Genomic DNA, 72,089 nt, shown 5'->3' with positions numbered 1-72,089 from the left:
GATTCACCTGGATGCTCTTCTTCTCTCTATTTCACTTTGAATGGCCCTTTTTGTGCTTATGGGAGATTTCCCTTGTAATCTCTTTCCTAAATATTTTCTCCCACTTCCATAAGTTCTCCCCTAACTCTCTTCTTGTTTTTATAGCTTTAGATGGCGTGGAAACAAGAATATAGCCGTTAGAGACAAAAATAGAGCCGTTGGACATAGTCTGCACTTCCTGACAATATTACCGTTGGGATCGGAGTCGACTCGCGCGATCAGGAGTCGACTCGTCTGTTGCAGGAGTCGACTCGTGCTTTACTGGAGACGACTCGGCCACTGTTCCAAATTTGAATTATTGTGCATCCTCGACTGGGAGTCGACTCGACTTAACCCGGAGTCGACTCGCCAACATCTGGAGCTGACTTGGCATTTTCGGAGTCGGCTCATCCCATGAATTCAGAGGACATACTTTCTGATTTTCTTCCTCGAGTCGACTCGGATTCTCTTGGAGTCGACTCGGCTCTCAGTTTCCGGAACACAGCCTTCTGCCATTTTGGTGTAGCGCTGCCTTGGAGTCGACTCGAGTTGTCTGGAAGTCGACTCGGATCTCAGAGTCCGAAAACTGCTCTCTGACTTTTTCCTTGTGTTCCACTGAGAGTCGACTCTCGCTTTCTTTGGAGTCGACCTGCCAACCATTGGAGTCGACTCGCGTTCCACAGGAGTCGACTCGAATCTCAGGGTCGACAATCGCTCTCTGACTTTTGCCTTGTTTTCCTTAGGAGTTGACTTGCTAGCTATTGGAGTCGACTCGAGTTCTTTAGGAGTCGACTCGAGTTCTTTAGGAGTCGACTCGCCTCTCAAGGTCCAAAATATCTTTTCTGTCTTTCTGTCTGTTACTCCCTGGAGTCGACTCGTTCTACTCTGGAGTGGACTCGACAAGCATCGGAGTCGACTCGAATTCCTCAGGAGTCGACTCGAAGACTATTCTTTTGAATTTTCCTTTGAATTTGCTCCTCCAATTTGAATCCTTTGAACTTGAGACTTGGGCCAATAAATTGTAGCTATCTTCCAACTTTTCTTGAGAGCTTTGGAGGCCTTCTTGTGTTTTTCCAACTTGCTATGTTCCTTGCAAAATAAATATCTTTCTCCTTGCAATACAAACATTAGTATTTATACTTCAAGGTTTTGTGATCATCAAAATCAATCTTTAAATCAATCTTTGGGTCATCAGTCTCCCCCTTTTTGATGATGACAAAACTTGGAGTATATGCAATATAAAATATATTGTGTTCTAGAAGTAATACATAGCTAAGTTGCATGAAGTAGAAAACATATATATTTAAAAACATACTTCATAATAATGCTTTAGATTTAATCAGCTTAACACAATCAACATATTTCAATTTAAGCCGAGTTGGTGTTCAATGCAAAACACAAAGCATTATGAGCATATACTTAGATATTTCTCCCCCTTTTTGACAACATCAAAAAGATAGTGAAACATTAAGCACAAAGATAAGAATACTCAAATATTTCTTTTTCTTATTGTACTCTGATTTGCATGTCAAATTATTGCAAGGATATGAATTATATAACTCAAGGCAATAATATTAGAATCAGATTAAGGAGCATAGATCAGAGACAATTAAGATAATTTCAGAGCAGAACACATCGAATGTGATTTCAAGAAGTTTTCTAATTTGATACCACAGATAGTTTTCTAATCAAGTGTAGGTGGAATCTTTCTTAAGTTAATTCAAAAAGTACCACAAATGATATTCAAGGAAAAAACACGACTGGAAATCTAACCTCTCTTCAATAATAAGTATGAAGCTTGTTCATTTAAGAACTTTTGCCCAAAATATTAAGTATTTTATCAACATGAGAGCAATTTAATTAATTTTCAGAGTATAAGATCAAAACTCATATACTTGAAAAACATATCATCATGTTTGTTGACCCCCTAATGGATTTTGATGAATACAAAACACTAGAGCATAATTCCATTATATCTTAACAATTTAATTAAGGAATTCATGTGTTTTATCTAGAATATTGTTGAGAAATGTCTAGGCAAGTTTCCATAATTTTTATGAATTCATTGAAGAACATTTTGAGTTAATGAAAAAGTTCAGGGACAGCCGAGACGTCTCCTGATAGTTTCAGAGACGTCTCTGGCACAAACAGGAAGAACTGGCACACTTGGAGACGTCCCCGGCACCTGCCGAGTCGTCCCCGCGTTAGCGGAGTCGACTCTCTCAGTAGCGGAGTCGACTCTCTCAGTGGCGGCAGAAAGGCAGTTTTCAAGAGATATGCGCGAGACGTCCCCACTGTACGCCGAGTCGTCCCCGCAGGTAAAAAGGAGAGTTTCCGAGTCGTCCCCAAGATAGCCGAGACGGCTCTCTCAGGGTTTTCCAGAGAATGGTTTTTTCGGTGATAAGGCAGCGGAGTCGACCCTGAGACAGCGGAGCCGTCCCCATGCATAAAGTGCAGACGAGCCGAGACGTCCCCTGAAAGAGCGGAGTCGACTCTCTCAGGAAATTCCAGAGGACATGTCTTTCGGAGATAAAGAAGCGGAGTCGTCCCCAAGGCAGCGGAGTCGTCCCCACTCAAAAAGTGCAGACAAGCCGAGACGTCCCCGTAAAGTGCCGAGTCGACCCCAGACAACATAAAAAGTAAAATCCTGTAGGCGAGACGTCCCTCGTTGTAGCGGAGACGTCCCCGGAGCGCCTGGGACGCGACTGATAGCTTTTCAGGTTTGGTTTGAATTTCAAATCCTTCTCTTTTTGTTTCTAACGGCTATATTTGCTTTTTGGGCTATAAAAAGGGACCTCTTAAGTGGTTCTTAACAACTCTTCACCAACTAAAAAAAGCAAGATCATTCAAGAGAGAAGTTAGAAAGAAAAGCTCAAGGGAGTGAGTGCATTCAAGGAAGGAAATCAAGTATTCTCAAGTCTCCCAAGCGATTTCAAGCTCAACCACTCTTGTGCGCTCGGGATTCGAAGCTCACACTCAACCCTACGCGCTCCACCTCGGAAGAATCAACATTTCCCACGCTTCCAACGGCAAAAGGATTCTTCCGGGTTACATTATTCATAATTGTTATATTTGCTTCTTAGAGCTTTTATTTCCTTTTGTAAACTCTTTTATTGTGGTGCTTGTTCCAGTCAAGGGACTTGGAACAAGGGAAAGGCATCCCAAGCCTAAGAGAAATTGGGGGTTTTAGGGTTTGTTGTGAGCCCGGTGTAAAACAACGAGTTAGGTAGTGAACTCGCAAAACTACCGTACTGTAATCTTGGATTATAGTGGAAATTTCCAAAGGCGTTTTGGGGAGTGGATGTAGGAGCGGTGAAGGCTCCGAACCACTATAAAACCGTGTGTTTGTGGTTGTCTCTTCTTATCTCTTTATCTTTATTTTAGTTCATATACTTGTGTGTTTTATTTTTAATTAGGCAAAAAGTTTTTAAAACACCCAATTCACCCCCCTCTTGGGTGACCATCTCTGGGCAACAAGTGGTATCAGAGCGGGTGCTCTGTATATTTCTTGAAAGACCTAACCGTCTTAGCCAAAGATCTAGATGGCAACACCCTTTAACAATGTTCCTGCCGAGGGGCAAGCAATCAATAGACCTCCACTCTTCAATGGGACAAATTATACCTATTGGAAGACGAGAATGAGAATTTTCATTCAAGCACAAGACTATGCCTTGTGGAGGGTTATAGTCAAGGGACCACAAGAACCATCACACGTGGTGAATGGCATTCGAGTTTCCAAACCTGAGGAGGATTAGGATGAGAATGATGATAGGATGGCTCAACTCAATTCTAGAGCCATGAACTCATTATTTTGTTCTCTAGATGTAAATGAGTTCAATAGAGTCTCTACATGCAGTTCCGCTAAGGAAATATGGGATAGGCTTGAAGTTACCCACGAGGGTACAAATCAAGTCAAAGAGTCCAAAGTGAACATTCTAGTTCACAAGTATGAATTGTTTAAGATGGAACCTAATGAAACCATCACATGCATGTTTACACGTTTTACCGAAATTATTAATGGTCTAAAAAGCTTGGGCAAATCTTACACTAACCTCGAACTTGTGAGTAAAATTCTCAGGTCACTGCCAAAAGCATGGGAAGCAAAGGTCACGGCGATTGTAGAAGCCAAAGACCTCAACACCTTGGGGCTAGAACAACTCTTGGGCTCATTGATGACGCATGAGCTCACGATGAAGCAGCATGAAGAAGAGTTGCCAAAGAAAAAGACAATCGCACTCAAGGCTACCTCAAGTGTATGTGAAGAAGAGAGCAGTGAGAGTGAAGAAGAAAGTCAAGATGAGGACTTGGGTTTGATAGTAAGGAAATTTAAAAAGTTCATGAGAAGAAAGAAACCATTCCCAAGAAAGAAATTTGGAGGGAGAAATGATTGGGAAAAAGAAAAAGAAAAAGAAAGAGACCCAATCGTATGCTATGACTGCAAGAGACTGGGACATATTCGTTCCGAATGCCCACAACAAAAGAAGCATTTTGGAAAGAAGAAGAAAAAGGCATTGAAGGCAACATGGGATGACAGTGACACATCATCCTCCGAGGAAGAGAAGGAAGAGACCGCCAATCTATGCTTCATGGCGCTCGAAGATGACGAGGTATGTCAAAACCCAACTATAAATTTTACTTTAGAAGAATTATATGATGCTTTTCAAGAACTTATGGGTGATTGTAGTATGTTAGGAGCAAAGAATAAAGAATTAAAAGCCTCAAATCAAAAACTAAAGGAAAATATTGAAAACCTATTAATTGAAAAGGAGAGCGTTAAAAATATGAACACTACTAACCTAAAAATCAAAAATTCAAGACTTAGCACTGAAAATGAAAAGGCAAAAATACTAATCAAGGAATTAAATCTAAAAGTAAATTCCCTACTCAATAGTAATACCTCACCTGCGCAAACTGTTGAATCTCTTAAAAAAGATATGAAAGAACTAGTTAAAGAAAATTTGAATCTTAAGAATGAGGTACATAAGTACAAGCCAATTGTTGAAAAATTCACACAAAGCTCTGAAAAATTAAATCTTATTCTTTCAAATCAAAGAGCTGTTTTCAATAAAGCTGGATTAGGATATAAAACTAATAAGCAACAAAAGTATCTAAAGAATTTCTTTGTAAAAGCAAAAGACGTAAAAACTGAAAAACCAACATGCTTTCTTTGTGGAAAGAACGGACATAAAGCCTACTCTTGTATTCAAAGAAAAATCCAAACTAACAAGGGTACATTTGTAAAAGCTAAAAACATAACTAAAGTATGGGTGCCTAAGGGAGTCAACTACACTAACCACGAAGGACCCAAGAAAACTTGGGTACCTAAGAGCTTCACATGATCATTTTGCAGATATGCCTTGCAGCCGAAAATAAAAAGAGAATGTGGTATCTTGATAGTAGTTGCTCAAGGCATATGACCGGTGACAAGAGTCTCTTCGTCACCTTGGAATCAAAAGAAGGAGGAGTAGTCACATTTGGAGACAATGCTAAAGGTCGAATTATTGGTGTTGGTAAAATCTCCATATCACCCTCCTCATTTATAGATAATGTATTGTTAGTTAATGGACTAAAACATAATTTATTAAGTATAAGTCAATTTTGTGACAAGGGCTTTAAAGTGTCATTTGAATCATCACTATGCATAATTAATAGTCCAATTGATAATGAGATCATACTCACAGGACATAGGCATGGAAACGTTTACATGGTAGATCTTGATGATCTCACCATGAGGGATGGCCAATGTCTTGTAGCCATGAATCCCAAAGTCAATGAGACTAGTTGGTTATGGCATCGTAGGTTAGGGCATGCTAGTATGGATTTAATCTCTAAATTGATCACAAAGGATCTAGTCAAAGGACTACCAAAAATAGACTTTGAAAAGAATAAAATTTGTGCGGCATGTCAATTAGGGAAACAAACAAGAAGTTCTTTCAAGTCTAAGAACATAGTCTCAACATCAAAACCCTTAGAACTAATTCACATGGATTTGTTTGGACCCACTAGAACTGCTAGTCTAGGGGGTAAGAAATTTGGTCTTGTCATTGTTGATGATTTTTTACGTTTTACATGGGTTTCATTTCTTGCACACAAAGATGAGTCCTTTCTCGCTTTTGTCAAGTTTCATAATAAGGTTTCGAATGAACTCAATCTTAAACTAAAAGCAATTAGGAGTGATCATGGTACCGAGTTTGAAAATCAACACTTTGAAAAGTTTTGTGACGAAAATGGTATCAATCACAATTTCTCGGCACCTAGGACACCCCAACAAAATGGGGTGGTAGAAAGGAAGAATCGCACACTAGCAGATATGGCTCGTACCATGTTGTGCGAATCGGATCTACCAAAGTATTTCTGGGCTGAAGCAATAAATACCTCATGTTATATCTTAAATCGTGCTTTAGTTAGATCCATCTTAAAGAAAACACCGTATGAATTGATAAAAGGTAAGAAACCAAATATAAGTTATTTTCATGTTTTTGGTTGTCGATGCTTTATTTTGAATAATGGAAAGGACAATCTCAGTAAATTTAGTGCTAAATCAGATGAGGGGATCTTCTTAGGTTATTCCTCATCTAGTAGAGCATACAGGGTCTTCAACAAGAGAACTCTCGTTGTTGAAGAATTCATTCATGTTGTTTTTGATGAAACTAATGGAGATTCTTCTAGAAAAGAAGAAGATGGTGATGCAGGTATACTTGAAGACCGAATAAAGGAATTCTCCATACAAGACAAACAACATGAGGATGAGGTCAAGGAAGATACAAATCAGCAAGATGAAGAAGGTCAACCTCCATCAAAAATTCAAGATTTTCCTAAAGAATGGAGGTATGCACATGGTCATCCAAAGGATCTAATCCTTGGTGATCCTTCACAAGGTATAAGAACTAGATCCTCTTTAAGAAACACTAGTAATTACCTTGCTTTCGTATCACAAATAGAGCCTAAATTACTAGAAGAAGCTGAAAAAGATGATAATTGGATGAATGCTATGCAAGAGGAATTAAATCAATTCGAAAGAAATGAAGTTTGGACTCTAATGAAAAGACCCCCTAATGTTTCAATTATAGGTACCAAGTGGGTGTATAGAAATAAACTAGATGAAGATGGAATAGTAATAAGAAACAAAGCTAGGCTAGTGGCCAAAGGATATAATCAGGAGGAAGGAATAGATTTTGACGAAACTTTTGCTCCTGTTGCTAGATTAGAGGCTATTAGACTACTTTTAGCATATGCATGCTTCATGGATTTTAAACTTTATCAAATGGATGTAAAAAGTGCATTTTTAAATGGCTATATAATGGAGGAAGTTTATGTAGGACAACCTCCAGATTTTGAAAATCACTTACATCCAGATTATGTTTATAAATTGCATAAAGCATTGTATGGACTTAAGCAAGCCCCTAGGGCATGGTATGAAAGGTTAAGTAATTTCCTAATTGAGAACAAATTCAAGAGAGGAAATGTAGACAAAACCCTCTTTATTAAAAGAAAAGGAAATGACTTATTGCTTGTGCAAATTTATGTGGATGATATAATTTTTGGTGCTACTAATGATAGTCTTTGTCAAGAGTTTGCCAAGCTTATGCAGGGAGAATTTGAAATGAGCATGATGGGTGAGCTCAACTTCTTCCTTGGGTTACAAATAAAACAATCAGAGGAAGGCATCTTCATCAGTCAGTCCAAATACATCAAGGAAATGCTGGAAAAATTCAAGATGAAGGATGCAAAGGAAATCAGCACACCCATGGGCTCAAGTTGCAAGCTAGACAAAGATGAAAAAGGTAAAAGTATAGACTGCAAATTATACAGAGGTATGATAGGCTCTCTACTTTATCTTACTGCTAGTAGACCAGATATATTATTCAGTGTTTGTATGTGTGCTAGATACCAAGCATGTCCTAAGGAATCACACTTGCAAGCTGTTAAGAGAATTTTTAGATATCTAGTAGGGACATCTAATGTAGGCTTATGGTATTCTAAACAATCTGACATAAACTTAATTGCTTATTCCGATGCTGATTTTGCCGGGTGCAAACTCGACAGAAAAAGCACAAGTGGCACATGTCAATTCTTGGGTGCCAATTTGGTTTCTTGGTTTAGCAAGAAACAAAATTCAGTTGCTTTGTCCACAGCTGAGGCTGAGTACATTGCAGCTGGAAGCTGTTGTGCCCAAGTTCTTTGGATTAAGCAACAACTTGAAGACTTCGGTATCAAAATGGATAATATACCAATTAAATGTGATAATACAAGTGCAATTAATTTAACAAAAAATCCTGTCCAACACTCTAAGTCAAAGCATATAGAGATTAGGCATCATTTTATTAGGGATCATGTGCTGAAAAATGATGTGATGATTGAATATGTATGTACAGAAAATCAATTAGCTGATATCTTTACAAAGCCCCTTTGTAAAGAAAGATTCAATTTCTTAAGGAATGCCTTGAGCTTGTATGATCCTAGCAAATGAGTTGAATTTGTATTGGATTACTTTGCTACTCAAACTAGTAATCAACCTCAAGGTAGACATAAGTGAAAACATGAATTCATCTAAGCTAAATGACGAACTGTTTGACTTTCCGGAGGATGGTTACCCTCCCTTGGACTCTTCATGGAGATATTTTCAGAACCTATTTCATAGGTATTCGAAATTTGGTCAAACATTCCTCATTTCAATATTAATAATTCAAAAAAAATATCAAATTATTATAGGTTGTATCATTAAGGGGGAGGATCACAAACAAATTCACTCTAAGTTTATCAAAAGAGATCATATTGATTAGGGTAATTAAACAAAATTGGGAGAAGATAGAATACAGTCTGAAATTTTTCAGTGCCGGAGACGTCTCTGGCAAATTGCAGAGACGTCCCCCCAAGGGGAGACGTCTCGCCTTAGTCGCGGAGACGTCTCGGGGACCGAATGAGGGCTTTTTAAATAGGTCGAAATCGCTCGAGCCGACTCGAGCTTTCTCCCTCATTCCCGACCAAAATGGAAAACCCTAGCCTCCATTTGCTCTCCACCTCAAATCCCAGCCTCCGTTTGCTCTAAATCACAAACCCTAGCATCCATGGCACCAAAGAAAGCTAGGACAACCCGTGGGAGGCGACCTAGAGTAGCGGCCGACGGTGAGGAACGGCGGGAAGAACCCTCCGCGCCTTCTCCTCCGGTTGCTCCGCCGACCACGACGATTTTCTGTGCAAATCGCACAGTCACGACTGGTAGGTACATCGATTTCTCCTTTTTAGATCATGAGGGGTTCTCTATTGGAGAGAGACTCCGAGCTCAAGGGTGGGAGCACCTTTGCACACTAAATACCTCGACCTATCCCGGCCTAGTTAGAGAGTTTTTTAGCAATATGGCATTAGGGGACCAAGGGTACACTGGATGTGTCCGGGGGACATTAGTGGAAGTAAATGAAGATGTCCTATCCACTGTCCTACAAATCCCTAAGGACGGTGAGGCTCCAACCTCACTTCCCCAAAGGGAATTAGCCCTAAATCTGCTGTTAGGACAAGAGGACTGCGGCCCTCTTGATGTTATCAACTCCCAAGACCTAAACGCCGAAATGAGACTACTTTTAAGTATTGTCAACCGGGTCTTGTTTCCCAAAACCGGTCGCTTCGATTTTGTTTCGGAGCGAGACTTAGCTATTATGCATCATATCCTACAAGGGATCCCTCTAAACCTTCCTAGACTCATGCTAAATTACATTGCCCTATGTCATAGGTATTCTAGGTTTAGTATACCCTATGGCATGATCTTTACCTTAATCTTTAAACACTTCAAGGTTCCCATTCCAACAAATGAACCTGCAAAGGCCTTGAGAAACACCGACTACTATAATGAGGGCACAATGAGAAGAATGGAGTTTCATAAGATAGATGGTCGTGGGTCAAGGTTCCAAAAAGAAAAGCACAAACCATAGAGCCTGAAATCCCACATCATGAGTCTGACCATCACTCTCCTCCACCTAGCCACATGAACATCCCTGATATTCCCTCCAGCTCAGCTGGACCTTCCACGTCCATGCCACCACCTCCTCCAGTCAGTGGGCCCTCCTTCCTATCAGAGGATCAGATGCACACCTTAGCATCTGCCATTTGCCAGCAGATAAGGGAGGAGATGAGATCCATGATCTCCACAGAGTTGGCCCCCATCAGAGCTTCACATGAAGGGCTTCTACAAGAGATGAAGGATATTAGAAGTCAAATTGAAGCTACAACACAAGAAATAATTGGTGTGGGTGCCACCCAAACCATCAGATCATTAGAGCTCAAGGACAGCTTGAAGAGCATTTCCAAGAGTCTTAAAGAGCTAACAAAGCCAGATGGCCATGTGAGCACCTTAGTTGCCCAACTCAGAGGAAGAATTGAAATGGCAACTATAGAGTTTGAGGCACTTGTGGCAGGTTTCCACAAGTCACAGGGAGATCAATTTAAGACCCTCATGGATTCTATCAATGCATTCATAGATGCAGCTTGTAAGGCTTATGCACAAAGTACATCTAGTAGGCCCCATGAGCAACGTCGCCGATGATGGATATCTTGTAGGATCTTCCTTTTGTAAATCCTAGGCTATTTTGAAACACCTTTTGTATTAGAAATCAATACTTGTAATGATTTCTTCTTTTGACTATGTACTGACTTCAAAGGTTTATGAGGACATATGAATGAATACAATCTCTTTTGAACACTTTGTGTACATTGCCAATTCTGCGTATGTGTTTCTGTGATTGTGTATGTGATTGTATGATAAAAATCTTACCACATACCTTGAGTGTTCAAATTTGATAGAAAGAAACAATGCACATAAAACAGGGGGAGCACATCTTGTGATAACTATGTTAAACTAAAAGATAAGTCTGAAATGAATTCCAAAACAAAGGGGGAGTGATATGAATACATTAATAGAAATGACTTGGACAGGGGGAGCACAACTTGAATATCCTTGAGTAAAATGAATGCTGAATTCCACTATAAATTGAGTCTTAAGCACCTAAGGATAATTTGTCCCCTTCATGTTGCTGACAAAAAGGGGGAGTAGATAGTATATGGAATGCAAAATTTATAATATTGAAAGGGGGAGTATGAAAGGGGGAGTAGACATGGATATTGAATATGGAATGCAAATTTTTTAATCATACTCCAAAGTTGAATTAGGAAAGATAAAATTGAAGAATATTGATTTTAAGCTAATTGCCCTTCTGGAAAAGAAAGGGGGAGTCAAAAAGAATCTAGCTTTCAATTATCTTCAGCATCAATATTTCATTTTAACTTGATTCAAACTCAGTTCATATGCCAAAATCATTTAAGAACTATAAAGATCAATCTTATGCACAAGGAAAGAACTGAATTGAGTGATGCACATTGTATCTAGGCCAAAATATTATACTTGTACATCCGATCAAATACTGTGTATATGTTTAAATTTCAAATTTTGCATATACTCAGTGTTTTGTCATCATCAAAAAGGGGGAGATTGTTGACCCCCTAATGGATTTTGATGAATACAAAACACTAGAGCATAATTCCATTATATCTTAACAATTTAATTAAGGAATTCATGTGTTTTATCTAGAATATTGTTGAGAAATGTCTAGGCAAGTTCTCATAATTTTTATGAATTCATTGAAGAACATTTTGAGTTAATGAAAAAGTTCAGGGACAGCCGAGACGTCTCCTGATAGTTTCAGAGACGTCTCTGGCACAAACAGGAAGAACTGGCACACTTGGAGACGTCCCCGGCACCTGCCGAGTCGTCCCCGCGTTAGCGGAGTCGACTCTCTCAGTAGCGGAGTCGACTCTCTCAGTGGCGGCAGAAAGGCAGTTTTCAAGAGATATGCGCGAGACGTCCCCACTGTACGCTGAGTCGTCCCCGCAGGTAAAAAGGAGAGTTCCCGAGTCGTCCCCAAGATAGCCGAGACGGCTCTCTCAGGGTTTTCCAGAGAATGGTTTTTTCGGTGATAAGGCAGCGGAGTCGACCCTGAGACAGCGGAGCCGTCCCCATGCATAAAGTGCAGACGAGCCGAGACGTCCCCTGAAAGAGCGGAGTCGACTCTCTCAGGAAATTCCAGAGGACATGTCTTTCGGAGATAAAGAAGCGGAGTCGTCCCCAAGGCAGCGGAGTCGTCCCCACTCAAAAAGTGCAGACAAGCCGAGACGTCCCCGTAAAGTGCCGAGTCGACCCCAGACAACATAAAAAGTAAAATCCTGTAGGCGAGACGTCCCTCGTTGTAGCGGAGACATCCCCGGAGCGCCTGGGACGCGACTGACAGCTTTTCAGGTTTGGTTTGAATTTCAAATCCTTCTCTTTTTGTTTCTAACGGCTATATTTGCTTTTTGGGCTATAAAAAGGGACCTCTTAAGTGGTTCTTAACAACTCTTCACCAACCAAAAAAAGCAAGATCATTCAAGAGAGAAGTTAGAAAGAAAAGCTCAAGGGAGTGAGTGCATTCAAGGAAGGAAATCAAGTATTCTCAAGTCTCCCAAGCGATTTCAAGCTCAACCACTCTTGTGCGCTCGGGATTCGAAGCTCACACTCAACCCTACGCGCTCCACCTCGGAAGAATCAACATTTCCCATGCTTCCAACGGCAAAAGGATTCTTCCGGGTTACATTATTCATAATTGTTATATTTGCTTCTTAGAGCTTTTATTTCCTTTTGTAAACTCTTTTATTGTGGTGCTTGTTCCAGTCAAGGGACTTGGAACAAGGGAAAGGCGTCCCAAGCCTAAGAGAAATTGGGGATTTTAGGGTTTGTTGTGAGCCCGGTGTAAAACAACGAGTTAGGTAGTGAACTCGCAAAACTACCGTACTGTAATCTTGGATTATAGTGGAAATTCCCAAAGGCGTTTTGGGGAGTGGATGTAGGAGCGGTGAAGGCTCCGAACCACTATAAAACCGTGTGTTTGTGGTTGTCTCTTCTTATCTCTTTATCTTTATTTTAGTTCATATACTTGTGTGTTTTATTTTTAATTAGGCAAAAAGTTTTTAAAACACCCAATTCACCCCCCTCTTGGGTGACCATCTCTGGGCAACAATGTTGGATCATTAATTCTTAATGACTTCAAAGTTCTTTAATGATAATAAGAGCATTGGGGCACAAATACCAAAATATGGATTCATGCAATTTTTGATATATCTTAGAGCTCTCTTAAAGACTTTCTTTTATTCCTTTAGAAAATAAGCACAATTTGATACATAAAAATAGGAATTGGCACAAAATTTAAGTTCTAAGGAGCAAGCCAATTAGGACTCATTAGTGAATTCCAAAATAGATTTTCTATGAGATACTCAAGAAAATTCAACACATTATTCTCCCCCTTTTTCAATAAGTTAGAGGCTCTTAAGATCAACTATTTGAATTGTAATTTGGTTCATAATTGATGCATAGGATATACTAACCAAATAACAAGCCTCAAGGTGTATCGTAAAAATTTTCAGATTTAAATTTCAGATGATAAATATTGGAGAGCATTAAGATCACTTTTCATTTAGTATTCTTCCTCTCTCCTTTAGTTATAGATTTATGCGATTAAGTTCCATAGGACCTCTCCTTCTGAAATTTTCTTTCTCCCCCTCAATTGATCATTCCATTTAAGAGTTTAGAATTTGAAGATAATGTTCAATAAAATTGTCAATCTCAAAAATATATTTTCTATAAGTTTCAGCTTATTTTCATAAGACTCAAGGTTTGAGATAAGACAACCTTTATAGAACTCATCTCAAGGTAATTAAAGCATGTCTTGCAATATAAGGAGGTTCATCAAAATCAATCCATAAAATTCAAGGTATGCATCATCTGATACCAAATTAAAGTATCTTTAGAATATCTAAAGCTCCTCCTCAAAAGATGCATTCCTCTTTAATCATTCTTTTCTTTTGTTGAATTTCAGATTTTAATGACAAGCGTGAATAAAACTGAAATTCTATGATATCGAGAATGTAGAGTGATCAAGAATTATTCAAAATTTATAGCAATCACCCTTTTTAATCTTTCAAGAACAAGTTATGCTTTCTCTTAATCTTAGAGAAAATGTATAGAAATATTAATCAGAAAATGATTCATTTGAAGCTCAGTTTCTTTCAAAAGCATTTACATTTTCTTTCTTTTAGAGTCATTTGAGTGAGCTAAAATATTTCTAGCTTTAAGATCATTCACTCTATTTTGTCTTTAATAATGTAGGAGAGAAAAACATATAGATGATCATTGAAATATATATATTTATAGAACTCAATTTCTTAATCATAGTTTTTCAGCAATGTATACATGAAGCACAATAAATATTTTTAATATCAAAATAAAATCACATATTTAAAAATATTTGCTTGCAATCAAGATCATTGATCATTTAGACCAATATTAGTAGATTTTAATGATAAGAAAAGTTATGTTTCGGATGCGTATCGGAGTAATCAACCAAAGGCATCAAAATTAATTCTGTTTTTCTTACATTAAGATGTTATTTAGAAATCATATGGAGTTTAAGCTTTTATACAAAATCAGATTCTGAATTTTCATAAGAATTTCCAAGAAGGCTCTCAAAATTTGAGATATGTATCTTCTACTTTGTAGCTCATCTTAAATTACTAAGATTGAAAACACATATTTCAATAACATTAAAGCACTTTCAGAATCTTTGTATTTAGTATTGAGTTTCGATACAAAATGGAGGATATTTTAACAAGTATTAGGATATTATGTATCAAAGTTAGGCAAGTAGAAAGATAGATCAAGATTAATTCATTTTGCCTAAATAGAGATATCTTTCTCTTCTCATTTCAACTTTCACATTTTAACGATGATTGTGAATGACAAATCTGAATTTTCTTACCAAACAAAATTTTATGTAGTATTTCAAACAATCAATCAAATTGTCCAAGCATGAAACATTACAAAATATTGAGAATCCATAATTTAAAGCATCATGCCATATGCAAAATATATTATGTGTTAAGTCATGCATTAGAATATTAAGAGTAAGAATGTTAAGGATCAAAATCAATTCTTTTCAAATAAACTCCCCCTGTTTAAGTATTATCTTGCAATGATTTCATCCTTAAAGTGTGTTTTCAAGTGATTAATAAATTTGACTTGATTCTTCTTATATAATTTCATTAACTTTGTCTTTCATTTTTACTTTCTTATGCTCTATACTCCATTTGCTCCCTATCCGGTGGAGTTGGGAAGGGGCACGAGGTACTACCACTAGCCTCCCTCTTGTGCCGTCCCTAATATGCCCTACACCGAATAGTTGGGTCAAATAGTGCCGGGTACTACCACTAGCCTCCCCATTGGCACCATCCCTATGATGAGCAATATAGAAAGGTTAAAATATTTACTTCAAACTCTCCCTGTTTAAGTGTAATTAATTATGGATTTTATCCCTTTCACAAGTCAAATATATTATGCTTGTTTTGCTTTTCCTTAAGATGAAGTATTTGCCTTTACTTAGATTTTACTTCTCTTGAATAATATCCATTTTCTTTTCTTTATCTCTCTCTCTTTTTGTTATTCTCAAGTAATTTACATGAAAGAGCAGAATAAAGAATTAATCTTATGTATCATATATATGTATATCATGCAAACAACATTTTCATTATGCTCATGGATTCATAACTTCTCACAAGTTATTTTACATCCAAAATTTTAAGCATATACTTGTGTATTTCATGGTTATGATATAGGCTAAGAAATCATTTAGTTTGGGCAAACCATGAAACAGTTTCTAAAAGTATAAGTCAGTCAATACACATATAGACATGATATCAAAAATTAATAATTAAAGAATTTAATCATGCCATCATAAGATTTAAGTTATTGACTTTGCTCAATTAATTTGTGAGAAAGGTATCTAAAATTATCTATTCATTATATATATTCTTCAAGCCAAACTAGATTTCTTATGTGTGAACTTTTGGCTGAAGAAGATCCTCTCTCTTGTTTGCATGTGAATGTTTATTGTATCTTATGTGGAGGTGTCCTTCAAGTTGAAATCACTCATTTTCTTGCTCAAGGATTCTGCATTATTAACAAACTCCTTTTCTTTCTTGAAAGAAAGTCTTTAGTTTCTTTAAGATACAAACCATTCATCCAACATATTTCTAACTAGATGACTCAATATAAGATAAGACAATAGTTGATTATTGAGTCACTATACTCAAGAGATTGCCTAAATATAAGTAAGTACATATCACTTGAACTAAAGAGATAGTTTCATTAACCAAGATAGTTCAAGGATAAGCATGTGAGTCAATAGAAAGATTTATCAAGGTCAAATTAATTTTTTATTTCCAAAATCAATTTAGTTTAGATTCTATTTGCTTAAGATAATTATTAATAAGACATGTTAGCTAAGTTTTAATCAACTTTATCTTAAACAGTTGTTTCTATCAAAATTCTGATTATGATTTATTTGTTATCAATAAAATATGATTCATTAAAGTTAGATTGAAGTCTTGCACAAGATCACATAATGAGCATACAATCTGGTCTACTAGCTGTATGCTAAAATAATTATTCTATCATGCTTCAATACAGCTTTAAAACAATAGATCTACTTTGCTCATCCTTTTCAAATTCTACAAGATGGGGTCATAGATATACCTTCTTCATGCCAATCTTCTATAAGAGTTTTCTTGTGGACTAACGTTGGTCAATGAAGATCCCCTTTCTTGTTTGTCTTAATTTGGAGTTTAAGAGAAGATGTTAATTCATTCATCATACATATTTCAAACTCACCTTACATGAGCTTAGTAAAATCTTCATATAACTCTTCATTAGTAGAACCAAAAATGATGTCATCAATGCATACTTTGAGCAAATAAGATATCACAAGTTCTTCTTTTTGATGCATAGATTTATCACTATTACTCTCTATCAAAAAGGTTACTTAAGCTTTTGTATCATGCTTTTGATGCTTGTTCCAAATCACACATTGCCTTATCATATATGTAATGTGTAATTTTTTTTTAAAATATGGTGGTTATTTTACATAGATCTCCTTTTTAATGAAATAACCACATAGGAGTGAATTCTACACATTCATTTGACAGAATATAAAGCTCATGAAGCAAACGAATGATAATGGTGATCTTTACTTCTAGTCATGCAAGAATCTTATCAAGATCTATTTCATCTTTTCTTGATTTAGTCTTTTAGTAGTCATCAGTTTTTCTTCATTAAGTGCATTTCTGAAAAACTTAATTTGGTTATAATTATTAACAAGTTTTCAGATTGTTATATGTAAAATATTAACCATATACATACATAATTTAATTTTAGTATCTTGATAATAAATCATTAGTCTCATAAAGAATAAAATGACTTGATATTTTTGCAACTAAAAACTTTTCATTGAATATTCTATATGCATTGCTTGATGAATGATATCCAAGGATAGACATATCTCTATCAGATTTGGCATTATTTTCATAAGAGCATATCAAGCATAACATGTACGACTGAAAAATATGAAAGATATGCAATGGTTCATTTTCCATTTTTCAGAAGATCAAAATTTTCATCAAAAATAGATCTAATAGAAATCATATGTATGACAAGCAGTGATGATAGTCTTTTAAAAATTATTTAAGTAGATGACTATCATACATAATTGTCTTTTTCATTTCTTCAAGAATTCTATTAACCCTATTTTACTTATGATGTCCTTGGAGCTGAAATAATTGAATTTAATATTATTTTCTGTATAACCTTAATCAGAATTTTGGTTTTCAACACTGTGCCATGATCTTCACAGTTTGGAAACCTTTTTCATTTGAAACGCTTTTACAAGATTTAGTAAATACAGAAAAATACTTCAGTTTTATTTTCTAAGAACAAATCCAATGTAAGCTTTTGAAAACTTAGAGATGGAAACAACATCTTTAGATTTAGAAATGATTTTTGTTTGTTTCCTTAGTTAGCATGCATAGCAAAACTTTGACCTTTAAGTAGATAATCTAAGTAAGCCTATGGCAAGGTCTTTTGAGATTAAGTACATACTAGCATGAGTTGATTCTATGTGCCAAGGATGGTTTCTTTAATCTTGGTATTCATAGTGCATATATTCAAAAGCATACCAAGTACACATTATCATATCTATGATCAATAAACAATAATGCCATGGATAAAAACTCTCAATCAAGCATATAGAGAATTCATAGAATTAATCTTAATAATGATTAATCATTTAGCAACTTTATCCAATGGTGAGTAAAGTATCCTATAAAATGAAGTGATTTGATTATATTTCCAAAAGTATTTTCTATATCACAAAATTGATCAACACATGCAATTCATACTTTAATCAAATACTAAAACAAAAATAATGATGAGATGCAAGGATTACTGATTTCATTATTATTATTATTTAAAATTACTTTTCATAAGTATATTTTAAGTTTCAATGTGTCTAGAACACCCATTTGTATGAATCTATTTGTTTCATGGGTATCTTGGCACATCTATGTCTACATCCTCATATTTTCATTTTGGGTACCCAAGCTTGCTTGGGTCCTTGAGAGTTAGGACATATGGTTCCTTTTGGAATCCAAATCTGTTTGATAGTAATAACTTTACCATTTGATTTAATTGTGTTAGAACAATAGGTAAAGTTGTTATGCCCATTCTTTTCATTTTTGAAATAGGTTATCTTATTTAATGGTTTGCTTGGTGAATTGATAACCTTTTTTCCTAGAGATTTATGACTAAGTGAAGGAGTCAAGCTAAATTTTGATTTATCAAAATCAGCATGTTGGCTTTCAAACATCATTTTTAATCTTTCTGAACTTACAGTGAATTTGTTAATAAAAGATCTTAATTGATTGATTTCTTTACTTAAGTTTTGATTTTTTTTAATTAAATTCTGATTTTTTTGAATCAATTGTTCTGAATTTGACCTTAAGATTTCATTTTCAGAATTTAGTTTATCTTGTATTTCATCATTAGAATTTCTTTCTTTTGAAATTTTCAAATTTAGTTTCTTAAGATTTTTATTCTTCACAGCTAATTTTCTACATTCACCATACAAATCATGAAAAGCATTTAATAATTCATCATTAGAGAATTCTTCTTGAAAAATATTTGATGTAAGAGAAGATTCAGTTTTTACCTTGTCTTCTTGTGCCATAAAGCACAAGTTAGTTACTTCTTGTAGTTCCTTGGAGCTAATATCATTATTGTTGCTCCTAGCTTTTATTTCCTTGCTTGACTCTTCCTTGGTCAAGACTTTCTTCCTTTTTATCTCTTTCTTTCTTTCTTGCTTCCTCTTCTTCTTTGTCTTTAGGAAGCTGATTTGCCTCGGAGTCGACTCGGTCCTTATTGGAGTCGACTCGGTTAACTTGAGGGTCGACTCTGGAATACTTGGAGTCGACTCGACTGAGGTGGGAGATTCAACACCTTTTTCTGCAATCTCATTGTTAGTAGGCAATTGAAGCACATGTGAGCTAATCTGAGATTTATCATAAATATTTTCTAAAGTATCCCAGATCTCCTTAGCAGATAAGCATGCAGAAATTTCATTAAACTTCGTTTCTTGAATAGCACAATATAATATGTTCATAGCATTAGCATTCAATTGTGCTAAGTCCTTTTCATTAATAGTTTGAGAGAGTGTGTGAAGGTCATTTATTATAATTTTCTATAAATAATAGTTTTGTGATTGAATAAAAATGCGCATGCGTATTTTCCAATGAGTATAGTTTATGCCATTAAATAGTGGAGGTGTATCAATTGATTGTCCTTCTCCTAGAAAACTATCTATTTGAGTTGTCATGATCTTTGGCTCTTGATTGTGAGATCAATAATTAAACTTAGAGCACCTGCTCTGATACCACTTGTTGCCCAGTAGATACAACCCAAGAGGGGGGGGGGGTGAATTGGGTCTTTTAAAACTTTTAACCTACTTCTGAAAGTTTTTGATTAATTATGCTAAGTTGTATGGATGCACAGTGAAAGTCAAACTTAGCAACAGTTTGATGTATAGAATGTGACTTGATTGAATATGCTTGCAACTAAAGGATGCGCGGATAACAGTTAAGCAAGCAATCTATCTAAGTAAGTAAGTGTGTTAGTTAGACAATGACAAGAGGCATTACAAACACAACAAACATATAGTGGTTCGGTGCACCCCAGCACCTACATCCACTCCCCAAGACCTCTTGGGAATTTCACTATAATCCTACAGATTACAGCCGGTTGTTTTACAAGCTCACAACCCAACTTGTTGTTTTACGAGCGCACAACGAACTCGGTCAGTTTTTCCAGGCTCACCGACTAGAACCACTCTGATTGTTTTCCCGGGATCACAATCGAACTCTTACACGTTGGTTTTACCCTCGGCTCACCAACAAACCTAACACCATTGGTTTTTCCTTTGGCTTACCAACAAACCTTAACCCCTTGATTCAATCCCTTGATTGAATCAAGTTACAGGATATTAAAACAAAGTGTAAAACAAATCAAAGCTTCTTAAATAAGCAGATATAACAATATAAACAAAGAGAGTAAAGAGAAGCCCTCAAACGAGTTTTGAAGATGAAGGAGCTCGGCTTCTTCTTTACTTGACCCTCTTCTGATTTGGCACGAAGTAGAGGATTTCCGAGGTAGCACACGGATGAAGAGGAAGCTTTGGGATTCACCTGGATGCTCTTCTTCTCTCTATTTCACTTTGAATGGCCCTTTTTGTGCTTATGGGAGATTTTCCTTGTAATCTCTTTCCTAAATGTTTTCTCCCACTTCCATAAGTTCTCCCCTAGCTCTCTTCTTGTTTTTATAGCTTTAGATGGCGTGGAAACAAGAATATAGCCGTTAGAGACAAAAATAGAGCCATTGGACATAGTCTGCACTTCCTGACAATATTACTGTTGGGATCGGAGTCGACTCGCGCGATCAGGAGTCGACTCGTCTGTTGCAGGAGTCGACTCGTGCTTTACTGGAGACGACTCGGCCACTGTTCCAAATTTGAATTATTGTGCATCCTCGACTGGGAGTCGACTCGACTTAATCCGGAGTCGACTCGCCAACATCTGGAGCTGACTTGGCATTTTCGGAGTCGGCTCATCCCATGAATTCAGAGGACATACTTTCTGATTTTCTTCCTCGAGTCGACTCGGATTCTCTTGGAGTCGACTCGGCTCTCAGTTTTCGGAACACAGCCTTCTGCCATTTTGGTGTAGCGCTGCCTTGGAGTCGACTCGAGTTGTCTGGGAGTCGACTCGGATCTCAGAGTCCGAAAACTGCTCTCTGACTTTTTCCTTGTGTTCCACTGAGAGTCGACTCTCGCTTTCTTTGGAGTCGACCTGCCAACCATTGGAGTCGACTCGCGTTCCACAGGAGTCGACTCGAATCTCAGGGTCGACAATCGCTCTCTGACTTTTGCCTTGTTTTCCTTAGGAGTTGACTTGCCAGCTATTGGAGTCGACTCGAGTTCTTTAGGAGTCGACTCGCCTCTCAGGGTCCAAAATATCTTTTCTGTCTTTCTGTCTGTTACTCCCTGGAGTCGACTCGTTCTACTCTGGAGTGGACTCGACAAGCATCGGAGTCGACTCGAATTCCTCAGGAGTCGACTCGAAGACTATTCTTTTGAATTTTCCTTTGAATTTGCTCCTCCAATTTGAATCCTTTGAACTTGAGACTTGGGCCAATAAATTGTAGCTATCTTCCAACTTTTCTTGAGAGCTTTGGAGGCCTTCTTGTGTTTTTCCAACTTGCTATGTTCCTTGCAAAATAAATATCTTTCTCCTTGCAACACAAACATTAGTATTTATACTTCAAGGTTTTGTGATCATCAAAATCAATCTTTAAATCAATCTTTGGGTCATCAGGCTGTTCCATATAGATATCTTCATCAAGATATCTATTCAGAAAAGCAGTTTTCACATCCATCTACCAGATTTCATAATCATGAAATGCTGCAATGGCAAGCAATGTTTGGATGGATTTCAGCATGGCTACAGGTGAAAAGGTCTCTTGATAGTCAATGCCTTCGCGCTGACTATACCCTTTCGCCACTAGCCTTGCTTTATAGGTCTCTACCTTTCCATCCGAACCTATCTTTCTTTTGTAGATCCATTTGCATCCAATGGGTACAATACCTTCTGGTGGATCCACTAAGGTCCAGACTTGGTTGGAATGCATGGAGTCTAACTCTGACTTCATAGCTTCCAACCATTTCTCGGAATCGATATCAGATATCGCCTCGTCGTAGGTTTTGGGATCCTGTATGTGATCCTTATCTTCGATGAGGAACATTTTCTTAGTATCATCTTCTAGCATACCTAAGTATCTATCGGGAGGATGGGAGACCCTACTAGATCTGCGAGGTGGTTGAGGGATATCGTGTACTGGCTCTGTATTAATGGGTTCGATAGGATCCATGACTCGTTACTTTTCAGAGACTTTCTCTTCAAACTCAATTTTCCTCCCACTGCCTCTATCAAGGATAAACTGATTTTTCAAGAAGATGGCATGACGGCTCACAAACACATTGTGATCCTCTGAGACGTAAAAATTGTATCCTAATGACTCTTTAGGATATCCTATAAAACGAGCACTTATAGTCCTAGCCTCTAGTTTGTCCGCCTGTAGTCTTTTGACGTGGGCCGGACATCCCCAAATCTTGAGATGACCAAAACTTGATTTCTTACCATGCCATATCTTATACGGTGTGGTAGGAACGGATTTAGAGGAAACTCTATTCAGTAGATATACTGCGGTAAGTAAGGCATCTCCCCAAAGAAACAATGGTAGATCAGTGAAGCTCATCATGGACCGGACCATATCCAATAGAGTCTGATTTCTTCTCTCTGACACCCCATTGAGTTGAGATGTACCCGAAGAAGTCCATTGTGAGACTATGCCATTCTCTTTGAGATAGTCCCGAATTTCTCACTAAGGTATTCTCCTCCTTGATCTGATCGAAGAGCCTTAAGGGATTTTCCAGTTTGTTTTTCTACTTCATTTCTGAACTCTTTGAACTTTTCAAAAGACTCAGATTTGTGTCTCATAAGATACACATACCCATACCATGAATAATCATCGGTAAAGATAATGAAGTACGAATAACGTCTCCTGGCTTGCACATCGAATGGGCCACACACATCTATGTATACCAGGGTAAGTATTTCAATGGTCCTCTCCCCATGTCCTACAAAGGGCAATCTAGCCATTTTTTCTTGAAGACAGGACTCGCAAACTGGATATGACTCGAAAGTCAATGAGTCGAGAAGCCCATCTTTATCCATTTTGTTCATTCTGTCTTCTCCAATATGGCCAAGTCTGAGGTGCCACAAATATTTTTGGTTTATCTCATCCCTGGATCTCTTGGATCCTTTGACACTCACTTCTTACTCAGACACGTTTACAGATACATCCATGATAAGTGCTAAATAATACATAAATTATCCTCTTTTTCATAGCACTTATTATTATTTTAATACATATTGTTGCTGGAGGTTCAAACCGAGAACGATTGGCACAGCGGTGTGAACAGGGTTCCCTTGGAATTGCTTTGGTTGCGCTCCACCTTCCGCCGGGGAACCTGCAAGCAAGCCTCGCACCACCATCGGGGTAGTGGGGGCCCTCCGACAATCAAGTTAGGGAAGATCGAAGGAGAAGGAGAGGTAGCAGGTAAGATGATACTCTGGAAAATCTTGCTTATCCTCCCCCTTCCCCCCCAGCCGCATATATACCAGGGCGGGGGGTTCTTTTGGGGATTGGTCATCGTGTGGCGCGATGGGGTTGCCACTGACATAGCCGTTACAGGGCGTCGTGGGGCAGTGCTGGGTACGGCTGTTGCAGGGAGTAGTGGAGCAGGGGGCCGCGGCGTGCCTCAGGGGAACAGTCTGTTGTTGTCAGAGATTGCCGACTCGGGGTCGGATTGCTGGATCAAGGGGCAGCCGACTCGGGGTCGGGCTGCGGAGCCAAAGATATCCGACCCGAGGTCGGATTGCTGGATCAAGGGGCAGCCGACTCGGGGTCGGGCTGCGGAGCCGAAGATATCCGACCCGAGGTCGGATTGCTGGATCAAGGGGCGGCCGACTCGGGGTCGGGCTGCGGAGCCGAAGATATCCGACCCGAGGTCGGATTGCTGGATAAAGGGGCAGCCGACTCGGGGTCGGGCTGCGGAGCCGAAGATATCCGACCCGAGGTCGGATTGCTAGATCAAGGGGCAGCCGTAGTCTTCCCGGGCGCGCGTGCCGGTCACGTGGGGCATGGTGGCTAAGTTCTCCCGTAACAGTAGCCCCCCACTTTCGAGCCTGGAACCAGGAGGGGAACGGGTGAAGGGAGTGATGCTTCGAGATTGCCGCCATCCCTCGGAAAGGCGCGCGCGCTTCGAGCTCCCCGCCTTCTTTACGGCGTATGGCGGTTGTCGCTGATCTGGCGGTCTGCGGATTTCGGCGGACATCCTTCCTTAATGGCGTCGATTCGCCTTTGGGGCGCGAACGAACCTTCGGCAGCCAGGCGTCCTCTGGCGCCACCGAGGCGTCGCCCGCCTTTCCGCCTATTTAACCGGGGGCCCTCCCCCGTCCGCCTTTCTCTTCACGGGCATCCTCGAGTTTCTCCCTTGTGCTGCTGCCGTTGCCGTCGGACTGTTCGTTCGCTCCTCCTTTGGCGCTCTCGGAGCCGTTCTTCCTTCCCTTCCGGTGAGTTGCCCCACTCTGTAATTTAGGGCCCTCCGTACTTTCTCCTTTCGTATTAGTGTACCCCAGTCGTTCCGGTCCCTTCTCCCCTCTTGACCCCGTCCTGACCGTAGATTCACTGGCCGTTAGGGATGGACGAAGTAAGAGCAGACCGCATTCAGTCGGAGCTGGTCCCCGAAGACCTAGATAGGTTCGTGGCCCGGTACCACCTTCCCGAAACCTGCAACGTTACGCTCCCGGGGCCTGAGGAGAGGATGTCCCATCCTCCTCCAGGGAAGGTCGCCATCAATGAGGACATCCTTCGGGCTGGGTTCCGCCTTCCCCTCTCGGACTTAGTCGTGCAGGTGCTTCGAGGTTTAAGAGTGGCGCCGACGCAACTGGTGCCGAACTCATGGCGTACCCTGACGGCCTTCCAGGTTGTCTGCCGCATGCACGAGGTTCCCGCCACCCTGAACGTCTTTTGGGAATGCTATGGCCTGAACGGCCACCCCCGGGACAGAGGGTGGTGGTGCTTTGCGGCGCGGCGAGGGTGCGGCCTCGTCAAGGAGGCTCCTTCCTCCATTCATGGCTGGAAGGAGCGTTTCTTTTTCATCGACGTAGATCCCTCTTGGGGAATCGGGACAACCTGGGAGACGCCGATGAAGTCCCCGATCGGCCTATCGAGGTTGTCGAGGAAGGAGTCCGATGGCGTCGCCGTCTTGAGGGGGCTAGTTGCCGAGGGCCGGCTCCCCCCGGTGGCTAGCCTTATGTCCGAGGATGCCTTGGTGAACGTCGGTCTGAGCTCGGACCCCGCCGACCGTGAGCCCGCCACCACTTCTTCTTTTTTAGCTCTTTTCTCCTCTTTCCTTTCTTCTTTCCATCGGTTTCTTAGTTTCTAACCATCTCGTCCTTTTTGCAGAAATCGACGACGCCATGCAGTCGGACAAGGCAATGGCTGTTAGTAGGGCGTCCCTACTGGAAGCGGTCCGGAGGAAGAAATGGACTCCTCCGAGCAGGGTCCCACCGGCGAAGAAGCCCCGCCAGCAGGCGACTCCGACGCCGACAGATGGGTCCGGGCCCATCGATCAGGGGGACGCCGCGGGCTCGGACCGACAGTTGACGCCGTATCAGCCCTCCGGTGATGAGACTATCGTTTTTCCGGAGGTGTCACCCGAGCGCGCCCGGGGCGGCCGGGTCGGACGCAGTCGGTCCCCAGCCCGATCTTCGACTCGGTCGGCTTCGGATGATACGAGAAAGGGGGGCGCGCCGAGGCCCCGGCCAAGCGGGACCCTGTCGATCTCTGGCGCGGCCCCTGCCCCGTGCACGGTTGGCATGACTCTCTCCCAAGCGATGGGTAAGGGTAAGGCTGCAGAACCACCGTCCGGCCCCGGGGCGAAGTCGGGGTCGGCCTTCACTTTCGCCGGCGCCCGAAACCTCGTCGAGACGGTGCTGCTGGAGAGGGACCGTAGGCAGGTCCGGCAGATGAGCATCCCTAAAGTCGGAGCTGCCAGCTGCGTCTGTCTCATGTCGGTGAGTATTCTTTTGGTCGCTTCCGTCGTTTATAGGCTCTGTTGATCCCCGTCTGACACTCTCATTTTTTCTATCTCTTAGCTCGCCCAGTACATGATCCGCCTGGAGGAGAGCCACGAGGAACAGGCGAGGCTTCTGGCGAGGACCGAGAGCCGACTGAAAGCTGTAGAGGAGGGAGGCCAGGCTGCGGCGGGGAGGACGACTAGGGACCTCGAAACGAGGCTCCAGGTGGCCGAAGAGCGGGCACTCGGCTTCGCCGTCCTCGAGAGGCAACTGATGGATGCTCAGGAGCAACTCAAGGTTGCCTCGGGTCTCGAAAGCGAGATCAGGAAGGCGGAGGAGCGGGCCGAAAAGCAGTCCCGGAAGGCTGCCGACTTCCGGGAGAGGTGGGAGAAGGCCCAGCAGTCGGCCGACAACGCCCGCAACCGAACCCGATCTCTTGAAGCCAAGCTGGCCGAATTGGAGTCGGCCTTGGAGGGGACTCGTGCGAGCAACCAGGAGCTTCATTCGCGCCTGGAGGAGGCTAAGGCTGCTCGCGTCGCTGCCGAGGCGAGGCACATGGAGGCTCGGGCCGATCTGCTGAGGGTCTCCTCCGAGGCGGACGACCGAATTGTGGCGAAGGTCACGGAAGCGAAAGCTCAGATTACGGAGCGAGCGGAGGCTGCGCTGGCCGAGAAGAGCGCGGAGATCGGGCGTCAGGCGGTACAGGCCTATCGTCAGTCCGCCGAGTTCATCCGTGACATGTCGGACGCGGGGTCCGACTCCTTTGCCTTAGGCTTCGATGAAGGCCTGGCAAGGGTGTCCGCTAAATACCCCGGAATTGACCTGAGTGGGGTCTCCCTCCTCGACTCCCCTCCGATGCCACTGCCTGCCGATTCTCCAACCGTCTCCCCACCCTTCGTGGACGTGCTCGCCGTTCCTGACTCAGGGGTTCCTCCAAACTGACTCTCTGTACTTTTCTTTGTTCTTTTCTTTGTATGTTGGCGTTTTGCCATGTTGTATGGGTCTCGGCCCTGATGCAACGAAAGTTAATGCAAACAGAGTGTTTCCTCATTTCACTTTCGTCCTTCCTCTTCTTAACTCTTGGTAGCGTCTCGCCGACTCCTGACTCTTGAAGTTCTTCCGGCGCTAGGCCAGGCATCCGAGGGTTAGGCCTCAGAAAATTCTTCCGGCGCTAGGCCAGGCATCCGAGGGTTAGGCCTCAGGAAATTCTTCCGGCGCTAGGCCAGGCATCCGGGGGTTAGGCCTCAGAAAATTCTTCCGGCGCTAGGCCAGGCATCTGAGGGTTAGGCCTCAGGAAATTCTTCCGCTGGTCGGCCAAGGCTGGCGCAAGCCGAGGCGACCGGTCGGGGCTTCAGGCTAGTCTGCTCCCGGGATGATCATCGGGTTAGCCTGGCATCCGAGGGCCGAGCCTCGGGGAATTCCGCTCGTTGGTCGGCCAAGGCTGGCGCAAGCCGAGGCGACCGGTCGGGGCTTCAGGCTAGTCTGCTCCCGGGATGATTATCGGGTTAGCCTGGCATCCGAGGGCCGAGCCTCGGGGAATTCCGCTCGTTGGTCGGCCAAGGCTGGCGCAAGCCGAGGCGACCGGTCGGGGCTTCAGGCTAGTCTGCTCCCGGGATGATCATCGGGTTAGCCTGGCATCCGAGGGCCGAGCCTCGGGGAATTCCGCTCGTTGGTCGGCCAAGGCTAGCGCAAGCCGAGGCGACCGGTCGGGGCTTCAGGCTAGTCTGCTACCAGGATGATCATCGGGTTAGCCTGGCATCCGAGGGCCGAGCCTCGGGGAATTCTGCTCGTTGGTCGGCCAAGGCTGGCGCAAGCCGAGGCGACCGGTCGGGGCTTCAGGCTAGTCTGCTCCCGGGATGATCATCGGGTTAGCCTGGCATCCGAGGGCCGAGCCTCGGGGAATTCCGCTCGTTGGTCGGCCAAGGCTGGCGCAAGTCGAGGTGACCGGTCGGGGCTTCAGGCTAGTCTGCTCCCGGGATGATCATCGGGTTAGCCTGGCATCCGAGGGCCGAGCCTCAGGGAATTCCGCTCGTTGGTCGGCCAAGGCTGGCGCAAGCCGAGGCGACCAGTCGGGGCTTCAGGCTAGTCTGCTCCCGGGATGATCATCGGGTTAGCCTGGCATCCGAGGGCCGAGCCTCGGGGAATTCCGCTCGTTGGTCGGCCAAGATTGGCGCAAGCCGAGGCGACCGGTCGGGGCTTCAGGCTAGCCTGCTCCCGGGATGATCATCGGGTTAGCCTGGCATCCGAGGGCCGAGCCTCGGGGAATTCTGCTCGTTGGTCGGCCAAGGCTGGCGCAAGCCGAGGCGACCGGTCGGGGCTTCAGGCTAGTCTGCTCCCGGGATGATCATCGGGTTAGCCTGGCATCCGAGGGCCGAGCCTCGGGGAATTCCGCTCGTTGGTCGGCCAAGGCTGGCGCAAGCCGAGGCGACCGGTCGGGGCTTCAGGCTAGTCTGCTCCCGGGATGATCATCGGGTTAGCCTGGCATCCGAGGGCCGAGCCTCAGGAAATTCCGCTCGTTGGTCGGCCAAGGCTGGCGCAAGCCGAGGCGACCGGTCGGGGCTTCAGGCTAGTCTGCTCCCGGGATGATCATCGGGTTAGCCTGGCATCCGAGGGCCGAGCCTCGGGGAATTCCGCTCGTTGGCCACGCGCCTGTCACTTGCCGCTCGACGGGGTTTCTCCGTGGCCAGCTGCGATCGTGTTTCTCCCCCTCTCGAAGCGTCGCCTGGGGAACACTAGAAGGCCATTAAATGCTAATTGAGGCGTTACCTGGAAAATCGGACCGGCCAGTTGCTGCTTGCGAGGAGTGCCAGTTAAGCGGCCGCGATACGCGTGTTCTTCGAGGCGGATGCGGCCTGGGCGCGTGCGGAGATACGTGGGCCGCGGGATACACGCCGTCCGGAGTGTCCTGCACGAAGAATGCAATTAAGGAGAATGATGCCTAGGAGATCGTGGGGGGATAAACCTCGAGAGCCGGAACGGCTCCGGATTCGATGTGCCCGCATTTATTGGAGCCACCCGCATCGGAACGACCGGGGGGCCACAGTTTGGCTATAAATATAAGCGCAGGTGCGGTGGAGCCTGCCAAGCCGGAGCTGTTCAGGTTGCCATGGATCGTGGACCTCCTCTCCGGCGCGTGGCTGGGAAATTCCAGCCGGAGGAACGGGAGGCGCGCCCCTCGCGACTTCCACCAACTAGCCGTTTCATCTGGGATCAACGGGAGGATTCTCCCCGGTGAAACTCCGCTCTAGGCGTTTCATCCGGGATCACGCCTCCTCACGCTCTTCTCCCTTATATTCCTTTCCTCCCCTTTCCCTGGGGAGGACCGGAATATCCCTTGGAGGTGGCGTTCCTCTAGAAGCAGTGTGAACTTCTTCTTCGTCCGCGCCGGCTCTTCGTCTTTCGCGTGAGGCATCGATGGCGCCTCCGGGGGGAAGCACCCACGGCCAGTGGGATTGCAGTTGCTTCGGGCGGAGGGTTCGGGATCCCAGATCTTCAGCTCCACGAAGTCCCCACCTCTTCCTTAGTTTCTTTACTCCCCAATCCCCCTCTGGGAATTCTTTGTAATCACACGAACACGCCATTGTAACCAGGAATTATTGAAATGAAAAGAACTATATATTTTTTGAGCTGTCTTTCTGGCTTTGTCTTTCTACTGGTAATATACCCGCAGGTTAGCGGAATTCCAGCTCCTTGGAATTTCTCGACCATCTAGTGCCTCCAACTGGTAGGAGCCAGGTCGGTTTACCCAGCGAACCCTATACGGGCCTTCCCAATTTGGCGCCAGCTTTCCACCTTCCGCGGGCTGAGATGCTTTGGCCCGCCTTAGCACCAGATCTCCGATTCTGAAAAGTTTTGGTCGGACCTTGGAGTTATAATACCGGGCCACCCTCCGCTGATACATCGCCATCCGGACCTGCGCCATTTCCCTCGCTTCTTTCAAGAGGTCCAGGTTCCCTCGGAGCTGCTCCGAATTGGCCTCGGGTCGGTGCGTGGCCACCCGGGGCGAGGAGAGTCCGAGCTCCACGGGGACGACCGCTTCCGTGCCATAGGTTAGGCCGAAAGGCGTCTCCCAGGTAGGGGTCCGATGCGTGGTCCGATACGCCCAAAGGACGTTCTCGAGTTCTTCGACCCAAGCTTGCCTCGTCCGACCGATTCGCGCCTTAATTCCTTGGAGGATTGTCCGATTTGTCACTTCGGCCTCACCGTTGGTTTGGGGATGCGACACAGATGTGAACCGATGCTCGATCCCGAACTCCTCGCAGAAGTCACGGAAATGCTTGTTGTCGAACTGTCGACCATTATCCGAGATGAGGACCCGGGGTACCCCAAATCGGACAATGATGTTTTTCTTTACGAACTTCCGGACTTGCGCCTCCGTGATAGTGGCCAGCGGCTCCGCCTCCACCCACTTGGTGAAGTAGTCGATTGCAACAATCAAGAATTTCCGCTGGGCGGAAGCGACGGGGAACGGTCCGAGGATATCCATTCCCCACTGTGAGAAGGGCCAGGGTGCGGTGATTGGTGCCAAGGGGACAGAAGGGACTCTCTGGACGTTGGCGTGGCGCTGGCAGGCGTCGCATTTCCGTACGTGATCCTTTGAGTCCTCCAACAAGGTAGGCCAATAATAGCCTTGCCTCATGATCTTGTGCGCCAAGGACCTAGCCCCCGAGTGCGATCCGCAGACGCCCTCGTGGACTTCGCCGAGGACGTAGGCCGCCTCCAAGGGGCGGAGGCACCTTAAGAGGGGGGCGGTGAACGAGGTCCGATACAGCCTCCCTTCATAGAGTACGTAGTGGGCGGACTTCCTGACAAGTCGCCGAGCTTGATCTTCGTCTTCAGGGAGGATCCCTTCGGCGAGGTAGGCGACGAGCGGGTCCATCTAAGACGGCTCCGGGTCAATCGCCATCACCGCCCCAGCCTCGTCGATGCTCGGGGCATCCAGGGTCTCCAGGTAGATTGCCCTCGACAGGTTGTGCGCCTCTGCGCCCACCAAGCGGGACAACCTGTCGGCCCTGGCATTTTCGCTTCTGGGGACCTGCTGGAGGTCGACGCTGCCGAGGTCGGGAATGAGTGCTTGCACCTTTCGGATGTAGTTCTGCATGGTCGGGCTCCGGGCCTCGAACTCCCCACGGACCTGCCCGACCACCAGCTGGGAGTCGGTGAAGACCTTCAAACGCCGGATGCCGAGCTCCCCGGCGAGTTTGAGTCCCGCGACTAGGGCCTCGTACTCCGCCTCGTTGTTGGTCACTGGAAATCCAAACCTCAAGACATACTCGGCTATCACTCCATCAGGACCAGTAAGGACCAGCCCGGCCCCTCCACCCTCGGGGTTCGATGACCCATCGATGTGAAGCATCCAGGTCGGGAGGTCGAGGCTGGGCGTTTCCGGCGGTCTAGGTTCCGCCACCTGCACCGTGCACTCAGCGAGGAAGTCCGCGAGCACCTGGGCCTTGATGGCGGGCCGAGGCTGGTAGAGGATGTCGAACTCACCGAGTTCTATTGCCCACTTCACCAGCCGTCCCGCATTCTCGGGGTTGCTGAGGATCTGTCGTAGTGGTTGATCAGTTAAGAGGGTGACAGAATGGGCCTGGAAATAGGGGCGGAGCCTCCTGGTCGCGGTCAGCAGCGCGAAGGCAATCTTTTCAGCCTTCGTATACCGCGCCTCGGCATCCCGTAGGACCCGGCTGATGTAGTACACGGGCTTCTGGAGCTTTGCCTCTTCCCGAACCAGCACCGCACTGACCGCGGTTGGGGAGACCGCCAGATAGAGGTAGAGCATCTCCCCTTCTTGCGGCTTGGACAGCAGGGGAGGAGACGCCAGGTATTCCTTGAGCTGGTCGAATGCTGCTTGACATTCGGCCGTCCAGAGAAAGTCTTTCGGGCGTTTTAACACCTTGAAGAATGGTTGGCAGCGTTCGGCCGATTTTGCCACAAATCGTCCGAGCGCGGCGACCCTTCCAGCGAGCTCCTGAACCTCCTTCACTTTGGTCGGAGGGGACATACCTTGGATGGCCTTGATTTTGTCCGGGTTGGCTTCGATACCCCGCTGGTTGACAATGAAACCGAGGAACCTCCCGGCCGAAGCGCCAAAGGCGCACTTCGCTGGGTTCAGCTTCATGCGAAACTTCCGCAAGGTGGTGAAAGTCTCCTCCAGATCCACGATGTGCTGGTCTGCCTGGCGGCTCTTCACCAGCATATTGTCCACGTACACCTCCATATTCCGGCCGATTTGCTCTTTGAAGATTTTGTTGACGAGGTGCTGGTAAGTGGCGCCAGCATTCTTCAGACCGAAGGGCATTACCTTGTAGCAGTACAGCCCCCGGTCTGTTATAAAGGCAGTTTTCTCCTCGTCCTGTGGGGCCATCATTATCTGGTTGTAACCGGAGAAGGCGTCCATGAAAGACAGCAGCTGATGTCCGGAAGTCGCGTCGACCAGTTGGTCTATCCGCGGAAGCGGAAAGCTATCCTTGGGGCACGCCTTGTTCAGGTCGGTATAGTCGACGCACATCCTCCACTTCCCGCTCGCCTTCCGGACAAGTACGACATTTGCCAGCCACTCGGGGTAACTCACCTCCCTTATGAATCCTGCCTCCAAGAGTTTGTCTACCTCCTGGTCGATCACCCGGATCCGATCCGGGGCATAGTGTCTCTTCTTCTGCTTCACTGGCCGGTGGGTCGGGTCGACGTTGAGGGCGTGAGAGATGACCTCCGGGTCGATCCCAGGTACATCGGCCGCCGACCAGGCAAATACATCGGCATTGGCTCGGAGGAATTCCACCAACCGGGCCCGAGATCCCGAGTCGAGATTGGCGCCGACCCGGACCGCCCGGTCCTCGCGGCCTTCCTCGAGGGGAACTTCGACCACACCCTCGGCCGGCTCCCCCTGCCGCAAGGCCACCTCGTCTCTGGCATCAAGGGACTCGACGCTTAGGGCTTCTGCGGGCTTCTTCCCTTTGAGGGTCGCTAAGAAACATTGCCGTGCGGTCGGTTGGTCACCTCGGACCTCCCCGATCCCGACCGTCGTGGGGAACCGCATGAGCAAGTGGTACGTGGAGACCACCGCACGAAGGGCGTTCAGCCCGGGTCGTCCGAGGATAGCGTTGTAAGCCGAGGGAACACGGACGACCAAGAACCCGAGTCGCACCGTGGCTTCTGCGGGTGCGACGCCCGCAGTCACAGGCAGCTCAACGACACCTTCCACCGGGACAGCGTCACCGGTGAATCCTACGAGGGGGGTGGACATTTTGTGCAACAATTGTCTGGATAAGCCCAGCTTTTGGAAGGCCTCGTAAAACAAGATATCAGCTGAGCTTCCACTATCCACAAGAATACGCCTTACATCATAGTTTGCCATGGTGAGGGAGATTACCATGGCGTCATCGTGGGGGGTCTGAACCCCCTTTACATCCTCATCACAAAAAGTGATTACGTTGCCGACCCTCTGCCTCTTTGCGACGGCCGCCCCCGACGCCTCCGTCGAGCCCCCTGCGTTCCTCGCGGGTCGGGGGCAGCCCCCAGTGATAGTGTGGATCACGCCCGCAACGGGTCGATTCTGCTCCCGAGGCCCCGGAGGAGCCGGGTCGGCCGGATGCGGGTCTGCGGGGGGACGTCGGTCGCTCACATATCGACCGAGTCGCCCCCGGCGGATGAGAGCCTCGATCTCGTCCCGAAGCTGGAAGCAGTCTTCCGTGTCGTGGCCGTGGTCTCGGTGGTACTCACAGTACGCCCGGGAGGGCCTCTTCCCAGGAATCTTCCGCATCTGTCTCGGGGCCGGGAGGTCCTCCCGCCCCTTGATCTCCATAAGGATCTTGGCCCGGGGAGTCAGGAGAGGGGTGTACCGATTGAAACGTCGGGGCGGAGAACGAGGGCGTGGGGCGCCGTGGTTCTTCGCCGGCGACGGGCTTCTGCGCCGACGCTGGGGCGTCGGGCTCTTCCTCTGGCGTGCCTCTTTCCGCCTTTTCTTTCCAAGCTTTGGAGGGATCTCGGCGGCCTCCTTGCTCCGGTGGGCGGCCGCCTCCTCGGCGTCCGCATACTGGTTCGCCCGGGACAACAGCTCTGGGAAGCTCCGCGGCAGGCGTTTGTCCAGGGAGAAGGTGAGTCTGCCCTTCCGGAAGCCACGCTTCAGGGCTGAAAGAGCTACCTCCTGACTCAGGCTCCGGACCTCCAGCGTAGCCCTGTTGAAGCGGGTAAGATAATCCCGCAGGCTTTCTCCCTCGTTTTGCCTGACATCAAAGAGGGAGTCGGAGACCAGTCGCCGCCGGCTACTGACGGCGAAATGAGTGACGAAGAAGCGAGTGAACTGGTCGAAGGACCGGATTGAGTCAGCCTCCAGCCCGGCGAACCATGCCCTCGCCGGGCCACGGAGGGTTGCCGGGAAAGCCTTGCAGAGAAGGGGATCTGATGCTCCGTGGAGGAGCATAAGGGTCCTGAAACTCTCAACGTGATCCCGCGGGTCCGCCGCCCCGTCATAGGGTTCGATCGCCGGCATTTTGAACCCCGGCGGATTCGGGGTCCGCAGGATCCTCGAGGCAAGCGCCGGCTGGGAGGAGATCTCTAAGTCGGCGAAGGGATCTTTGGAATGGCCCTTCAGGACCTGGAGTTGTCGGTGGAGATCGTCCACCCGCCGGTCCAGGGAGCGCGACCGGTGGGTGGGAGACAAGGAGCGGCGAGAGGGGGACCGACTGGAGCGCGGGTTCCTCGAGGATTGGGGGGTCTGGGAACGCGCCCGGGCCCGCCTCTCGGACCCCGCGCGGCTCCGGTGGGAGGGTCCCGGCAGAATGGAGCGTGCTCGAGAATCCTCCTCGCGCCGGCGCTCATCCCCATGGGAGAGGAAGGAGCGCGGGTTGAGGAGGACAGGCGAATGCTCAGGCCGCGGCGGCTTCTGAGCCCGCTGCGGCGCCCGGGAAATCGCACCCTGCAGATTCTGCACCGCCTTCGCGAGGGTGCGAACCTGCTGGGTTAGTTGGTCGAACTGGGCGGCTTCGACCGTCTGAACGGGCGGTGGGGAGGTGGAGTGTTGCTGAGAGTGTGTTGGAGATGCAGCGGCCTTCCGGCCAGAGGCGTGAGAGGCCCCGCGACCGGAAGCATTGGAAGCTCCACGACCACCTCGCCGTGCCATTACGATCGCTCTGAGATCCGGGCCCTTCCTCTAGCGCCAACTGTTGCTGGGGGTTCAAACCGAGAACGATTGGTACAGCGGTGTGAACGGGGTTCCCTTGGAATTGCTTCGGTTGCGCTCCACCTTCCGCCGGGGAACCTGCAAGCAAGCCTCGCACCACCACCGGAGTAGTGGGGGCCCTCCGACGATCAAGTTAGGGAAGATCGAAGGAGAAGGAGAGGTAGCAGGTAAGATGATACTCTGGAAAATCTTGCTTACCCTCCCCCTTCCCCCCCAGCCGCATATATACCAGGCTGGGGGGTTCTTTTGGGGATTGGTCATCGTGTGGCGCGATGGGGTTGCCACTGACATGGCCGTTACAGGGCGTCGTGGGGCAGCGCTGGGTACGGCTGTTGCAGGGAGTAGTGGAGCAGGAGGCCGCGGCGTGCCTCAGGGGAACAGTCTGTTGTTGTCAGAGATTGCCGACTCGGGGTCGGATTGCTGGATCAAGGGGCAGCCGACTCGGGGTCGGGCTGCGGAGCCGAAGATATCCGACCCGAGGTCGGATTGCTGGATCAAGGGGCGGCCGACTCGGGGTCGGGCTGCGGAGCCGAAGATATCCGACCCGAGGTCGGATTGCTGGATCAAGGGGCGGCCGACTCGGGGTCGGGCTGCGGAGCCGAAGATATCCGACCCGAGGTCGGATTGCTGGATCAAGGGGCAGCAGTAGTCTTCCCGGGCGCGCGTGCCGGTCACGTGGGGCATGGTGGCTAAGTTCCCCCGTAACACATATATTTTATAAATTTAACTAAAAAAATGTGTTACCTTCATCATTACATTTTCATAAATTATTAAAGGTAATTCGAGTTTTACTTATTTATTTACTGATTGAGTCTAATATGTGCAGGTCCAATCAAACTCTACCATATTCCTTTCACGGATTAGTCCCATCAGTCTCCATGTCGCCCACGTGTGGATTAGTCTCTCGTCCATGTTCCAATTTCCTTTCCTCCCACGTCGCACTCGTATAACGTTCGTGGATCAATCCTCAGCTTGTATGCATGTCGTTCGAGTCCACGAATAGAATTGGGTCACTCAAAATAAAGCTCGTTCCCAACATCTTCCCACACCCAAACATAACCCCTGTTTCGCATTCAAGCACCGTACGTGTCTTCCATCCAAAGACTTCCACAAAATCCCAGCGGAATCTCATCTTTCGGAACAGCATCCCCATCTGCATCTCGAGCGTATTCTTACATCCCGATCATCTCCCACAGATAAACTCTAAAAACCCAGCACATCCAACTTCTTCCCTTCCGTATCTTCACTTCCAAATAAGCTCCAAACCCCACATCCACTCGCATTCAAGCTTCACATGTTCTTCCCCTGTTTCGGAATCAAGTCCCAATATCCCACGGAACAGCTCCTCCCGCGATGCTTGCCAAACAAACTTCCATCTTTATCCAACACCCAAGCTGCCGAATCCCATGGAACATCTCCCCTGTTCCCAACCGAATCGAGTTCATCCTTCCGTGAGCCAATCCACATCTTTCCCAGCTCCTTTCAAAGCAACTCCCAGCTTCTTCCAAATCTCCTCCCAACCGAACTAGCCTTCCATCACCTACGGATAAGCCCAGATTAGCTCCACTTCCAGCCGTTCCTTCCATCTTCACGGGATAAACTCAAATCCCATCCCCTAGCCGTGATCATCACCCATGCATCCGAGATCTCCTCTCAGCCGAGAACACTATCCCAGCTCGCGATTCATCACTTCCAACCAACCATTCAATCCTCCCACTAAATCCCAGATCTTCTTCCGGATTCCTCCCGTTCAAGATCGGCTTCCACATCATCCACATCATCCACATCATCCCTTTCCTTCCGCATCCAACTAACAGACCCTGCTTCGGAACAGGGGTTCAGATTTCACAGATGGATTCTTTCCTCCCAATCCCCTCCATGGATCATTACCTTCTTCCACGTCTTCCACACGTCCGGCTCAGCTAGCATCTCAACCGCGTCCAAGGATCAAGGAATTTTGCATTATCCCGTTTCCTTTCATCCTTATCCTCTACTCAGAACAGTAGGGAAGAGGAGGAGGTATGCAGTCTATAAAAGGGCCACGCATGAAACAGAGAAGGCATTCCTCCTTCCCCATCGGGGGGGCATTCCCTCTTCCCCCACCGGGGGCTGCTCCCATCATCTCTCCTCAGAGGCCAAGTTCCCCACCGGGAGAAGAAGAAGCTTGGCTCTTCTCAGGGAGTTACCACGACACTAAAAAAAACAGAGGAGGGAGAGAGGTTTGGCTATTTTGGGAATATTTCAAAGTAGAAAGAGAAGGAAGGAATGGGAGCCCGCTGTTGTGCTGCTGCTGCCGTCCGCCACTGCATGGAAGCCTGAGCTCTTCTCCAGGGCTGGATGCAGCCCTAACAAAGGAACACGGGTTTTATATTTTATTTTATATTCTTGGGGTTGTATGAACTTATTATTTTTAATGAATTTCTTTTTTTTTTGAATCATATTTAATTTCTGTGATTTTAAGTATGATGTTCGTACAACTATTCTTCATGATCACTAAGTAAATATAAGATAGTCCATGCTTAAGGAAAATGCAGTGTGCTACCACCTTAGATTAGGGTAGACATTTCATGCCAACTGAAGATGGATTATGCCCAAATTACTTTTGTGAATTTTTATTTAAATACTTATTAGGCTTGTAGCTAATTTGCATGTTAATCCAAGAACGAAATAAAATATAATTAATCCTTGTTCCGATGTTAGTGGTGAATTTTATGCCCTAGGTTCCTCCAACTAATATCCTTTTAATTGCATTTTCTTTTATTAAATTCCTTAGTTTAATTTTCCTCACAAACTCTTCCTTTTTAAATATTTTATTTTTTTAAAAGAAAAACAACTTTACCCCAATCCCTGTGGATCGATACCCGTAATCACTATCCTACAAGATACGTGCTATTGCGTGGTCTTTAAAGTTGACTATCAATTTTTGGCGCCGTTGCCGGGGATTGTTAGCATAGTTGTTTTTCTTTTCATAAAAAAAAAAACTTTCAAAAAAAAAAACTTTCAAAAAATATATATATCTAAAATAAAATAAAAATATTTTCTATTTTTTTGTAACTTTCCTTATCTCCTTCTTCTCTCTTACTAATTTTTGATTTTGGTATTATTTAATCAGGAATCGAATAAGACATCTGGGACGATCAAAAAGGAAATTGCTGGAAAAGGAATGCTGTAGAGGTTTGCCTAAAAAAATTTAAAAAAAATTGCTGGGGAAATTCTCTTTGGTAACCTCTAAACCTTTCTTATTTAAATTGATTTCCAGTTTGCCTGAAATTTTGTGGTGATTGTTTGATTTTAATTTCAGCGAAAGTGTGAATGCATGCCTGATACACATACACCAATTAATCCGCACATAGTAAGGGCAATCACCCCTACAAGATAAGAACTGGATTTCATCACCAGATTCTTGCCCAAATTAGGTGAATCAATTCTCACATAGCCACCACTTTAATTAAAATCAATTAGACGTTGGCCCCTAGGGACATTCGAGCTCAGTAGGACGAAGATCACCGAAAGTTGCACCAATTTCACTCTGTGGCTCAGTTGATGTCTAGGCAAGCTTTGTCCTAAGGGAGACAGTTCATCTGTTCGAGGCAAGTGATTTTTAAGTGGGACCTTTGCAACGCATCGTGACCCCCCCACTTACCTGGGAGCTTACCTGGTCAACTTAGTTCATTAGACCGGATTGGAGGCTTAGGTGCCCTCTTCAAACCAGTTAGGAGCTGTCTAGTGATTTTAGGATAAATATAAGGAATTGATGTGTTTTTCTTTTAATGCATGCTTGGCCCATTTTGACTTTGATATCGACAATACCATAGAGGCAGTCAACTCCGTGCTCGATAATCAGTCTCCCACAAATTTTCTTCTTTGGAAAACTCGGCATGAACCCGGCATGATATAATTAAGGATGCACTGCGTCTGGCTGAAGACGTTAAACTTAGCGCTTGTTGGGAGGCAACCCAATTCTCGTTGGTTATTTTTGCATATTTTTTTGTCGCATTTTTTTAACAGGATCCCTCATATTACTGATGCAACTACGGTAAAATGCTTCTATCCTCCATATGCATCATATTTTCGTCCAAAATAAAAAAATATATAAAATAATAAAAATAATAATATAATATTCAAAAAAAAATTCATCAAAAAAAAATATTGAGGACAATGTCTGATCTAGGTTGGGGGGTATAGGATTCAAATTTTTGAAAAAAATTTTTGTTCACATTTTTAAGTGAATTTCAAAAAAAAAACACTAATTTCTAGGCCTTAGTGCTGACATGATAAACACACAAAGTATATAAAATCTAAAATGCCTAATGACTAGTCAGTAGTAAGTCAATTTGAGTTCTTTTTAAAAGTTCTTTTAGCGAGTTGTAAGATAATTTTTACTTTGAAATTTCACAACACGTATGGCCTGCACTTCTAAGGGTTAGGTTTAACATGATGTTGTTAAGTCTGGTAGCAACTTTGAGTCCTGATGAATCATACCTATCTAATTCGCTATAAAAAAAAAAAAGAGAAGTGAATTTAGTTAGGTATATCGAAAAGGGCTACCTATTGTCAAAGGTCAGCGGGCTTGCAATGATGAATCCGAGCATAGGTCCGTAGGGGAGTCTTGATGCCTAACACCTTATGCCATCTGGTGTGGGAGTGCTGACTGAATGCTCGTTATATGGAGGAATCATTACAAGAGTAAAAGTGCGTAATAAATACAAAATAAAAAAATAATAAAAAAATAAAAAATAAAAAAAAGAGAAAAAGAGAAAAAGAGAAAATAATATTGACCTTGAAAAAGACGATAGTGTGAAAGCCGTCGTTGTAAAAATTCGAGTAAACTGGAATATTACAGATAAAGCTCATGAGGTATTAAAGTAAACATCCACAACTCTCGAAATCCTGCAAGGTAGGATGATTTTGAATCAGTGATTAGGTCTTATTGGACCAATTCTTGGAAACTACTAGTTTTAGCAGTATTTTGGAGAATCTAAAGCCTTAGCTTGTGTATGGTCCAGACATCACCGAGCACCCAAGTATAAATTAGCCTTACAACTCTCTAACGGAAAACTTAATAACATCAACTTAAGTTGCATACTGACCTAGGATTTGGGCTGACTTAGTAATTAAAACTTTGTGTGTATTTGAAATTCTTGGCACTTATGCATTTGAAATTAGATTTTATAAAACAATAAACTCTTTGGGTAGAGACAACAGTTTGTGGGTATCTGAGCCGGAAACCCTCACGAGACAAAACTCGTCCACTAGGGCCACCTAGGGGTTTAAAGCCTTATTGCATACGGTAAATGCAATCGCGATTCCTGCGAAAGTGAGTTAGTTTTTTTTATTTTACTCGAGGACTAGCAAAATGTAGGTTGGGGGATGTGATAAGTGCTAAATAATACATAAATTATCCTCTTTTTCATAGCACTTATTATTATTTTAATACATATATTTTATAAATTTAACTAAAAAAATGTGTTACCTTCATCATTACATTTTAATAAATTATTAAAGGTAATTCGAGTTTTACTTATTTATTTACTGATTGAGTCTAATATGTGCAGGTCCAATCAAACTCTACCATATTCTGTTCACGGATTAGTCCCATCAGTCTCCATGTCGCCCACGTGTGGATTAGTCTCTTGTCCATGTTCCAATTTCCTTTAGTCCACGAATAGAATTGGGTCACTCAAAATAAAGCTCGTTCCCAACATCTTCCCACACCCAAACATAACCCCTGTTTCGCATTCAAGCACCGTACATGTCTTCCATCCAAAGACTTCCACAAAATCCCAGCGGAATCTCAAATCTTTCGGAGCAGCATCCCCATCTGCATCTCGAGCGTATTCTTACATCCCGATCATCTCCCACGGATAAACTCTAAAAACGCAGCACATCCAACTTCTTCCCTTCCGTATCTTCACTTCCAAATAAGCTCCAACCCCCACATCCACTCGCATTCAAGCTTCACATGTTCTTCCCCTGTTTCGGAATCAAGTCCCAATATCCCACGGAACAGCTCCTCCCGCGATGCTTGCCAAACAAACTTCCATCTTTATCCAACACCCAAGCTGCCGAATACCATGGAACATCTCCCCTGTTCCCAACCGAATCGAGTTCATCCTTCCGTGAGCCAATCCACATCTTTCCCAGCTCCTTTCAAAGCAACTCCCAGCTTCTTCCAAATCTCCTCCCAACCGAACTAGCCTTCCATCACCTACGGATAAGCCCAGATTAGCTCCACTTCCAGCCGTTCCTTCCATCTTCACGGGATAAACTCAAATCCCATCCCCTAGCCGTGATCATCACCCATGCATCCGAGATCTCCTCTCTGCCGAGAACACTATCCCAGCTCGCGATTCATCACTTCCTCCCAACCATTCAATCCTCCCACTAAATCCCAGATCTTCTTCCGGATTCCTCCCGTTCAAGATCGGCTTCCACATCATCCACATCATCCCGTTCCTTCTGCATCCAACTAACAGACCCTGCTTCGGAACAGGGGTTCAGATTTCACAGATGGATTCTTTCCTCCCAATCCCCTCCACGGATCATTACCTTCTTCCACGTCTTCCACGCGTCCGGCTCAGCTAGCATCTCAACCGCGTCCAAGGATCAAGGAATTTTGCATTATCCCGTTTCCTTTCATCCTTATCCTCTACTCAGAACAGTAGGGAAGAGGAGGAGGTATGCAGTCTATAAAAGGGCCACGCATGAAACAGAGAAGGCATTCCTCCTTCCCCATCGGGGGGGCATTCCCTCTTCCCCCACCGGGGGCTGCTCCCATCATCTCTCCTCAGAGGCCAAGTTCCCCACCGGGAGAAGAAGAAGCTTGGCTCTTCTCAGGGAGTTACCACGACAATAAAAAAAACAGAGGAGGGAGAGAGGTTTGGCTATTTTGGGAATATTTCAAAGTAGAAAGAGAAGGAAGGAATGGGAGCCCGCTGTTGTGCTGCTGCTGCCGTCCACCACTGCATGGAAGCCTGAGCTCTTCTCCAGGGCTGGATGCAGCCCTGACAAAGGAACACGGGTTTTATATTTTATTTTATATTCTTGGGGTTGTATGAACTTATTGTTTTTAATGAATTTCTTTTTTTTTTTTTTGAATCATATTTAATTTCTGTAATTTTAAGTATGATGTTCGTACAACTATTCTTCATGATCACTAAGTAAATATAAGATAGTCTATGCTTAAGGAAGATGCCACCTTAGATTAGGGTAGACATTTCATGCCAACTGAAGATGGATTATGCCCAAATTACTTTTGTGAATTTTTATTTAAATGCTTATTAGGCTTGTAGCTAATTTGCATGTTAATCCAAGAACGAAATAAAATATAATTAATCCTTGTTCCGATGTTAGTGGTGAATTCCATGTCCTAGGTTCCTCCAACTGATATCCTTTTAATTGCATTTTTTTTATTAAATTCCTTAGTTTAATTTTCTTCACAAACTCTTCCTTTTTAAATATTTTATTTTTTTAAAAGAAAAACAACTGTACCCCAATTCCTGTGGATCGATACCTGTAATCACTATCCTACTAGATACGTGCTATTGAATGGTCTTTAAAGTTGACTATCAATTTTTGGCGCCGTTGCCGGGGATTGTTAGCATAGTTGTTTTTCTTTTCTTAAAAAAAAAACTTTCAAAAAAAAAAACTTTCAAAAAATATATATATCTAAAATAAAATAAAAATATTTTCTATTTTTTTGTTACTTTCCTTATCTCCTTCTTCTCTCTTACTAATTTTTGATTTTGGTATTATTTAATCAGGAATCGAAGAAGACATCTGGGACGATCAAAAAGAAAATTGCTGGAAAAGGAATGCTATAGAGGTTTGCCTAAAAAAATTTAAAAAAAATTGCTGGGGAAATTTCCTTTGGTAACCTCTAAACCTTTCTTATTTAAATTGATTCCCAGTTTGCCTGAAATTTTGTGGTGATTGTTTGATTTTAATTTCAGCGAAAGTGTGAATGCATGCCTGATACACATACACCAATTAATCCGCACATAGTAAGGGCAATCACCCCTACAAGATAAGAACTGGATTTCATCACCAGATTCTTGCCCAAATTAGGTGAATCAATTCTCACATAGCCACCACTTTAATTAAAATCAATTAGACGTTGGCCCCTAGGGACATTCGAGCTCAGTAGGACGAAGATCACCGAAAGTTGCACCAATTTCGCTCTGTGGCTCAGTTGATGTCTAGGCAAGCTTTGTCCTAAGGGAGACAGTTCATCTGTTCGAGGCAAGTAGTTTTTAAGTGGGACCTTTGCAACGCATCGTGACCCCCCCACTTACCTGGGAGCTTACCTGGTCAACTTAGTTCATTAGACCGGATTGGAGGCTTAGGTGCCCTCTTCAAACCAGTTAGGAGCTGTCTAGTGATTTTAGGATAAATATAAGGAATTGATGTGTTTTTCTTTTAATGCATGCTTGGCCCATTTTGACTTTGATATCGACAATACCATAGAGGCAGTCAACTCCGTGCTCGATAATCAATCTCCCACAAATTTTCTTCTTTGGAAAACTCGGCATGAACCCGGCATGATATAATTAAGGATGCACTGCGTCTGGCTGAAGACGTTAAACTTAGCGCTTGTTGGGAGGCAACCCAATTCTCGTTGGTTATTTTTGCATATTTTCTTGTCGCATTTTTTTTAACAGGATCCCTCATATTACTGATGCAACTACGGTAAAATGCTTCTATCCTCCATATGCATCATATTTTCGTCCAAAATAAAAAAAATATATAAAATAATAAAAATAATAATATAATATTCAAAAAAAAATTCATCAAAAAAAAAATATTGAGGACAATGTCTGATCTAGGTTGGGGGGTATAGGATTCGAATTTTTGAAAAAAAAATTTGTTCACATTTTTAAGTGAATTTCAAAAAAAAAAGTGAATTTAAAAAAAAAAACACTATTTTCAAGGCCTTAGTGCTGACATGATAAACACACAAAGTATATAAAATCTAAAAAGCCCAATGACTAGTCAGCAGTAAGTCAATTTGAGTTCTTTTTAAAAGTTCTTTTAGCGAGTTGTAAGATAATTTTTACTTTGAAATTTCACAACACGTATGGCCTGCACTTCTAAGGGTTAGGTTTAACATGATGTTGTTAAGTCTGGTCGCAACTTTGAGTCCTGATGAATCATACCTATCTAATTCGCTATAAAAAAAAAAAAAAAGCGAAGTGAATTTAGTCAGGTACATCGAAAAGGGCTACCTATTGTCAAAGGTCAGCGGGCTTGCAATGATGAATCCGAGCATAGGTCCGTAGGGGAGTCTTGATGCCTAACACCTTATGCCATCTGGTGTGAGAGTGTTGACTGAATGCTCGTTACATGGAGGAATCATTACAAGAGTAAAAGTGCGTAATAAATATAAAATAAAAAAATAAAAAAATAAAAAATAAAAAAAATAAAAAAAGAGAAAAAGAGAAAATAATATTGACCTTGAAAAAGACGATAGTGTGAAAGCCGTCGTTGTAAAAATTCGAGTAAACTAGAATATTACAGATAAAGCTCATGAGGTATTAAAGTAAACATCCACAACTCTCGAAATCCTGCAAGGTAGGATGATTTTGAATTAGTGATTAGGTCTTATCGGACCAATTCTTGGAAACTACTAGTTTTAGCAGTATTTTGGAGAATCTAAAGCCTTAGCTTGTGTATGGTCCAGACATCACCGAGCACCCAAGTATAAATTAGCCTTACAACTCTCTAACGGAAAACTTAATAACTTCAACTTAAGTTGCATACTGACCTAGGATTTGGGCTGACTTAGTAATTAAAACTTTGTGTGTGTTTGAAATTCTTGGCACTTATGCATTTGAAATTAGATTTTATAAAACAATAAACTCTTTGGGTAGAGACAACAGTTTGTGGGTATCTGAGCCGGAAACCCTCACGAGACAAAACTCGTCCACTAGGGCCACCTAGGGGTTTAAAGCCTTATTGCATACGGTAAATGCAATCGCGATTCCTGCGAAAGTGAATTAGTTTTTTTTATTTTACTCGAGGACTAGCAAAATGTAGGTTGGGGGGTATGATAAGTGCTAAATAATACATAAATTATCCTCTTTTTCATAGCACTTATTATTATTTTAATACATATATTTTATAAATTTAACTAAAAAAATGTGTTACCTTCATCATTACATTTTAATAAATTATTAAAGGTAATTCGAGTTTTACTTATTTATTTACTGATTGAGTCTAATATGTGCAGGTCCAATCAAACTCTACCATATTCCGTTCACGGATTAGTCCCATCAGTCTCCATGTCGCCCACGTGTGGATTAGTCTCTCGTCCATGTTCCAATTTTCTTTCCTCCTACGTCGCACTCGTATAACGTTCGTGGATCAATCCTCAGCTTGTATGCATGTCGTTCGAGTCCACGAATAGAATTGGGTCACTCAAAATAAAGCTCGTTCCCAACATCTTCCCACACCCAAACATAACCCCTGTTTCGCATTCAAGCACCGTACATGTCTTCCATCCAAAGACTTCCACAAAATCCCAGCGGAATCTCATCTTTCGGAGCAGCATCCCCATCTGCATCTCGAGCGTATTCTTACATCCCGATCATCTCCCACGGATAAACTCTAAAAACCCAGCACATCCAACTTCTTCCCTTCCGTATCTTCACTTCCAAATAAGCTCCAACCCCCACATCCACTCGCATTCAAGCTTCACATGTTCTTCCCCTGTTTCGGAATCAAGTCCCAATATCCCACGGAACAGCTCCTCCCGCGATGCTTGCCAAACAAACTTCCATCTTTATCCAACACCCAAGCTGCCGAATACCATGGAACATCTCCCCTGTTCCCAACCGAATCGAGTTCATCCTTCCGTGAGCCAATCCACATCTTTCCCAGCTCCTTTCAAAGCAACTCCCAGCTTCTTCCAAATCTCCTCCCAACCGAACTAGCCTTCCATCACCTACGGATAAGCCCAGATTAGCTCCACTTCCAGCCGTTCCTTCCATCTTCACGGGATAAACTCAAATCCCATCCCCTAGCCGTGATCATCACCCATGCATCCGAGATCTCCTCTCAGCCGAGAACACTATCCCAGCTCGCGATTCATCACTTCCTCCCAACCATTCAATCCTCCCACTAAATCCCAGATCTTCTTCCGGATTCCTCCCGTTCAAGATCGGCTTCCACATCATCCACATCATCCCGTTCCTTCTGCATCCAACTAACAGACCCTGCTTCGGAACAGGGGTTCAGATTTCACAGATGGATTCTTTCCTCCCAATCCCCTCCACGGATCATTACCTTCTTCCACGTCTTCCACGCGTCCGGCTCAGCTAGCATCTCAACCGCGTCCAAGGATCAAGGAATTTTGCATTATCCCGTTTCCTTTCATCCTTATCCTCTACTCAGAATAGTAGGGAAGAGGAGGAGGTATGCAGTCTATAAAAGGGCCACGCATGAAACAGAGAAGGCATTCCTCCTTCCCCATCGGGGGGGCATTCGCTCTTCCCCCACCGGGGGCTGCTCCCATCATCTCTCCTCAGAGGCCAAGTTCCCCACCGGGAGAAGAAGAAGCTTGGCTCTTCTCAGGGAGTTACCACGACAATAAAAAAAACAGAGGAGGGAGAGAGGTTTGGCTATTTTGGGAATATTTCAAAGTAGAAAGAGAAGGAAGGAATGGGAGCCCGCTGTTGTGCTGCAGCTGCCGTCCACCAATGCATGGAAGCCTGAGCTCTTATCCAGGGCTGGATACAGCCCTAACAAAGGAACACGGGTTTTATATTTTATTTTATATTCTTGGGGTTGTATGAACTTATTGTTTTTAATGAATTTCTTTTTTTTTTGAATCATATTTAATTTCTGTGATTTTAAGTATGATGTTCGTACAACTATTCTTCATGATCACTAAGTAAATATAAGATAGTCCATGCTTAAGGAAGATGCAGTGTGCTACCACCTTAGATTAGGGTAGACATTTCATGCCAACTGAAGATGGATTATGCCCAAATTACTTTTGTGAATTTTTATTTAAATACTTATTAGGCTTGTAGCCAATTTGCATGTTAATCCAAGAACGAAATAAAATATAATTAATTCTTGTTCCGATGTTAGTGGTGAATTCCATGCCCTAGGTTCCTCCAACTGATATCCTTTTAATTGCATTTTCTTTTATTAAATTCCTTAGTTTAATTTTCTTCACAAACTCTTCCTTTTTAAATATTTTATTTTTTTAAAAGAAAAACAACTGTACCCCAATCCCTGTGGATCGATATCCGTAATCACTATCCTACTAGATACGTGCTATTGCGTGGTCTTTAAAGTTGACTATCAATCCATATGCAAATGATAGAGACTGTCAATCATAAAACCACGTGCGACTATTTTATTTCTGAAATAAATAGAACAGCAGTCTTTATCAAATGTAAAAATATGACCTTCCTGTGCTAGACATAAAACAGAAATCAAATTTCTGCTAGCAGCATGTACATAATAGCAGTCTCTAAGTAATAAACTAAAACCAGACGGTAGTCGCAGATGGTAGGTGCCCACAGCCACAGCATCAACTTTTGCCCCGTTGCTAACCCGAAGGGTTACCGCACCTTCCGCCAGCCTTCTACTTTTCTTTAGACCCTGCATAGTAGTGCACAAGTGAGCACTAGAACCAGAATCTATAACCCAACTAGAAGTAGAAGAAACCGTTAGATTAGTTTCAATTACGAGCAAGTCTATACCTTCTGAATGTGTGTCAGCCTTCTTGTTCTTCAGGCTATCGAGGTATGAAGGATAGTTCCTCTTCCAGTGGCCGTCGACATTGCAGTGGAAACATTTTTCTTTGTCATTAGCCTTTTTCTTTTGAACTTCCTTCTTTGGCTTCTTGTCTTTCTTCTGCTTCTTTGCAGACTTCTTTTTCTTCCAAGTAGACTTTCTCTTGGAACCAGAAGTCAGCTCAGCAGCAAGGACATTGCCCCTTGAACCTTTCAAGGCTCCCTCAGCAGTTACCAACATGTTTAACAGTTCAGTCTTAGTGCATTCAATCTTATTCATGTGGTAGTTTACTATAAACTGTCCAAATGAATTAGGAAGGGATTGAACGATCAGATCTACTTGCAATTCCTTGTGCATGTTCATACTGAGCTTCTCAAGCTCCTCCAGATCCTTAATCATAGTCAGACCGTGATCATGGACAGACTGCCCCTCGCGCATCTTTGCTTTGAAGAGCCTCTTGGACACTTCAAAACGAGCTGTGCGACTCTGCTCACCATACAACTCTTGCAGGTGTGCCAGTATGTCCCTAGCAATCTTCATATTCTCATGCTGGCATTGTAGTTCATTGGATATGGATGCCATGATATAACACTTGACCCTAATGTTATCGTCTGTCCACTTTCATGCGTCGCACGCTGATCAGTAGTCGGACGTGCTGGTAATGTGGGGATGTTATTGTCGAGCACATAGCCTTTTTTCTCGCAACTCAGAACAATTTTGAGATTTCTAAGCCAGTCTCTGTAATTGGTACCGGTCAATCGGTTGGTCTCAAGAATACGGATCAAAGGATTTGAGGCTGACATTATGATCTGCAGAGAGTAAAGATTCTAGTTAGACTTTTGTACTTGATCCTAATCTGTTCTAGGGTCTTTTAGAACAAATGTACCTCCCACTATTTTCTCGAATTTCTCACACTCCCCTGGTAGGAAAATGAAAAACTTACACGACAAGGGTTTCTAGTGGGTACTGCGGTCCCACCGATTTACATGTCACCTCACCTAACAGTTTTTGGTGACACATAAATAGATGAGTGTACAACTCTTGTACAATGCTTCTCAAGCACGTTGCAGTGCTACTTGGTCCCTAGTCATGAAGACCTCATCTAACAGTTATTGGTCCCATTCCTTAGTTAAGTCAGACCCACCGTATAACCGTAGAAATAAAGTTGTCATTGGGTCCTCACCTAACAGTTATTGGTGCCCAACCCCACCTTTACCCTACAACATCTCATGTCTATAGAGAGGTCCAGTCCCCCGATGCAACTTGCCCACAGTGTCCAGCCGAGACAAATCAACATCGAAAAGACCTTAACAGCTCTACTATGGTGGAAGACATATGGACTTAATATCGGTTAATCAGATCTTAGTGTTTGCAACTTGAGCTCTTCATAAGAGGTAATTGAACAATTGGCCAGGTAAGCAGGTGGGAGGCTCCCCTTACTCAGAGAGTAAGGTCCTAATTAAGTAACCACCTTTCATGCTTTCCTAAACACCAATTAGATCAATTAATCTAATATGACTCGCTCATGTTGGTTCACTATCGACTTGATTGAGGAGGTTTTAGTTTAGGTCTCATTTGGATTGGTCTATTAGTTTGCATCACATGTAAACCTATCTACCCCACTCACATTCGCATCATATGCAAACGATACATCGCAGGCAGTTATAATCGCAGCAATAATTAAAGCTAAACTTTAAATAGGTGATGATCATGGATTCTAATTAGATCATATTACAAGCACATGCACATCAATCGATCAGTTGGTCTTCAACTCTTGAATTGGTCCCGAGCCTTCTTGATTCGATCCCTGATCAACTCTTGATCCAATCGCCATCAACCGCTCAGATCGTCGTTCATCTCATGCACTATCTTCGACTTGATCGTTGACGTACATCACATCACAGAAATACAACCAGATATAAAATAAAAATAATAATAAATTACATCCCCTTTTAGGAGGCATGCAGGCCTCTCAAAACATCAAATAAGATGCATGCAAGCATCTGAAAAATTATATGATATTGCAGATCACATCGTAGGTCTTTACAATTGATACCAAAAGGGTTTGAATCCTATGATCATCACCACATGCAACAATTATAATTTTCAGATCTGAAATCTAATTGATCATCTCATGACATGGGTTGCTGATCATGCTAAACATGATTCTAAACTTTGTAATCCCATTAACAATGCAATTAGAATCATCAATTTATCACATAAAAATCAGCATGCAAAAATCAGCAACCTTGAAAAATCTGCATGCAGAAAAATTTCAGCATGCATAATCTTTCAATTTTCAGATCTTATATGCCTGTTTACAATTAATTCTAATCTTAAACTACGAAGCCTAGGCTCTGATATCACTGTTGGGAACCCGCCCATGCCCTAGAAAATTAAAAAAATTCAGATGGCAGCGGAAGAGGCATGCGCGGGATCACACGTTCATCCTATGAACGTTGTTCAAAAACCGTTCGTAGATAGATTAGAATTAAAAACTTTTAACTACATTAGGAAGATCAGATCTTCATCTTGTGCGGATAAATGATCACCGCAAACTGAAGTTCGTAGTTTAGGATGAAGGTTCGCTTGAAGCCGCACAAGCGTCCGGCCTCTACGGATATCCACACGAAGTAGAGGACCGATCAAGGCTTCCTTGTCTCCCCGGGGTGCTAGCTTCCTTGCAGAGATTTCTTTTGATGGCTGATTTCTTCTCTTTTAATCAACTCTTAATTATGCTTGGAAGGAGGAAGAAGAAGAAAGGATCTTTGGAGAAGAACCAAAGGCAGGACACAACCTTTTCTTTTCCCTGCGTTGGAAGAAGGAAGGGAAGGGGAGGAGGCCGCCAAGGCCTTCTTCTTTTTCTTCCTTGCTTGCGGCTCAAGACCAAAAGGAGGAAGGGGGGCCACGGCTTGGAGAGGAAGAGGGCTTCAATGAATGCCCTAGGGTGCCGCCCACTTCTCCTTTTAAAGGCATGAAGGGCTCCTACAAATTAGGAGCCCTTGATCTTTTTCCAAGAGGGGTGCCGGCCCCTCTTGTGTTGCCGCACCGAGGAAAAAGGGGAGGGGCGCGCCCCTCCCTCTTGGTTAGCCCTAATCCTCCTCTAAGGAGGATTGGGATGCCCTAATGTGGCTAAGCCCTAATCTAATTAGGTTTAGTCTAAGGATAAACCAATTTTGGGTTTAATCTAGGTAAGTCCTAATCCAATTAGAACTTAAATCAATTTTGACTCAATTGAACTCTTCAATACTAATCCAATTAGGAGTCTTGTTAATTCATTAGATTAATAATTAATTAGGACTTAAGAAATCCTAATCCAATTAGGACTTATTTAATTTTAGTCTAATCCAATTAGGACTCTAATTTGAATCTGAAGTCCTAATCCAATTAGGACTTCTAGGAATCCTATTCTAAGTAGGAATCCAAATTGAATTCAAAATCCTAATCTAATTAGGATTGTTGGAATCCTATTCTAAGTAGGACTCCCAGTCCTACTCCAAGTAGAATTCCCAGTCCTAATCCAATTAGGACTCCCGAAATCCTATTCCAAGCAGGATTCGTATTTAAGTCCAATTAATTAATTTCTATTGTTCCTTCTTCAACTGATCATTAATCAAATTGATTACTCGTGATTCATAATCACATTTCAACCATCGGATCGGTCAATACTTCTAGTGTGTGTGACCCCATAGGTTCTATTCTGACTGGTAGTGAGATATATTGCGATCTCTATCATAATATCATTGAAAACTCCTTTCAATGGGTTGGAACGATTCCAACTCAACTCATTAGGGTTTATCGATCATCGAGATATTCCTTGTGAGTCTCACCATCCACCAGTGACACCTAGCAGTGTGTAGTGGCTACCCAGCAGAATAGAGTAATGAACCTCTAGGTGCAGTTATCGTGTGATACAGTCCTTCTACCCTAGATCCCTACAGGACGGAGGTCATGGACAACTCGTCAAACCCCATCGTCTGTCATATGTCATGATTTATTCGACTTAAGTTCGAGAGTGGAAAACTCTTTCTCCACTGTGCATACTACCCCGGCCGAGGTCTTACGAACTCAGTCTTATAAATCACATAGGATCTCTCCTTATCTACCAAGGTCGATAGATTCCATATAGGTGTATACCCTACTCCTACAGTGAACCTATTGCAGCCAATCTATACTGCATGGACCCGTATGTCTAGAGACCATGTATACGTGCAGTCAAACTACAATAACCTCACTTTGAGTAGCCGAAGCACCGCAGGTCAAAGAACCAGTCACACTACTGCAACATCAAGCAAGTCACTGACTAGTAGATAGACATCCAAGTGACTTCTTGTCTTGGTCACGCTCAGTACCCTTGTTCTTAACAAGCACCTGCACTATTACTTCAGTGTCGCCACACTATGGACTCGAGTCTCGTCCATCCATAAGGAAAGCAATATGTGCACTGATCGGATCGATCACCGTCCTCGTGATGATCCATTGATCAGGAGCATTCAGAAATTAATCACCAATGATGCATGGCTCAAATTCTTAACTCTTAAAAATATGCATCATCATCTTATTAATTCTTGGACGATTCATAGACACATAAACAATATGAATGAAAAAGATGCCTTTTATTTATTCAATAATAAATAGTCAAGTACAAAATTATGGTCCTAGAATTATCAATGTGTCAGCCAGATTGGCTTCTAGGGCATACATCTAACAGCTCCTCGACCCCGGCCACCACAGCAGCCGCCGGCCGCCCCTGCGGCCGGCTGGCCGTCGACCGGGCGACAGCCCCTGGCCACCTAGGCTGGCCGCCCCGCCGGCCCTCTCTTTCTCTTCTGTCTCTCCTTCTTCCCCTGTCCGTGGGGGGTTTGGGGAAGGAGGAGGCCCATCACGGGCCAAACTGGGCTCGTTGGGCCCTATCCATTGCAGGCCCAACTTGGGCCCAGTTGGGCAGTACCTTTGTGGGCCCAACTTGGGCTCAGTTCAAATCCAAACCCGGAACCCGAACCCGAACTCGAACCCGAACCTGAATCCGAACCCGAAACCCGAAATCCGGAACCCAAAATCCGAACCCATTTGGCCAATAAATGAAATTTTTCAGTTCAGCCCTTGGTAGTATATTATTTCACAAAAAGGTATTCTGTAATTTGTATTTGATCCCTATAGGAAAGATTTATTACATAAAGACCCTCAACTATATTTGTTTGATCCTTTTACCCAAGTTCTATTATGGAACGGTGCTATGTAATTAGACATTGGTCCCTGAAATGAATTTTTATTGCATAAATAAACAAATTAGAGGCCAACCTTGGGAGGGCCCTATTGGGCCGAGTCTATGTGGGCCCATTGGGCCGTGTCTGATGTGAGCCCTATCGGGCCATGTTCATTATGGACCAACTCTGGACCCTGTTGGGCCGTGCCCAGTAGTATTATTTCTGGATTTTTGCTTAGCTCTGAAATTAACAAGAAATTAATTAAATTTAAACAGGTGAACCTGATCTGCTTATCTGAAGTGGGGATTAAGCGAGAAGAGGTAAGTAACTTTATGCTTCAAAGTGCATTTTCTAAATTATTTGGTAAAATAATTATTAATGGATTAAATTTCGAAATATGTTTTGCATTTAGTAAAATGGGTCTGGCATGTTAAATTTCATTTGAAAATTTTGTTATATGCTCTAAAATCCATAAATTATGACTGGGCAATTTATGAAATCTGTTTTATATATATATGTATTTTTGGTATGGCTATGATCTGTTCTGTTCTGGCCCCGCCAATGGGGATTATACGTTGGCCCTGTCGACTTGTATCTGTGAGGAACCGGTTTCGACACCGTACCACCGGTGATTAGAATAGTGGTATCTGGACACCGTACCACCGGTGATTAGAATAGTGGTATTTGGACACCGTACCACCGGTGCTGAATAATAGTGGTGTTTGGCACTTTGTGCAACCCATGCCACTGGGTTATGTGGCCATAGTCTATTATGTTGCGATTATGATATCAGAGTTTTTGTAAAAATGATAATGAGTTTTGAAAACAGTAAAATGATGTTATTTATGATTTATTCCTAGTTATTATTTTGTATTTTGATCTGATATGCTCTGACCCCACTCTGGGGTATTTTGTTGCTTACTGGGCTAGTATAGCTCATTATTCTATTTTCTGTGTTTTTCAGATCCAGAGACTTGATTGTACGGGATTTGGGGAGTGCGTTAGATTTCCGACGATTCCTTCAGTTTTTGGTCCTTTAGTTAGATTAGTTTGAATATTTGAATTATGTTGGCATATGCTATTTTAGAATTTTATAAGACTGCTTTTGAATGACTTTAATTATTTATGTTAATTTTAAGCATCTGTGATTAACCCTTAAATAAGTTTTGAATATCTGTATTTGCTCCGATATGTTCCGATGTCTTGCATGTCTGTGCGGCCCGCTGTGCGGCGTGCGGCGTCTGCCGTGCTCCGGGCTCGGAACGTGACAAAATGGAAGGTTATTCTTCTTTGGTGTTTGTTTCTGCGCATCTCTCATAAGGCCTAGGAGTCCCTACTTTTATGTGGAGCGTCCACGCAGCTATCATCTTAAAGTGGGTCTCCCTGGTATCGTAAGCACCATGGTTTTGCACCATGCCAATTATATATCTTATCTTTATCTTGTGAGCTCTACTTATGCATCTCGGTAATTGGCCCATACGATGTAGACAAGCTAATTGATGTGGTGAATGGTCATATTGGTGAATGTGGTGTATGGTATGACTCCTAAAAAAACAGGCAAACAGTCGTGATCTTGTGCTCCTTGTTGCATACTTATTCTTATACAACATGGAGGAGACCATTTAAAATATAGGCAAAAACCTGCTAACATGCCATGGAGTTAGTGGAAGCAATCACATGTTTGCTGATTTGCCCAATGTAGCCGATCTGCCTCACTTTTGGCATGGTCACCAGATTCTTCTATACTATCATAAAGCCAACATTCGGTCCTGTTCATTGGCGTCCAATGCAGCGAATAGAGCCAATAAATGCACTCTCATTTTGCCACCTGCATTTTGCCTTAGTTTCTCTGAGACAGCCAATAGTGAGGCATTACGGTTGCATCTCTTAAACTACTTATCCATATCTAATGCAACATATATGTTATAGACTCTTTATACAAGATTTTTTTTTTCATTGGGGGCACGAAAAGGAGCATTGCTGCAACATTCTTCATTAATAATTTCATGCAAAATTGTTAATCATTAGTAATGGTTCAGTGCATAGGGCAGCATTTGCATTCACATATGAATTCTGGTTGGAGAAAGAAAAAGGCTTGTTAAATTAATAGTAGCAAAATAAGATCCGTATGGGCAACTCAAAGGTAGTATAAATAGTCAAACATGATAAGGTTTTACCTGACTAAGATAAAGTTGGGGAATAGATTTGGCATAGCCATTGCGATAGTTGTCATGGAGAATTCATGGCAATGTTTGACATGTTAATACCTCAAGTAGAGTATTAATTTTCCGAAGGAAAGAAGATGAAAATTTCAATGCAAGAAGGTACTTATGCACATGCATGACAGATACAAGATTTATAACACACTAACTGAAAGTGCCATCAAATAATGGATATTATTACCGCCTAATTCGGACTGAGGTGGAAGTGCAGCTTGGATAATCCTAAGATCGGCTGGAGGCGAGTTGAGCAGGCTGGTTGAGGCGTCGGGTCGAGCTGGCCGAAGCGAAGACAATGGCGCCTAAGGCAAAGGCCATTTCAGCTGAGGACAAGTCTAGGTCGGTAGAAGCCCGCGCCTTGGTCGTGCAGACCCAGGCAGAGGTGAAGGAGGCCCAGTTGTCCACGACTAGGAAGATCCTCAACCCTGCTGATCAAAGAGTAGCGGATCTTTCTGCGAAGCTGGCTCAGACCGAGTAGAGGGCTCGAGAGGCTGAATGTAGGCCATGAGGTTGTTAGAAGTATACCCTAGAAGCCAACGTGGCTGACGTATATTTGTAATATGGGGTATAAATTTGTAATTTGACACTTATTAATAAATAAGATTGGGCAATTTATTTTTCATTCATGTCTGTATGTGTCCATGAATCGTCCAAGAAATTAATAGATGATGACACATATTCTCAAGGAGTTGAGAATTTGAGGCATGTGTCATTAGAAATTAATTTCTAAATGCTCCTGATAGATGGATCCATCATGAGGGACGGTGATCGATCTGCTGAGATTAGTGCACGGATCACTTAGTCAGATGAACGAGTCTCGAGTCCACGGTGTAGAGACACTGGAGTGATTATGGAAGTACTGTTAGAGAACAAGGTACTGAGCATGACCAAAGAAAGTAATCACATGGATGTCTATCCACTCATCAGTGACTACTTATGCTGCAGTTATATGACTGGTCCTTTGACCTACGATGCCTCAGCTATTCATTGTGAGTTTGCTGTAATTTGACGAGCATGTGAACTTGGACCCTAGCAATTCGGATCCTTGTGATGTGCATTGACTGCAGTAGGTTCATTTTGGAATAGGGTTGCATCTAGAAGGGATCTATTGATCTTGATAGATTAGGAGTGATCCTATATGATTTATGAGACTAAGTTCGATAAATTCCCGGCCAGGTATTTTGGAAAAGGAGTTTTCCATATCTCGAACTGAAAGTTGAATAAATTAGACATATGACAGACGATAGGGTTTGACGAGTTATCCATAACCTCCCTAATGTCGGAATTCATGATAGAGAGACTGTATTATACGCTAACTGCACCGAGAGGTTTAGATATTTCATTCTGCTGGGTTGCCACCACATACTGCTAGGTGTCACTAGTGGATTGTGAGACTCGAGGCCTTCACTTAGTGATCAGTGAACCCTAAGAGTAGAACTGAAATTATTTCAGTCCACTGAAAGGAGTTTCAGTGATATTGAGATGAAGATTTCAATATGTCTCACTACCAGTCAGAATAGAACCTACAAGATCACACACATAGAGAATTTAATTAGTCAGACTATCATAATTGCGATTTGGAATCATAATAGAAATCAATCATCAATATGATTGGTGATTGAATTAACCCACTAAGTGTTAGTGAGTTAATGGAAGCAGAATTAAGTGGAATTGATTGCAATTAGATTGCAATTGGGCTGATTTAATGAGCCAAATCAAATTGGGTTCGACACATACAAAACATGAATGAAAAACAAAATGTCCAATCTTATTTATTAATAAGAGTCAAATTATAAATTTGTGCCCCATATTACAAATATGCGTCAGCCACGTTGGTTTCAAGTGCATACTTCAAACAGATTGGGTCAATTTGATTAAACTAGGGTTTGTGCGGATTTTAAAGTCCACATATCGTCGTAGGATGAATATGACTTAAGTCGTGTTCACACTATGCAGACTTTAAAGTCCACATGGCGTCGTAGGATGCATGCTCCCAAATTAATTATCCTAATGTGATTAGGAGTTAACCTAAGTCCTAATTTGATTAGGAATTAGGCTTATCTAGGAAATTGATCAAAACCTAATGTGATTAGAAAATTGATTAAGTGGACACATATCATGCATCTATTTGATGGCGCTATAAGCACAAGGATTGGACACTTGGCATTAATCCAAGGGTAAGTTATTATCCCATACTCCTAATAAGATTAGTAAAAGCCCTAAACTCAATCTATAAAAGGGTAGCAAGGGAGACATCAAAGGTAATTCTCTCCTCTTCCTCTCCATGCCTCCCTTTCTCTTTTCTTCTCCCTTCCCACGGAAGCAAGAGGCTTCTCCTCTTCCTCCCCGGCAGCAAGGGAGATCAAGTTCATCTTCTTCCAAGCGTTGGAAAGAAAGAAAGAAGAAGAACCAAGGAAGAGATCAATTCGCCCAAGGAAAGAAGGAGTTCTTTCCTCCATGCCCAAGCCCCTTCTTCCTCCTTCTCCACGGCAGCAAGGGGTCCTCTGCACCCTCTTCTTCCATAGTATCAAGGCAAGGAAGATCCACGGTGAAAGCTTCATCCCTTTCCTTCCTCCATCGCGAGCAAGGTTGAAGAAAAAAGCGTTCTTCTTCAAAAGGTATATTGCAGAATTTCTTCCAACTCTTTTGATAGTCATGAGAAGTCTTTGCAAGGAGCTAGCACTCCGGTAAGACCTTATCTCAGATGATTAGATCCTCGTGTGGATGCCTATAAAGGCCAGACATGTATGCGGCTTAACCAGGAACCTAAATAGATCATCAGGCTGCGGTGTTCTACACCTGCAGAAATTTTGAAGATGAGATCTTCAAATTAATTACTTCTGATTTTTATTTCAGTTTTATGAATCTTAATCAACTCTCCTCAGATCCTATTCTTCCCTTCCTAATGAGTTCAAATATTTTCTGGATTTGGATCCAGAAAAAATTTTGAATTCTACGATCCAAGGCGCGTTCATACGATGAACGACGTCCCGTTCGAATTTCACTGCGAACATCGCATCGAACGGGACGTATCTCAGCAGAGGTGGGCCAACGAATTGCCGAGGCTAGGGAGATGCCCTCTTTGTTCTGGATCTTTGACTTGACGTTGCGGATTGCATCTAAGGACTCGATCCCTTGGGCAGTAACCCGACCGGTGGGGCTCTCAATGAAGAGTTGCATCTTTTCAACCGAAGGAAATTAAGTACATCGGCAGCAGTGTGGGTGGTGAAGGCGAGGAATGAAGCCCTTTACCTCGTTGCTTTTGCTTTTTCTTATCGCTCAAGGGAATCAAGTTTAATGTACTCTTCTTTTTGTTTGGCATTTGCTGAGATTAGTGTAAAAATTCGCAACTTTCTTGAAAACAAAAAAAAAAAATCAACTATCTGACTCTAGTCATGGTTTGCATCGTGTTGTTGTTTGTTCTTTGTTTGAGTTTGTGCTAGGCCTCAACCTTTCACTGCAGCTCTTTTTGCTCAATTTTGACCAAGATTAATGCATGTACCAGAAGATAATATGTATAAAGAACTTTTTAAAGTATCTGGCTTCAGCTTTTACTTGTTGTCGTTTATTTCTTTATTCGAGTACAGATCATCTCACAAAACCTTCCTGGTTGTGGAGCTTTAGCTTGTCTTGGGCTCTTCGGCTAATTTTTTTGAAGTCCAGCCCCCGAGAACTTTCACATGGGCTCGATGTTCTACTTAGGGCATTTCCAACCTAAAGAGGCCGGTTGGCATGCCAAGCCATCGGCACGGCAGCCAGTTCTCCTACTTGGGCCATTCTCAACCTAAGAGGGTCAGTTGGCACGTCGAGTCTTTGGCGCGGCAGCCGGTTGGCACGCCAAGCCTTTGGAGCAATGACCGGTTCTCCTACTTGGGCCACTCTAGACTTGAAGAGGTCAGTTGGCACGCCGAACCTTCAGCATGGCGGTCAGTTCTCCTGCTCGGTCCATTCTTGACCTAAAGAGGTCGATGGGCATGCCAAGCCTTTGGCACGGCGGCTAGTTCTCTTGCTTGGGCCATTCTCGACCTAAAAATGTCGGTTGGCATGCCACAGTCCCTTTTAAACCCAACTAATTTGGGCTTCAGACTAGACTTGGGCCGAGCTAAAGAAAAAGGGTATTTGGGCTACGGACCTGATTGTAAATTCAATATCTAAGTTACTGGGCTTGAATATGAATAAGCCTAGTAACTAAATTAGGCCAGAGGCCTGATCCAGAATGTAATCAAACTTTAGACCTGAATACAATGAGCCTAAACTTGAACCAAAAATTGGGTCAGACCTAAACCTGACATTGAGTCAGACCTAAATCAGAAATTTGATTAGACCTGAACCAGAAATTGGGTCAGACCTGAACCAGAAATTTGATTAGACCTGAACCAAAAATTGGATCAGACCTAAATTAGACATTGGGTCCGACCTAAACTAGAATTTGATTGGATCTGAACCAGAAATTAGGTCAGACCTAAACAAGACATTTGGTCAGACCTGAACTAGACATTGAGTCAAACCTAAACTAGAAATTTGATGAGACCTGAACCAGAAATTGGGTCAAACCTAAACCAGAAATTGGGTCACACCTGAACCAAAAATTGGGTCAGACCTGAATCAGAAATTGGGTCAGACCTGAACTAGAATCTTGATGAAACCTGAACCAGAAATTGGGTCAGACCTGAACTAGAAACTTGATTAAAACTGAATCAGAAATTGGGTCAGACCTGAACAAAAAATTTGATTAGATCTGAACCAGATATTGAATAAGGCTAGGATCCTGAAAATAAAATTTAGTCCTATAGATGGGCTATAAATGAGTTAATTAACTAAAGAGTGTAAATAAATATAAATTAAATGTATAAGTAACAAATAATTTGATGATATTGCTAGGTATTGAAAATTTGTCATCTAAACCTAGAACTTTATGAGTAAATTGAGTTGACTCTGACACAATCTTATTGTTTTCAAATACATGAAATTAATTATATGAAATTGCATATTGCTGCTATATTTCTAAAAATTAGGATCAAGTATGTGTAGCAAGTATTGCATGATTTTAGATAAATGTCATTCGTCATGATTACTATATTGTGCACACATATTTTATGATGATATAGAAAGATGCATGGAAAAATGAAATTTGCAGCATGATCATGAATTTTTGCATATTATGATGCCATTATTCAATTTTTAATATACTTATGAAGTAAGATTTATGAAAAGCATAATATGTTTTGTGAACTCTCAAATTGCTATATACAACTCTCGCCAGCGGGTATAATAGCTCGGCATACGGCCCTCACCAGCGAGTACAATAGCTCGGCATACGGCCCTCACCAGCGAGTATAATGGCTTGGCATACAGCTCTCGCCACCGGGCATGATAGCTTGGTGTAGACCCTGCCAACGGAGAATAATAGTTGGCAAAGATTACGGCCTTGTCACGGGTATAATAGTAACCATAGCTGCACTCCCCATCTGAGAGTACGGATTTTAAAGCATGAATAACGGCAAGTACAACTTTCAAAGCATGAATAATGGCAAGAATTTTATATGATGCATATTCATAGTTATGAACTTGCATTACTGGGCATCCATCGTTTATGACTAATTTGAATATATGCTATATGAAATGCTTGCTTTGTTATAATTGTTAATTTCTTAAATTAATGCATGGGCAGAAAATACATTATGCTTGATCTGGTAAGATTTTGCATTATTACTTATTGAGCCATATAGCTCACACCACTTTATTCATTTTTTTCAGATAATTAAGATTGCTAGGATCAAAGTGCTTGACGTACTTCAGGATTTGAGAAAATTGAATATCAAATGTTAAAATTTTAGATGCTCTGTACCATTCCATTATGATGAACTTGTTATGACATTTGTAAATAAAATTGTTCATTTCTGCTATGAAATTTTAAGTAGCTTCGTGTTATTGTATTTATATATTTGCAATAGTATAGCCGTGTCATGATCCGGATTCGGGGTGTGACACATACCATCTTATTCATTAGCTTCCATCACTGTTTCTTAATTCATGCAGCCTCCATAGCTTTTCTAATATCTTCATTGCTTCCTCTATCCTTCTTAGTTTTATTATGCCTCTATCTCAAATCTACTTGAGGCAATATTCAACACCTGTGAAACATGCATTGACCTTTAAATAAATATTACTACAACTATCTATGAAAGATGGACCTGATTAAGTTACAATTGAAAATAAATGATACAAAATTGATGTGTAGTTGTGGTGTCGTTGTTATGTGCTTTGATGCTTCTACTCATTTTTTTCCTCGATCTCGGAAGTCAGTTTAGATTAAAAACATGCCCACCTTGTCATTGCTTGCAAAAGAGCCATTCACAGATCCGTGGACCCCTTGAATCGGGGATTTGGTGTTCAAACTTTAATTCTCCATACCTCGCTTGTTTTGAGAGGGTTATTCAGGATAAGGATTTCCATCTTAGCGACCATTCAACCAACTTATAAGCTAATTTTGATGTTATTAATATGGTAGTCCACTTGACCTGGGATTCAGATAAAGCGCTTATTGCCCAAGTATGTTGAACGCCCTGTTCTACTTTATATTCTAAAGAACAAAGTTCAGCTAGATATTTCTAATTCTTTATTCCATGACATGATGCTTGGCTTTTAGTTCATGTATCCAAGAAATTTTCTCATAAGGAAATATTTATCTAAGAAGTCATATCATGTTGATCAGTATTGACTGTGACATATGAATTGGGGCTTATCCCTCCGGGAAGAAGAGAAAAAAAAGATTAAAAAGCTCTTGAGTGTAATATTACACATGGCAATTTGAGATGAGACTTTGTAAATTCTAAACGGCATACTAAAACTTCTCTTCTTCGTTGGTGTCATGTGCTGGTATTATATTAATATGGACCAGAGAAATAAAACAATTTTGAGAGGGTGATAGAATTGGTGGGTGCTAGGGCGAAAGGAAAACAGGCGAAAAAAAAAAAAAAGATATAAGCCTGTGGACTGTGCCTGAGTGCACAAATATTCAAGACAGATCAAATGATTAATGTGTATCTTTTGTAACCCAGGTCTAATCCGACTTAAAAGCTGATCTGACTACAATATTATGTAACTGAGCATAATTTGGCAAATTTGGCTTACATAGGATATATAAAGCAAGCAAAGCCATGTTTCTAAGAGATATTTATTAAGTACAGCATCATTTATTAAAAAAATACAGCCACATTTCTATTTCCAAAGCATTAATTAATTAGATTGTACCTGTATAACAAGTGCCCTTTTTTTTATTTTCTTAAGAACATATAACAAGTGATTAGGGATATGTAGCTGCCTATATAATCTATGCATGCTAGCATATATAGATGAAAGAAATTGACCCTTGTTAGAGATCGACTTGTTAAATTTGCAATTAGAGTTGTAGAAGGTTACCCAATCTTATAAGCTTGTTCCTATTTCCTTGTCAATTAAAAAAAAGGTACAGCTATATTCCTATTTCCAAAGCATTGATTAGATTGTACTCATATAACAAGTGCCTTTTTTCTTAATTTCTTACGAACATATAACAAGTGATTAGAGATATGTAGGCTGTCTATATAATCTATGCATACTAGCATATGTAGATGAAAGAAATTAACTATCGTTAGAGAACGACTTATCAAATGTACAATTAGAGTCGTAGAAGATTACCCAATCTTATAAGCTTGTTCCTATTTCCTTGTAAATTAAAAAAAAAAGTACAGCTATATTTCTATTTCCAAAGCATTAATTAGATTGTACTTGTATAACAAGTGTTTTTTTTTATTTTCTTGCGAACATATAACAAGTGATTAGAGATATGTAGCTGTTTATATAATCTATGTACTTGTTTCTATATCGACTTGTCAAACTTGCAATTATAGTTGTAGAAGGTTACCCAATCTTATAAGCTTGATACAACGCAAGATGAACCAATAAGAAATTAAATTGGTGTTGACTTTGGAGGATAGCTTGGAGTTCATACCATGCATGCGAACAACCTTTATAACGTATTCCATGTTATCAGAATGATAGCTTGCTTTATCTGACAGGGTCCACATCATATCATCTTTATCTTAATGCACCTGAAGGATATGCCCATGACCCCAAATCTACTGCAGCTTTGGGAGCAACCGGACAACAAATCATCTGTTGCACCTATAACACAAAACAGCATAGATACGTCAAAATCCTCTGTAGTTGGTGTGATCTGGGGAGATAATAAGAGTACGTGGCAAGCAAGCATGGGGACAGCATGTAAGTCTCGAGCCTTCAAGTTAGCAGATTGAAGAAAGGGGGTTATATACACGTGGTGAAGGGTGCGAGGCGTTTTTCATTAGAAACATGACGTACTGAGTGATAATACTCCAAATTATTGCTTCGAAAGGGCTTGCCAAGAGTAGTGGTATGCATGTTCCCAGAAGCAACTTTGCTTACAAATAGCTATATTATACCAAAGATCGGCACAAGATCAGAAGAAAGCAGCCATTGAGCTCTCCTCTAAAACCATTTTCTTGGAGCTTTTACTGGTTCCAGCGAATGGCTAGCGACGCTGAAAAACTTGCAAACTCTCCACCTTCTAAGGGAAGTCTGGTCACGGTTCTGAGCATTGATGGTGGCGGCGTGAGAGGGATAATCCCAGGAACCATCCTCGCCTTCCTCGAATCAAAGCTCCATGTAAATTTTACTTCAACTATGAAATGAATCACCTTTCTTAAGCTTCTTCCTTCCTTCAAAATTTTATTATGATCTTAATGAGAGGTTGGTGGAAGCAGGATCTTGATGGAGAGGATGCAAGGATAGCAGACTACTTTGATGTCGTTGCTGGAACGAGCACAGGAGGGCTCGTGACTGCAATGCTTACAGCTCCCAACAAAAATAATCGGCCACTCTTTGCGGCAGATGATATCACCAAGTTCTATTTAGAAAACTCCCCTAAGATTTTTCCTCAAAAGTAAGTAGGACAAGTTATAACTTGGTCCCTTTGTGATTGCATGAAAGAGTAGCAATTGAAATAAAACAATTCAACCGCAACAACGGATCATGCATGGCCATTAAGGAACTGATTGTAATGGGTATGTCATATCTAGTTACGTACCCCATTTTTAGGGATTTAAAGAAACTTTTCCTTCTTGCAGGACTGGGATTTTCTCTTCAACGTGTAATTTGTTTACTGTAGTCACAGGGCCTAAATATGATGGGAAGTATCTGCACTCGATAATACGAGAATTACTTGGTGAAACAAGGCTTCATCAAGCTCTAACTAACATAGTTATTCCTACTTTTGATATTAAGCTTCTTCAGCCCACTATCTTTTCCACCTTTGAGGTATCAGTCTGCCATCCCTCCATAACCTTATCTCATTTTTTAAGTCTCATTTTGCCCTTGTGCGTGCAGGCAAGACATGCACCTCTGAAAGATTCTCTTCTGTCTGATATATGCATTAGCACATCTGCAGCTCCAACCTATCTTCCTGCCCACTACTTTGAAACAAAAGATGCTAATGGAAACACGAGAAGCTTTAATCTTGTTGATGGAGGGGTTGCAGCAAATAATCCGGTTAGAGTTTATAGATTAATATTACCTTTGTTTTAACACCATAAGCTTCTAATAATAATATAATCCAATAACTTGACAGACATTAGCAGCGATCAGCGAAGTTACGAAGGAGATCCTCAAGAAAAATGAAGATTTCTCTCCCATCAAGCCAATGGACTATGGCAAATTCCTTGTGATCTCTCTTGGGACGGGGTCAGCAAAGAACGAAGAGAGATTCAGTGCACAAAAGGCCTCCAAATGGGGTGTACTAAGATGGTTGTACAGCAATGGTGCTGCGCCTCTGATCGACATTTTTACTCAAGCTAGTGCTGATATGGTTGATATCCATGCATCTGTGGTATTCCAAGCACTCCATTCTACGGGAAACTATCTTCGCATACAGGTAAGCTTCCCTATTTCTCCACTATTTCGTCCCCCCTTTTTGCAGCAAGGGTTACGATTATGTCGATCATTGTTAAATATAGGATGACAACCTGACTGGAAATGCTTCATCTGTGGACATCTCTACGGATGAGAACTTGCTAAAGCTTGTGCAAATTGGGAAGGATCTCCTCAAGAAGCGAGTGTCAAGGGTTAACTTGGAGACTGGCTTGTCTCAGGAGGTCAATGGGGAGGTAACCAATGAAGAAGCACTTATCCATTTTGCAAAGCTTCTCTCCAATGAAAGACGGTTGAGGTGTGGGAAAATGCTGGAACTCTGACAATATGGCTTACCCTGGCTTGTATTGGCTGTTACGCACAAATGTTTCAGTTACCAAAGTGTAATTCTAAAATTGCCTGGAGCACAGGAATCTCCTATTTCTACCTTCAAGTCACTTGTTGTTGTTGGTGTACTCGTGGCATAAATAATATAATAAAAGGTTTTTTTTGCATATTCCATCCAAGATTTCATCAGTATTATGTAATAAAATTCCTTTAATCCCCATTAGCAAATTGACTCAGACAAAGTTATGTTTATTTGCAATACATGCTTTAGGTTAAATTTCTAACACTAGACCCTAGATAAGGTTGCAAGTAGGTTGGGTTGACCCGCGACCCGACCCGACTCGCTTAGACCCGATCCGACCCATTTTGAAGGACCCGTGGGCTTGGGTCGAGTTCTAAAATTAGACATGTTCCATTTTTTGAGTCAGGTCTGGGTTTACTGAATTTAGACCCAACTCGACCTGAACGGAACCAAACCCTAGATTTTTATTTTCTTGGATTATTCGAGAGAGTAACGACGGTGCCTCCGATGGCCAGGCCTTCGGGCTTACTTCCTAGAGCTAAACCCAGCAGCTTCAGAGTTTTGGCTAGATCTTGCACTTTCTGGACCTAGTGAACTAAATGAGAAAAAGCCTCAGAGTGCATGGGGAGACAAAGGAGCGAATCTCGTCGGTGGAGCAGGTGTGGAGTAAGGGGCCAGAGCCGTCTATGATGAGGATCCTAGTATTATTTTGATGCTTACAAAGCTATTGAGGCCATATGGAAGTGCTAATGCCATTAACTCAAATACGTATGCACATAAACACTCAAGGAAGAAAGAAATGATACATTCTTGATACGCTCGATACATTCACAAAACATTATGAATATAAGGTCAAAACAACTCTCAAGAGTTAATTTCGAGATAAGATTTATAGTAGAGCAAGAGAGAAAACTTAGAAATTTATTATGACAAAATTTCAAGTTAAGATAACCGTAAAGGGTAATTCTGTAATTTTTACTATCAAGAGAGTAAGACCTTATTGTGCCGAGCATCCCAGTTTCCTTGGAATATATTTTATATACCCTATATGTAAGACTAACCTTAAGATGCAGAAAATTATGGGTTGAGTCGACCCCAAAGAGGTTTGGAGTCGACTCTGATACATATGGCACGCATTGGCATGGAGTGACACACTTGGCACAAGGCTAGAGTCGACCCTAGAAAGGTTAGAGTCGATCCTGGCACGATTTGACATATTCTGGCACATTCTGGCAAATATAGCACAAATAGCACAGAGGTGGAGCCAACCCCAAGAATTCTTGAGCCGACCCCAGATGGAGCCGACCCTAAGAATAGATGAGCCAACCCCAGCTTCAACCATTACAAAAACAACTTTCTAAAAATTGACTGAGAGGGCCGACCCCAAGTAATCTTGAGCCGACGCCAGGTGGAGCCGATCCCACTGTAGCTCGGGTCGACCTCACTGTAGCATGGGTCGACCCCAAGAAAGCTTGAGCCGACCCCAGCCTGAAAAGTCAGAAAAACAAGGTTCTGAAACTTCTGAGAGGGTCGAACCCAGAAAAGCTTGAGCCGACCCCACTATAGCAGGAGCCGACTCCAGAAAAGCTTGAGCCGACCCCAACCCGTGAACAGTAACTTAAGACGACCCCAGATTTGCTCGGGTCGACCCCAGCACGGCTGACAGCATAACGGCTAGTTCTGCAAAAGCACTTTTTGAGCTTCCAACGGCTATAAACGGCTAGTTTCTCCATTCTGACGGCTTGGAAGTGATCTTTGGAGATTGGAGAAGTATTTAAGAGCCATTATTCATTAAAGGAAGTGACCTTGGTGGAAATTAAAGTGTACATTCAAGAGAAAAGAAAATCCAAGAGAGTTTTATTCATTGCTTCATCTCAAAATCTGAAAGAAGATGATTGAGCAGAATTCAAAAGACTTCAAGAGCTCTACCAACCCTTGAGGAGTGAAGCAATCTCAGCAAAGAAGAGAAGAGGATCTTCAATGCGATAATTATTTTCTTATTTCTTCTTGAAGTGTATATTTATTATTTGCTCACTTAGGAACTTTAAACCTTATATTTTTCATTCATTGTAAGGTTTGTTGGTGAGCCCATAAAACCAACGGTGTAGGTTGTTGGTGAGCCCGTAAAACCAACGTAGGTTGTTGGTGATCCCGTAAAACCAATTGTAAGGGTTTTTGGATTGTGAGTCCGGAAAAACAATCCAACCATAATCCGAGAGGTTATAGTGAATTTCCAATAAGGGAACGCTTGGGGAGTAGACGTAGGTGCTTTGGGGTGCACCGAACCACTATACTCGATTGTGTTTGCATTGTGTGCTTCTTGATTTATTTTCTTTACTTAAGTAATTGCTCTAGCTTAAATTCTAAAAGTGACTTAATCACAATTATTTAAAGTTTTACTACAATTGCTTCCACTGCACCTATATTTTTCACATAGGCTAAACCACATTCACTTAAAAATTAATTTAAGGTCTTAAAATTTAGAAAACCCAATTCACCCCCCCCCCCCCCCCGCTCTTGGATTGTTACCTTGGGCAACAAGTGGTATCAGAGCCGGTGCTCTATAATCTCTTGCCTTTTGATTTTGACCTAAAAGACAAAAAAAGAGTTTCTCTAAGAGTGGAACCGTCAAAGATCCAAAGATCATGACAACTCAAATAGATAGTTTTCTAAGAGATGGACAATTAAGTGATAGACCTCCATGCAGAGTTACGCCCCGTTCGATGCGATGTTCGCAACGGAATTCGAACGGGATGTCGTTCATCGTATGAACGCGCCTCAGATCGTAGAATTCAAATAATTTTCTGGATCTAAATCCAGAAGATCTTTGAACTCATTAGGGAGAAAAGATTAGGATCTGAAGAGGGTTGATTAAGATTTATAAAATTGAAACAAAAATCAGAAGTTATAGATTAGGATCTTTGAACTCACCGCAGCCTGATGATCTTTCTAGATTCCTGGTTAAACCGTACACGTGTCCGGCCTCTACAGGTATCCACACGAGGATCTAATCATCTGAGATAAGGTCTTACCGGAGTGCTAGTTTCTTGCAAAGACCTCTCATGACTATCAAATAGATTGGAAGAAATCTGCAACATACCTCCTTGAAGAAGAACCCTTTCTTCTTTGATCTTACTCGCAACGGAGGAAGAGAAAGGAGGAACCTTTGCGTGTGGATCTTCCTTGCCTTGATGTCGTGGAAGAAGAGGATGCAGAGGACCCCCTTGCTGCCATGGGGAAGGAGGAAGAATGGGCTTGGGCTTGGAGGAAAGAACTCCTTCTTTCCTTGGGTGAATTGATCTCTTCCTAGGTTCTTCTTCTTTCTTTCTTTCCAACACTTGGAAGCAGATGAACTTGATCTCCCTTGCTGCCGTGGGAAGAAGAGGGGAAGCCTCTTGCTGCTGTGGGAAGGGATAAGAAAAGAGAAAGGGAGGCGTGGAGAGGAAGAGGAGAGAATTAATTCAAAATGTCTCCCTTCCTACCCTTTTATAGATTGGGTTTAGGGCTTCTCCTAATCTTATTAGGAGTATGGGACTATAACCCACCCTTGGATTAATGCCAAGTGTCCAATCCTTGTGCTCATAGATGCATGACATGTTCTACTTAATCAATTGATTAATTTCCTAATCTCATTAGGAGAATTAATTGATTTGGGAGCATGCATCCTACGACGCCATGTGGACTTTAAAGTCCGCATAGTGTGAATACGACTTAAGTCATATTCATCCTACGACGACATGTGGTCTTTAAAATCCACACAATTTTTGGTTTAATCAAATTGACCCAATCATGAACCCAAATCAATTTGGGTCGAACCCAATTTGATTTGGCTCATTAAATCAGCCCAATTGCAATCCAATTGCAATCAATTCCACTTAATTCTTCTTCCATTAACTCACTAACACTTAGTGGGTTAATTCAATCACCAATCATATTGATAATTGACTTCAATTGAGATTCTAAATTGTTGCCCAGATAGACAACCCAAGAGGGGGGGTGAATTGGGTTTTAAAATAATTATTGCAATTTAAAAGCTTTGTGAGTAACTAATTAAAACTTTTGCAAGTGGATTAATTAGTTGCTATATGCAGTGAATGAAAGGAAAGTAAGAGACAATAAAGCAATCACAAACACAAGAAAATTTATAGTGGTTCAGAGCTAACCCTTGCTCCTACATCCACTCCCCAAGCCTCACTTGGAAATTCACTATAATCCCTCGGATTACAGCCGGTTGTTTTACAAGCTCACAACCTAACTTGTTGTTTTACGAGATCACAACGAACTCGGTCGGTTTTCCCAGGCTCACCGACTAGAACCACCCGATTGTTTTTCCGGGATCACAATCAAATCCTTACACCGTTGGTTTCAACCTAGGCTTACCAACAAACTTTTACACCCTTGATTCAATTCCCTGATTGAATCAAGTAAGGAACAAATGGTTTGAAAAACAAACAGAAAAATAAAGCTTCTTAACAAGTAGATATTCAGCGATATAAATAATAGAGAAGTTAAGAGCCCTCAAACAAATTTATGAAGATGTAGAGGAGGGCTTCTCGAACTCGGAGTCTCCTCTTGAATGTCTCGAAGACTTGATGACTGACGGAGACTTTTTGAATGCTGGGAAGAGTTGGTTGGATGGAGTTTAATGCCCCTCTTCCTTCTTTTCCGTGTATTCCCTTTGAAAAATTTTGGTAGGTAGAGATTTTTTGTTTTCTTTGAAAGGAATATCACTTCTCTACCTTGCTACAGTTCTCTGTGGCTATTTAAGCCATTCTCCACGGAAACTAGCCGTTAGACACAATATTGTAGCCGTTCTGCACATTCTGCAACTCCTGACAATGTTTCCGTTGGGATCGGAGTCGACTCGCGCGATCTGGAGTCGACTCGCCTGTTGCAGGAGTCGACTTGTGCTTTTCTAGAGACGGCTCGGCAACTGTTTCGGATTTGAATTAAAGTGCTGTCTCGACTTGGAGTCGACTCGACTCAACCTGGAGTCGACTCCCCAATGTCCGGAGCTGACCTGGCATTTTTGGAGATGACTCGTTCCAAGGAATCCTGAGATGTATTTTTCAAGTTTGCTCACTCGAGTCGACTCGGAAATTCTGGAAGTCGACTCGGCGCTCAGACGTAGAAATTCCGATCTTCTGTCTGTTGACTTGTGCCGTCTCGGAGTCGACTCGAACTGTCTCGGAGTCGACTCGGCTCTCAGTATCCGAAAAACAGTCTTCTGTCTTTTGGGGTCGCGCTGCCTTGGAGTCGACTCGAACTGTCTTGGAGTCGACTCGCCTCTCAGAGACGAAAATACCGTCTTCTGTCTTTGGGGTTGCGCTGTCTTGGAGTCGACTCGGACTTTGCGGGAGTCGACTCAGCTCACAGTGTCCGAAATTTGCTCTCTGACTTTTGTCTTGTTTTTCTCTGGGAGTCGACTCTCGCTTTCTTAGGAGTCGACCTGCCAGCCATCGGAGTTGACTCGAGTTCTTCAGGAGTCGACTCGGCTCTCAGGGTCCAAAATAGCTTCTCTGTCTTTCTGTCTGTTACTCCCTAGAGTCGACTTGTTCTACTCTGAAGTCGACTCGGCAAGCATCGGAGTCGACTCGCGCTCTTCAGTAGTCGACTCGTTGACAGGTTCTAAGATGATTCTTTCTGTCCATCTGTCTGTTCTCAGTCGGAGTCGACTCGTAATGTACAGGAGTCGACTCGAGCTCGTGCCAGTGCTACTGATACGCTTGGAGTCGACTTGTAATTTTCCAGAGTCGACTCGAGTCTCAGACTTTGGTTCAAATTGAGTTCTTTACTTATCCAAAATGTATTGAACCAAATCTAGAGACACTTAACCATAAATTTACAAGTATTTGACTGAAACACTAGATTGAATTCATTAGTACAACATAAGATATACTCAAATGCTTTGAGCTCATCAAAATCAAATAGGGTTATAATCAATCACTCCACAATCTCCCCCTTTTTGATGATGACAAAATATTGAGTATATGTAAAGTGAATTGCTCAACAAACAAGGAGATTTATAGTAAAATTTTAAAATGAATTCAAGTGTCTAGTTATTTAATTTATCCAAAACTGAAAGGTGTGAAACAGTAAATTTTGAAGTTAAAGCTCTCCCTTTCATTTGGAATTATATAAGCCTTCATGTCATACAATCAATTGTTTGGCTTATATATATTTAATGAGTTTGCTTTCTTAAAATTTCAGATTCTCTTCCTCAACACATGCATTCAACTTTGTTTAGATTCTCTGAATTTTCTTTTAGTGTA

The 72,089-nt window shown here is 42.9% G+C and overlaps 1 protein-coding gene across 1 annotated transcript; it reads left to right on the top strand.

Moving 5' to 3' along the window:
* The first annotated feature begins 63,749 nt into the window (after window positions 1-63,749).
* Window positions 63,750-65,986, top strand: LOC103720540 (patatin-like protein 2). The gene is made up of 6 exons (XM_039119421.3): window positions 63,750-64,208; window positions 64,307-64,485; window positions 64,670-64,859; window positions 64,929-65,090; window positions 65,170-65,472; window positions 65,555-65,986. Exons 1-6 carry the CDS (start codon window positions 64,071-64,073, stop codon window positions 65,789-65,791), a joined length of 1,209 nt encoding a protein of 402 aa, XP_038975349.3. The 5' UTR covers window positions 63,750-64,070; the 3' UTR covers window positions 65,792-65,986.
* Window positions 65,987-72,089: the final 6,103 nt, after the last annotated feature.

Source organism: Phoenix dactylifera, chromosome 7 (assembly GCF_051530095.1).
Source record: "Phoenix dactylifera cultivar Ajwa chromosome 7, Ajwa_hap1_PhDact_Kaust_v1.1, whole genome shotgun sequence".
In the NCBI taxonomy this organism is placed as follows: Eukaryota; Viridiplantae; Streptophyta; class Magnoliopsida; order Arecales; family Arecaceae; genus Phoenix; species Phoenix dactylifera.
Note: the sequence above shows the minus strand (reverse complement) of the source record. Positions and strands in the feature narration are given on the sequence as shown.

What these genes read in the sequence shown, in the direction of transcription:
- LOC103720540 (XM_039119421.3), top strand. Translation starts at nt 64,071, where the DNA reads ATGGCTAGCGACGCTGAAAAACTTGCAAACTCTCCACCTTCTAAGGGA. An exon ending in GGGTTGCAGCAAATAATCCG is followed by an intron (nt 65,091 to 65,169) that starts GTTAGAGTTTAT and finishes ATAACTTGACAG; the next exon opens with ACATTAGCAGCGATCAGCGA. An exon ending in GAAACTATCTTCGCATACAG is followed by an intron (nt 65,473 to 65,554) that starts GTAAGCTTCCCT and finishes TGTTAAATATAG; the next exon opens with GATGACAACCTGACTGGAAA.